This window comes from Lissotriton vulgaris, chromosome 7, assembly GCF_964263255.1.
Source record: "Lissotriton vulgaris chromosome 7, aLisVul1.2, whole genome shotgun sequence".
Classification (NCBI taxonomy): domain Eukaryota; kingdom Metazoa; phylum Chordata; class Amphibia; order Caudata; family Salamandridae; genus Lissotriton; species Lissotriton vulgaris.
The window spans coordinates 265,934,920-266,007,008 of NC_141695.1; the positions used below are offsets into that span (position 1 = coordinate 265,934,920).

General features: G+C 46.2%; 1 long non-coding RNA gene across 1 annotated transcript; it reads left to right on the forward strand.

Annotated features, from left to right (window-relative positions):
- The first annotated feature begins 5,931 nt into the window (after positions 1 to 5,931).
- On the forward strand, positions 5,932 to 32,005 carry LOC147701342 (uncharacterized). Its single transcript, XR_015297450.1, has 4 exons — positions 5,932 to 6,031; positions 9,244 to 9,301; positions 20,363 to 20,413; positions 31,313 to 32,005. It is a non-coding gene; the product is annotated as an uncharacterized LOC147701342 (long non-coding RNA).
- Positions 32,006 to 72,089: the final 40,084 nt, after the last annotated feature.

Genomic DNA, 72,089 nt, shown 5'->3' on the forward strand with positions numbered 1-72,089 from the left:
TGTGCTCAACTAAAGCTTGTCTGCCCAATCTTACCAAGTCATTGCCCCCAATGTGCACTATGACTACAGATGGTGGTGACCTGTGCCGCCCTAGTAATTCTTCCACAAAACTTTGCAGTCGGTCAATACACAGGCCGCCCTTCCCATGGAAGGACACCCTGAACCCATATTCCTCAGATGTGGGGATCGCATCACCTGTCTTGAATATGTCCCCGGCACGCCTCACGTATGAGTGACCCACGACCCAGACCACACTTCTTCCATTCCTTGTTCCTGAAGTGGTGGTTAGCTGACACTGGGCCGGTCCCAATATCCGCCCTGCGTCACAGGCTCGTGAAACTGTAATAGAAATAAAATACAACAAGCGTGAGTGCACTTCTTCAGTAACTTACAACATGTGCAGTCACACGTACCTCTTGAAACAATTCAAAGACCAGCAGCCTAACTGTTTAACATTGTCTGCCTGCAGACCTTGAGCCGTAGCTTCTGTAGCGGCCCCTATCCTGAATGAATGGGTCCCAAAATCACTCGGGTTCAAGCCCGCCGGTGCAATCGTGATTGCTAGCACCCTCTGAAACTGAAACTTTGTCAACGGGGTGCCGTCCGTCTGTCGCAGCAAGGCCCCCCCAATGTTGTCAATCTTTGTTTTAGGTAGGCCTCAACATGCCTCACTGGACAACAGGGACTACCTGGAGCGCACTGCAACACAATGCTATTCCCCTGGGCTTCCTGGTCAGTCTTTGACCTGGCTATCGTGATCAGCAGAGAATCCTTCCTTACTTGCATGTGATCCCTGCGCAGACCCCCTTCCGTATCTCTTTTGTTGGCAGTCACTAGTTCGCTCACCCGCAGGGCCCCATAGAACGCCAATGCGAACGCTGCCCAGAATAGTACAACCTCGCTAGGTGAGGAGCATGTCTCCTCCAGTTTAGCCAACAAGGAGGTCAACTTGTCAAATCCTATTGGGTGCCTGTTATCCTTTTTGCACCCTTCTAAGCGCCGCCAGCCGCGCATCGCCTTCCTGACTAGAAAGGAGTCCGTCGGGTCCCTGATCCCATGAAGCTGAGCCATAAATGATATGGCGGCCTTATACCGACTTGCGTTTGCCGCCGACCAGCCTTCCTCATGAAGTGCCACTAAAAATTGGGTAAAAGACCCTTCCTGACCCCATCTATGCTCCCATGCCGGGCCTAAAAAGGCGCAGTACGAGCAGAACGCCCCATCATAAGCTTTCCTTGTCCTAGGCACTAAACTGGCTGCCACGAGGTTTTGTAGTCCGGGGCGCTGATTTGCCATAGTGCTTCGGGAAATGGCGCTGCCACTAGCTCCGCTGAGGGTAAACAATCCCTGAAAGCCTGCATTTTGAAATGAGAGAGCGCATCAGCTGCATTATTCAGTACACCCGGCACATGTTTTGCCTGAATTGTACGTTTAATCTCAAGCATTTCAACACAATTTCTTTCAACAATCGCAATATCCATTTGCAGCGTGCTGCCTGCTGATTAATGCACTCAACCACAGTCATGTTATCGGACCAAAATACCACCGAGCGGTCTCTGAACTCCTCCGGCCATGCCGACAGAGCCACCCAGATGGGGAAGAGCTCTAGAAAGCCAATGTTCCTCGTCAAACCGCTTGTTTCCCACCATGCTGGCCATCTTTGGGCCGACCAACGGTTTCCTAGGATCGCGCCAAACCCCACGCTGCCCGCCGAGTCGGTCCATAAGCCTATTTCCGCCGACGAGGCCGGGGCTTTGCTCCAGACTACTCAGCCGTTGAAGTCCGGCAGGAATGCCAGCCAAATGAGCATGTCCTGGCGAACCTCTGCTGACAGTCTCGTGCAATGGTGCCCTTCCTTGAGGCCAACCATGGCCTGGGCAATGGATCGTGAGAAAGGGCGAGCCATCGGTATCACCCTTAATGCAAAGTTAAGCTGACCCACTGTTTGCTGTAATTGGTGCAGTGTCACTTTCTCGTTCCGAAGACACTGCAACAGGGAAGCCCTGAATTTGGCGATCTTCTCCTCCGGCAAGCGGAAGCAACCCTCCACGGAGTCTAGTTCGATGCCCAGAAACTCCAGGGAGGTAGTCGGCCCCACCGTCTTACCTGGCGCCAACGGTACCCCGAAACCCCGCATGAGCACGCAGAAATCCTGCAATGCCCGTGCACAGTCCTGAGAGCCCGCTGGACCGAGAAACAGGAAGTCATCAAGATAATGCATCACATGTTGGTGCTCTGTGGCCTTCGAGAACACCCACTCCAGAAACAAGCTAAACGTTTCAAAATAGGCACACGAAATTGAACAACCCATTGGCATGCCCATATCCATGTAGTATTTCCCCTGAAACGTAAAACCCAGCAAGTGCACCGGAAGCAACTTAAATGCAGATTCAATATCCGATTTTGCTAACAATGCACCGGGGCCTAAGCGATTCAACATTACCACTGCGTCATCGAAAGATGCATACTTTACACTGCAAATGTCAGGATCGATCGCCTCATTAACGGAAGCCCCCTTTGGTGCCGACAAATTATGGATGAGCCTGTACTCCCCCGGGTCCTTTTTAGGCAATACCCCTAATGGGGAACACACAAAATCTGCAGTTGGTGGGTCACCAAAAGGTCTTGCAACCCGCCCCAAGCCAACCTCCTTGGCGATCTTTGTGGCGGCAACCGCCGGGTTGCGCTGAACTGACAGTTCGTTCTTACATGAGGGGGCCCCCTGAAAATCACCCGCCGGGATCCTGAAGCCATATGAGAAGCCATCTCGCAGGATCCCGGCAGACGCATGATCAGGGTATTTGTTCAGCCACGGGGTCAAAGCCAGGATATCTACGGGCGATGGTGTTGACTTCCACGGCGCCGTATCAATCCTGCTTTGTACGCCCTTAACCTCCGGTACCATTGGCTCTGGATCGGCAGCTAGTTTTGGGGTGTGAGGTGTTACCACAACTAGAGCACGCATGCCTGAACCTACATGTTCCTTGTGGCCTGCTACACGTCCCCTTACTGAAACCCCAACACACTCCTCGCTTATTTCCGTTCCCACCCGATCTGGGCTGAGACTCCCCCCCGTAGTTTGGTCGAAAGGGCTGAGGCTGTTTTTGTGTAAAGGCCCTGGAGCCGTTTGTGCTCGACCCTGAACCACTCACTAGAAAATGCCCTGATCCAGTTCATCATGGACTCTTCGACCCTGAATTCTGCCATTTTTGCCCGCCATACACTGGGGTGCCATAAATCCTTGGCATATTCTAACTCATGATGATCAGTCAACAATGAAAACATGTTTATATATTTATTAGCCCACACCAGTTCCTTAGTGGCTATGGGAATATGTTGAGCCAAGTTTTCCCGCCTTGAGGGTACCGCGCCCTCCCCCATCATTGGGAGTGATCTCTTACCGGCTTCCGCCGCACCTCCAGCCGTGTCTGTCGACTTATTCTGGTTTTCGACAACGACCACCTTCGCCACCTGTGGAGAAATAGAAGGCACATTCGCTGTCCCAGCACCCCTTGTCTGCCTTAGCTGCTCTATAATCAGCCTAGCTTCTTCGGCCGGGTCTTCCACAGCCGCGGATCCCCTGGCTCCCTTCTTCAACCAGGGTAACACAGCCGCCAACTGAAGCGCTAATTCTGGAAGCATTTGGTTGTCATCCAGCGGTGTGATAACCACAGGGATTGGCAATCCCCTATCCGGTGTGGGTACCATGGCTGGACGCTGGAGCTACTGGGACCAGTGGGACCTCCATCGGGACGGGGGTCTCGCTAGGAACCGTTTTCCCCTTCCTCTTTTTCCCCTTATCCCCCCTGTGGTAATGTTTGGCAAAGCAGGCCCCACGATCCTCTTAGGTCGCCCTGAGGGGGGCGCTTGGGCCTCTACTTGTTTCCGGAGGGCACCTAAGCCACGACCCAGCTGGTCTACTTTACCGAATTTTCTGTCCATCGCCGACACTTGGTTCACCAATGTGCGCAGCATTCGTTCCATGTCGGAGCTCTTTCCACTCTTATTGTCAGGCATGTCTGCATACAGCTTTTACCTCTGCCTGTTATCCAGCCATGACTCGAACCCCAGCTACGCCTTGACGTCTGAAACAGAAAAAACAAGATTACACGTTCAAAAAACTGCAGCTTGTTCCCATGAGGGCTCACGGGCGACGAGTGCTGCAGCCTTCAGAGCGCAGGAACAAGAGGACGCTTCCCTGGATTCCCGCGCCTTTTATCCAGCAGCAGGAAGGCGGGGCTGTGACCCCATCCCGCCCATAGGTACACGGACTTCCGGGCGGGTGTTTAGGACAACCCCTTTAGGCGGCGGGGCGTGCTCTGGCCACGCTGCTATGGGCATACGGGCCGGGACACGCCGCTCGCAACGGTTTCCTGGGGGATCGGGGCACCCATCCATATGTTCGGGGTGACCGAGTGGTCTCCCCTTTCCATTTTTCAAATCAAGCACCCAATTCAATGCAAACAAGTGTATTCAGTCTTCGGCACCCAATGCATGGTGCATCACAGAGTCACACTGTTTATATTAGGACATGGTCCCCATGAGTTTAGAAATCTAGTGCAAACTCTGATTATTGCCTGTCCCTGTTTGCAAGCCTTTATGAACACTCTCATCAGCCGTCAGTAACAGTCATACTTTCTGACCCCTCGAATGTCATCGGTTTTCTCTGCTTGACTGTCCACTTTAGGACAGTGTCAAAAGTATTTTGCACATTGAGGGTCCTGTTTTCAGTGTCAAAGTCCAACAAAAAATGTGGAAAGGAATAATTATTCTGGAAATGTTTAGATTAGTTAGAGGGTTTCTAGCCATCAATCATGTGCTGTTTTGAGTGGCTGCAAGCAGCTGAAGCAGACTGCAGTGAGATTATTGGTAAATTTCGAAATTTGATTTACTAAGGGCTTGCGTTGGCCTTCAGTGACTTTTCAGAAAGTCTCTCTAACGAACAAGCCTTTCTTTTGCCCCCAGAGACTTAAACAATAGCCTTAGAATAACTTTCAGGCCATGATTTTCTATGAGTACCCTAGAAACGTTTAAGCACTGTTCCCAGAATGAGGTGCTCTGCCAGAGGATGTCCCTGTACGCGTCCACTGCTGATCCTGGGCGTTCCTTCATTCGCTCTGTGAAAAACAAAGAGGAAACGTTTTCATGTGCAATCAACTTCCTTATTAAGAAAGAACAAAAAAGGTTTTAAAGATTTCACAAGGAGCAGAACACACCTTCTCTTTCTGTGCCAACGATTGCTTCATTTTAAACTTTGTTTTCATATATTGTTTCCTTCCTTCCCTGTTCTCAGTGATCAGAGAAATAATCAAATAGTGCTGAAACAATTGCACACAGTGTCTCTTTTGCACAAGCTGTGACACCTTTTCTTGCAACAACGAGAAAAGGAAAAGCTTCAAAACACAAAATGATACATTAAAACAAAAACAAAAGAAGCAACTAATTGTACAAGTGTTCCATACACCGATGCAGTTAATCGCATGATGGCTTTGCACCTGCAGGGGAAAAAGCATAAACAGATTTGTTACTGTATAAATGCCTACAGGCAGGAAAGAACTTCACAAGCAGTGTGATGAATGGGGTTCTGAAATATAAGTAGTTCAACATGCATTCTAAGGGAAGCACTCCGCGGGTGTCAGAATTATACAGTAAATAATACAAAATGTGAGGTGAGAGTGTAATACTTCTTTTTGCAGGGTCAAATCTCACTCTATGTATCAGTGAACGATTTCATAACAATTCATCTTACAGACTGAGGCGTTGTCAAGTCTGACCGAAAACAATGAAAGGTGAAATGCAAGTTGTGCAACGGAGTAATGGAGCGTCGCAAACCAGGACAAGGAAGCGGGTGTCGGCTCTAAATCTAATTACACATGAACCCCAAATCATGCAACTATCAGAAATGACTCAGAAACACCTCTGTGCACCTTAGGCAATAGTGTGGACTATGTAAACCCTAGAGCAGGAAGAAGATGCTCATTCAAGCCGACCTGTGGACGAAGACCTTCTGCAGCTCCAAAGTCGACACTAGGTATGTTTCCCTTCGCACTGCCTTCGAGCAGTGATTTAGGTTTCACCAACATGTCTTTATATTCGTTGTTTTGACCCATGCCTTCGACCACAATACTTCATTTCACGGTGTGATTTAACTACGGCAATATATTCAACCCGTGCGAATTCCTCGTGAGGATTGGCGGCTATTGTCTCATTTATTTTCCTTCTCAAACCACCGTTTCAGTAATTACATTTAATTGCCCTCCGTTTAATTAAATTGTTTTAGTATATTTGCTTTTTTTGACCACACTGCCTAATAGTAAAGTAGGCAAAGCAGACAAACTAAAGGCCATATTATCAAACCCGGGCGATAAAATTATCGCCGCTTTATCGGCAGGAAACTGCGGCTAAAGTGGCGATAATGGGCTTGATAATAGGCTCTATGGAATTCCAATCGAAGCCCATGGTAGATGGGAAGGACATCTAACTCAAGCCTCGATTGGAATTCCATACAGCATATTGTCTTCGGAATTTTTGCAGGTAAAACTCGTGCCCAGTAGGGAGGAATTTCTGGATCAAATAGAACCTCACCCTGCAAGAAAACTATATACACAATTAAGGCACGACTGCCTGCCACTTGGGGCACTGACCTGCAAATGGGCAGGTCAAGAGGAGGTAATCTGCCCTGTCTGCAACAATGAAGAAGACATTGCCCATGTTTTGTTTTTTTGCCCTGCCTATAGCGTAATCCGGAGAGCCTGGCTGGTACCAATATGTAGAAATCAGGGACTAAAACATTGTGCTTACGCCGTTAGAATTTTAAAATATGATACATCCCCCCTTATTGTGTTCTCGGTCTCCCGCTTTTTGTACGGTATGTGGCGCAGAAGGTCCACTTTGATTAATTGTGACTAATTTTTAATGATGGCCATTTTTTGTGGATAACTGATTGTTTAATAATGTTTTAACTGCTGGTTCTTAATTATTTATGTATTTTATTGTATGTACATACTTTGCTTGTGCTTTTATGGTCGTTGACCGAAATAAAGTTATAACGAATATTATCAAGCCCAATATCGCCACTTTAGCGGCAGTTTCCTGCCGATAAAGCGGCGATAATTTTATCGCCCAGGCTTGATAATATGGCCCTAAGTAAGAACCATTTTGGAGAGCGCGATATCGAGAGATAAAATCGGGGTGAGAGGACCAAACTGACCTCGAGCATCCACAGTTTGGAAAAGAAGATAAGCAGAGACAGTCACAGAGAAAAAGAAGACATAAGCAAAAGACAGAGTGAGTATTAGAGAGTGAAGGACACTTAAAAAGACACTGAGATTGATCCATGTGCGTGAGAGTGAGAGACAGGGAGAGAGCAAGTACATTTCAATGGGAAGTAACTGCTCAGACCCAGAGTTACTGGGTGCTTTGTCGGGCAATTTTTCAGGATTTCGTCATAAAACACTTTCCACCTCATCTGAGCGGGCTGAAAGTGTCCACTAAAGTGCGGGTGGGCATTAGAAAGCATTGCCTTCTCACCCAGGACTGCTGCAGGGGGTGGACAGCGGCCATGCAATTCTGCTACTTCAGCCCCAGCCCTGCAACAACTTCAATGGGCCAGTGGTCTCCAGGCCTGAATTATCGGGTTCAGAGTTCTCACCCATTGATGTTGCTTTAGATGAATTACCCAAGCTTTGCATTGTGTTTTCAAGATTGTCCAATCACCAATTGATATACCTTTCCTCAACATTCTGTCCATCTCTGACATCATAAATCAACTTTGCTAGTTCTTAGACATTATTTCAGATTTTACATTTCTTAGACTGGATCCTTGATCTTTTCTACTGAATAATGTATCCCACAACCAATGAAAGAAACGCTTCTATTTTCTATCTATCCAAAAGAAGAGAGAGTAGTTAATAGCCCTGAACTGACAGCTCACAGTGACTGTCTTTGCCTCTTCTCACCAGCCTGAATAACGCATATGCTTCTGTCTCTGGTCCTACTGATGGCATTCTTGGGTTCGCCCTTAAGGACCAAACAAGGAGTTAAAAACACTTACAGCCTTATTCATGAAGGCTAAATCGGCTCGCAAAGGGCCGGATTCTGAGAATCCGGCCCTTTGCGAGTGCGATTTTTGCATTTGGGATTCAGCATCCCAAATGCAAAAATCGGTAATTGCTAAATCGCTAAATTGCGAGGAATTACATTTAAGGAATCTCTATTTGAGATTCCTTAAATGCAATTCATGAAGCATTTGAAAATTGCGAAAATGCAATTTTGTGCCGCTATTTACCGAGAGGTCAGACCTCTCGGTAAATAGCAAAAACTTAGAAAAATGCTTTTAAAAGCATTTTTCTAAGTTGCATGTTGCACACACACATGTCCTTTGGACATGTGTGTGCGCAACACCTGTTTCAATTTGCATTTAAGGGGTGCTACAGGGTGTCCTTTGGACACCCCTGGCACCCTTTAAATCGCTATCTCATTTGCGAGTAGCAAATTGCTAATCGCAAATAAGGAATACTCCCCATGCATTCCTATGGGCCTTTTGGCCCATAGGAATGCATGGGGAGTTATTCCTTATTTGCGATTAGCAATTAGCTAATCGCAAATAAGGAATCAGTGGGAATCGCAATTAATATTGCGATTCCTACATGATTACCGTTTTGCGAGTCTCAAATAGCGATTCCTTATGATTCGCTATTTGAGCCTCGCAAAACGGCCCGATCATGAATCAGGCTGTTACTTTCCTGCTGTGTCCTGCCACTTCTAGTTGGCCCCTGAGCATGAAGATCCCTTACACATGCTCGCGGCTCCATATGCAACAGTAACAGCGCCCTTCCATTCTGCGTCATCGCTCAGTAATAATAAACAAAGGCTTTTTCAATGGAATTGCACAGCTCTCTGGGACAATGGCTTAAGTATCCCTCTGCAGTGAGATTATATAGTTATGGAACAATTTGGCACAAAACAAATCTGATTATTGTAAAATGCCACTGCCCTCTTGTCCCATTAGAGGGCACTCCCTTCCAGTTCGGTCTGTGAGGATGAAAAATATGCATCAACATCCACTTAAAGTTAATAATACTATTTTGCAAGCAGTGGGAAAAGGAAGATAATTAGATCCTGAAGGTACTTTGCAAGCACCGTTTCATATCTCACCACTACTCTCAGTCACTCATGAACCCACGCCTTATTAAACAAATCCACATAGAATGCTCATGTGTATGCAACTTCTTTTCTTTGCAGGACATCGTGACTCTCAAAATGGTGAAGAGAACGTCTTTCCTTCTTGTGCTGGCAGCAGGTGAGTGCAAACCAAGCTTAAAGTAGAGAGTCTGGAGGATCAACTTGAGGAGTAGAGGGGAATTTAGGGCCACATGCCCTCTTGTTCTCAACTTCTGCACCTTGAAAGGGCAAGTGTTGAGAGGCTTATAGCACTATCACTGGGAGGGTCTTGTGTTTTGTTTTCCATTTTTACAAGTCATGGAACACGTCTAAATTGTTTTTTTTTATTTGTTCTCATTCTATTGAGTTGGTGCAATAGCTTCTAGATAATATTTGCTCACTTGTTGAACAGTTAGTCCTAGGCCTCTGGAACAGCACTGCCCTCATCTCTTTTACTAACAATTTATCAGAATTCCCTTCATGGTCCTTTTAATCTGCTGCTAACAATCAATTAACTAAACCTAAACTTCTAAAGAGCATCTTATAGAGTTTCATTTAGAAAGAACAGACAGCAGGAATGAAGTATCTGCAAAGAGCCATTGGCTGATAACAAGGCTTGACAGACAGGCCTTCAAGCCAATGTATGAAGAAGACGCATTCAAACAAGACAGCGGCTGAATAGGGCTGATTTAAAGTCTTTTTCTGTATGCCATATTTTGTGTGTGTGGGCATATGTGTTTGAATGTGTAGGCACATGTGTGTGTGTGTGTGTGGGTGTGTGTGTGTGTGTGTGTGTGTGTGTGCATGCGTTTGTATGTAACCAGACCTACATAAATGCAAAATCCAAAAATAACATTAGCCTGCAACATCATTTATATACATGAATTTGATTAAACCTAGGACAAAGTTCAATGAATGAAAGAATCAAAAGTCTTAGACACACCATTCTAAAAGAGAAGCTATCCCATGTCAGGTACAAACCAGATAATCAGCAATATGCATCATGAAACTAGCTTCAAATTTCTTTGGAGATGACTTTCTTCTCACTTTTTTTTTCCTTTGGAGTTTTATATAGCACGAACATGACACAAAGGTATTAGAGCACTTTACATGAGCACCAGTTGTGTTTCTAAAGAACATACTAATATTTTTTTTGTTAGGCACAAGGAGAATAAGGGCCATATGTATCAAGCAAAATTGCATTCGTAAACACCGAAATTAGCAGAATTTCGGCGCTTCCCAATGCAATTTTACCAAATGGTATGTATTAAGGCAAAATAAGGGATCCCAGAATTTGCGATTCCTTATTTTGCGATTGTATTTAAGGAATCACAAATGTTGCTATTCCTTAAATGCAATGTAAGAAGCATCAAAAAAGTGCAATTTGGAACTAAGGAATTGCAAATTACCACCAACTTCAAGCTGGTGGTAATTTGAGATTTCTCTGAAAAATGCACTTTTTTTGCATTTTTCACAGTGCAATGTGAAGCACATACATGCCCTTAGGGCATGTACGTGCACCACATGTGCACCTATGCTTATTTCAGGGGTGCATCAAGGTGTGCTTTTGACACCCCTGCACCCTTGAAATTATTCTCATTTTTCGATTCTCAAATTGCGAATCGCAAATTGAGAATAACTTCTCATTCATTCATATGGGCCTCCTGGCCCATACAAATGAATGGGAAAGTATTCCTTCATTGCGATTCGCAATTTGCTAATCGCAATTAAGGAATATTAAGAAATCGCAAAACAATTGTGATTTTTTTACATACATCACTATTTGCAATTCTCAAATAGCGATTTCTAAAAAATCGCTATTTGAGAATGGCAAATCAAGATGTTGATACATATGGCCCTGAGTGATTTGCCCAGAATCACAGGATGATAAGCGTCAGTGCCAAGACTCGAACCCAGATCTCCTTATTTGAAGGCAACCACCCTAGCCATTAGGCCACATCCTGTCCCCTTTAGGCCACATCCTCTCCCTTCCCTCTCCTTCCCTTGAATGTATGCTTCTGTTTTGCAAGCCTTAACATCTCAATTGAGCAATCAATGATTACGTTTAAAAGAGGGTTCCATTACTGAAGCATTAATCTATTTTCTGTTCAGAAAATCAGTGGTAATTAAGGTTAGACCCTTCAGCCTTAGGGTGGTCTTCCCCCAAATTTTTGCCTTCCTCCTCCACTTTTTCTGACCTGATTTCTGCATGTATTAGGACTCTGCACACTTTAGTACTGCTAATCAGTGCAAAAGTGCTTGTACTCGCTCCTCTAAACATGTTAATATTGGCCTATACCTATACGGTATATTTATTTACTTATAAGTCCCCAGTAAAGTGGCACTACCAGTGCCCGGGTCCTGTAAATTAAATTCTACAAGTGGGTCTGCAGCACTGATTCTGCCACCCCCTTAAGTAGCCCTTTAATCATACTTCAGGACTGCCATTACAGAACCTGTGTATGCAGTTTTTTAAACTGCTATTTTGACCTTTTATCAGCCCCAACCTTCCCTTTTAGTACATACAAGTCTCCCATAGAGAAAGCACAGGACAGCCCAAAGGGCAGGGTGTAATGTATTTCAAAAGTAGGATTTTTACATTCAAGATTTACATGTCCTGGTAGTGAAAACAACTCTTTAATTTGTTCTTTACTACTGCAAGGCCTATGTCTCCCATGGGTTAGCATTGCAGTTGCCTTATTACATTTTATAAGTGTCATTTCCAATGGGAAGAAATTACTGGTTCAAGTTTGGTGTCGCTGGAATTCTAATTGGCAGAAATTGCTCAGAGCATCACTTCCGGTCGGGGAGGCGGAGGAGGTACATCCCGCCCGCGACCCTATTAAAAAACAATGTGTATGCGGCCACCAGCGGATATGCGCAGCAGGAGTGTTTCGGCGCGCCCAAGGGAAGCCTGTCTGCGCCTGACCAGGCGCAGGGGCCAGGACCCCTGGTCCGTTCGGGCCACAAGTAAGGATTAAGTACTCAGGAGAGGAGTTACTTGGACTATCAAAGCCCACTGATAAAGCATACAAGCATAATATAAATGTAGATAGCGAGGCACTAAAATGTGAGCACTCTAACATGACCTTAATTTGTAAAACATACAAGAATAACGAGGGTATGCTGCACTTAGCATTACTAAACTGCAGGTCATTGGCCAAACACAAATATGAGCTTCATGACTTACTGAGGGAAAGATCATTGGACGCTCTATTTCTGACCACTCCAGATGTGCAGGACGCGTCCCTAGTGAATATACACTAGTAAGGCAGGATCGAGAAGATCAAATAGGTAGCGGAATAGCTATAATCTATAAATCCACAATGAAGTGTGCGATTGTTAGACCTGGCATCTTTGGCGTGACTTCCCCTGTCTTTTTGCCTCCGCCTCCTTTATTTTTGACGCTGTGCTGGATTTCGGTTTTGCTGATATAGATGCTTTGGGCACTTTGCCACTGCTGATCAGTGTCAAAGTGCAATTGCTCCCTGTGTAAATTATGATTGTAATTGGTTATCCATGATTGGCATTTTTGTATCACCAAGAAGCCCCTAGTAAAGTACACTGAGTGTGCCAGGGCTGGTGATACAAATGCTACTAGTGTGCCTGCAGCACTGATTGTGCCACCCACATGAGTAGCCCTAAAATGGTGTCTCAGGCCTGCCACCGCAGTGCCTGTGTGCAGTCTGTGAACTGCCATGCCCTCCGGGTCAGTGTCCCCACTGACCAGGCCCAACCCTTCCATTTCTGTACACATTGGTCACCCCTATGGAAGGCCCAAGGTACCCCCTTGGGCAGGGCACACTGTATGTGAAAAGTAGAGCATGTACCAGTGCAGGTGACAAGCTCTGTTAGTGAATTACAGCCATTTTTATTTTTTAACTATTGTAAGGCTACCTTGCCCATAGGCTATCATGGGGAATGCTGGCTACAGTGGCTACCAGCATACCTTCCCATAGGAGCAAGGTAGGACATACAAGTCTGGTATCTCTGAACTCAGAATTTTAGGAAAGGTTGTTTTTAAATCCTGTGCTTGAGAACAGAACTTTTAGAAAGTTGCTGTTCTCTTGTCTGACCTTTCTGTGTGCCTTGGCCTGTTTGTGAATTGACTGTCTGGTTTGAGAGTGACAGGGGCTGGGGAGCCCCCAGGAGGCTGGCTGAGTCATCCCTAGGCTGAATGACTGCATCTGTATCTTGAGTGGTGGGAGGGGATACTACCTGGCCTGAATGGGGCTGTGCCTGCCTTCCACAGTGCTGGCTCCACCTCCTGCTGGGCGGCTGACGACCCTGCCCCTCTCTCTCTGAAAGGAAAAGAGAAGCCAGGAAAACAAAGTACTCAAGGAATACCCAGAACTGGTTCAGACCAGGCTCAGAGCCCTCTTGCACAAAGGGAACAAAAACTTTTAGGGGTATAAGCACAGGACTCCTGACTACAGAAAATTAGATCATCCTTTAATCAAGAAGAAACCCCTGCCAAGGAGAAAGCTGAAAGTGAACAAGGAAGACTATCCTGCGGTTGCTCTGCTGGACTGACCTGCTGTTGCGTTGCTGCCAAGGAGAGGGGAAGGACTTTGCTTTGTGCTGCGTCCCCTTGCTTGAAGGAATCTCCAAGGGCCTGAGAAGAGCTGGCTCCCTGTTAAGAAGTCCCAGGAACAAAAATACTTCACCCCTAGCTTCCCTAAACTCTGCTGAGAGAGTTCTGTCCTTCCTAGAGTGCTTGGGCCAGTCGTGGTGCCTCTGGAAGTTGTACCTGTGGTGGGAAGCTGGAAACCAAGATTTAAAGATTTTTCTCCAAAGTTTATCGCATTGCTCGCTTGCAGAGCGCATCCCAGTCAGTGTGAGGAAATTCCCGCCGCTAAGAGGGCCAAGATCGTGGCAGCGCCTGTTGCCGCTGCCAGAGCCGTCGCTTCCTTCTTTTGCGGGACGCACCAGTCCGGTGCGGGAAGATTACCATCGCTGCAAGTATCGTCGCAGAGCCTTTCTTCACTGGGTGAGATCGTCGCACCACTTGCTTGTGGGCCGCATCACGTCATTGTGAGAGTCGTCGCAGAGTCATCGTATCGAGGGACAATGAGAGTAGAAGATCGACGCTGAGCCGCGCATCGTCGCTACACCGGAGATCGTCGCCGCCCAGAAGATCGTCGCATCGTACCTTTTGCGAGCTGCTTCCACTGAAACCTGGGCACAAGAATCCACGCAAGGTATCGCATCCCTCCCCGCACAGACCAGAGTCACTGCGACACACCATCTACATCGAGCGGGGTTGTCGCATCGCCTCCCCAGGGTCTCAGGGATGACGCATAGCTTACTTTTCACCACTACAGCTTTTCACTTGGAACTTTTGTTGCAACTAAAGGAACTGTTGGCTAAAGCGTGATGCAACTGTGAACAATTCTAACGCAACCTTAAGTACTCATTTGAAACCATATTCTTGAACTGGTCAGGAAAACGTGGCTTAGCTACTCTCCATTGGCTGCCCATACGGGAGAGCGTTGTTTTCAAAACAATATGCATGACTCACCGCATTGCCCAAGGTAAAGGACCAAAATATCTCCAAAAATTACTGACCAAGTATCAACCCAAACGCCATTTGAGATCTCTGGGCTGTATGCTTTTTCAAGTGCCCAGAATCTACCGGGCGCGTATGGGCGGCCGGTCCTTTAAATACCTGGCCAGTAAACAATGGAACTCCCTACCCATTGAACTCCGGATGGAGCAAACGGAGAGGAGCTTCCGTCAAAAACTAAAAACGTATCTGTTCCCGAAGCTATGAGTTTTCTTTCCTTTCCTCCCTATTTCTATTCTCTTCTTCCCTCGGGAGCGGCCTAGTCCTTTGTTTATACAGCGCGGGGACACACTGTTACAAGTATAACCAGGCGCTATACAAGATGCTTTTATTATTATTTATTATTATTATGTTGGATTTTTTGTCGTTTTGGTATTGTGTAGTTTAGATTAAATACCTTTCATTTTCTAAACTGTTGTGAAGTCAGTTTGTGGTGTTTTCACTGTGTTACTGTGAGTGTTGGTACAAATACTTTGCACATTGCCTTCAATAAGCCTGACTGCTCGTGCCAAGCTACCAAGTGGGTGAGCAGGGGTTATCTGCAGAATGTTTCCTCCTTACCCTGACTTTAAGCAATGGTCCCTATTTGGACAGTGGTACCTACCTCTGCCAACTAGAGACCCCCCAGTTCTAACAGAGATTAAACAAGCCGACCTAGAAAATTGTGAGTCGTTCTTATTTACCCCATCAGTGGCAGAAGACAATATTATAGCTGGCTTTCTAATCTACCGCCCACCAGGTTCAGTATCACAATTCATGGGGAGCCTACAGGAGAAAGTTGAGCACCCAGTTCTCCAATACAAAATGTTTCTGGTGGTAGGTGATTTGAATATACACTTTGAAAACAAGCAGAACAAAGAAGCTCGCACAATATGCAAGGACCTGTTGACATTAAATTTAGCACAAAGATTAGAGGCACAAATACACCAAGGGGGTCACACTCTAGATCCAATTTTTCTAATCTTTAAGGAGACAGAGGTAGGAACACCAGGGCCAATCCCTTGGTCAGATCATTATCTAGTCTGCCTTTAGAAAGAGGCTAGAACAACCAATTAAGCAAATTACAACAAGGAAGTGGAAACATTTTAATTCCACCTCTTCACCCAGGCAAGAGGATAAAACTCCCACGCTGATGGATAAAACTCTTATACTAAACAAAGACATTAACCTAGCCAATAAACAACTGGAAGACTGGAATACAGAGGTATTAGATGAGATAGCACCTTGGAGCACCAGGACCCTTAAGAGACAAAATGCAACAGCTCCTTGGTTTAATGATGAACTGATGACGGCCAAAAAAAGTGTAAAAAGCTGGAGCGAGTATGGAGGAAGAAATATTGTATTAGGGTCACAGAAAATTACAAAAAGGAACTAAAACAATATCATTCATTAATTAGGAAATCCGGATGTAAATTTTATACAGAAAAAATTGAAAGGGCCAGTAACTCCTCCAAAGAAATGTTCGCCAAACTGAAGTCTCTCAGAACATATGAAAATATAAGTGATACAACTGCCTCTGTAGAGAGCTGCAATAAGGTGGCAGACTTTTTCGCTGATAAAGTGACAATAATCTATGACACCTTCCGGGTAGACGCTCGACAGGGATCTAGCCTGACTTGTGGAAGTTAGACAAACTATGCTGGGGTGACTCTGGATAAATTTAAGATGCAGGAATTGGAAGAACTAACAGCCACAGCAAAAGGGACAAAATCTGGCTCCCCTTTAGACCCTGCAAGACTCGAGATAGTAATGGAGGGGAGGACCTTGATTATGCCATATATCTCAGAGCTCATTTCACGTTCCTTTCAGAATGGTGTACTCCCCACAAAATGGAAACAGTCTATTGTTAGCCAATTAAAAAAGAATCCTTCGTTAGAGCAAAATATACCAGAAAAAGTATGTCCTATCTCACTACTACCGTTTGTCGCCCAGATTGAAGAAAAAGTAACCAATGAACAAATGGTTGACCACATCAATAGGAGTGACCTATTGCATCCCTCTCAATCAGGTTTTAAAATGGCCCACTCCACAGAGTCAGCTTTACTTCTGGCCACAGAAACACTGAGAAAATATGCAGACAAAGGACAAATGGCCGCACTGATCTTGGTAGATCTCAGTGCAGCGCTTGACACCGTATCCCACAAGCTGCTCCTCCTTGGATTACAGATTTGCGGCATTATTCGAAGCGCTCTGATTTGAATGACATCGGTTCTCTCAGCACTGAGCATTCAAGTCTTCATCAGTCACATTTATCTGAGAGTATTCCCAGGCCTCAGGGGGTTGCACAGGGTTCAATTTTGAGTCCCACTCTCTTTAATCTTTATGTGGGACCACTGGATGAGCAAGTGGAGAAACATAAGGTGTCAATTGTTTCCTATGGGGACGACAAGCAGCTAATTGTGATGCTATCTCAAGACAAGAACCAGGCAGCAATTTCTTTTTCCACATGTTTAGAAGAGGTGGCAAACTGGATGTTGAACCATTACCTCAAGTTAAAAGGGAGTAAAATGGAGGTAATGGTTGCAGGCAAGGCGCCATCCATATGGTTGTCCACGGGGTGGCCTGAATCACTAGGCCAACTACCTTCCCCTGAAATTGAAGTAAAAAATCTCGGAGTCTGGGTGATTCCGAGTTGACATTCGATAGTCAGATTCAGAAGGTAGTGGGTAAATGCTACAGGGCAAAGAAAATGCTGAGAAAAGTCTTATATCTCTAACCACCTAATGCTAGGAAAACCATAGTACATGCGGTAATAACCTCCCAATTGGATTATGGAAATGTACTATATCTTGGCGCTACAAAAAAAAGATTGTCCAAACTACAGAGGGTGGAGAATGTGGCGGCTCGATTGGTACTTAGCCTTCCGAGAAGAGCTAAACGTAGAAAGCCCTGACAGTACTACACTGGCTGCCACTGGAAAAAAAGAGTCATGTTCAAGGCAATGTGCCATTGCCACCGCATTCTAGTAAAGAATGGCCCAAAGTACCTTCAACGGGTAATAACGCAATACATCCAAGGATGGAGGCTGAGATCTATGTGGAAGGCACTGGTGACTGTACCAAGAAACTTAGAGCAAGAATGAGGGCACACTCATTCAGGTATCTAGTAGCAAAAACGTGGAACACTTTTCCAATGTTTCTAAGAATAGAGCCATGTGAGAGTAGATTCCGTAAACAGCTAAAGACCTTGCTGTTTTCTAAAAATGAATAAAGTTAACTCTTGGATAGTTTGTACAACACAGTACGGCATGCAAATGCAGCCGCATCCTTTTCAGAGGCTCTGTATTAGCACAGGAACACACCGGTGGTGTAACCATGCATGCTACAAATGGATAAATAACTAAATAATTTGAAATTCTAACTTATGATGAAGTTGTTTTAAATTGCAATTCTGAAAATGCCACTTTTAGAAAGTTGACATTTTCTTGTCCTAGCCGTTTGGTGCCTGAAGCCTCTAGCTGGTTGTACGACTGGGTGCACTTGGGCTTTATGTATTTCCCCAGATAGCCATCCAGAAGGGGAGCATAGATTTGCCGGGATGGGCCGTCAGTGGCACGATGGGAGGGAGGAGTTCGACACAGCCTTATTTACACCTGAATAGGATATAGACTGTCTTCTCACAAAGAGTCTAACATCTCTGCATTGTCACTCTAGCCAACTTGGAGCCAGGGCACTTTAATGCCATTGTCTAGAAGCTTCTCCCACCTTCCCGAACCAGTGCACCACGGTATACAAAATGGGCCTCATACACCACCACTTCAGTGCGACTTTCGCATCTGAGGATACCCTGCCATGAAGAAGGACTGCTTTGCTGCTGAAGGACTGCCAATCTGCTGGACTCCTGCTTTGCTGTGCTGACCTGCTGCCCTTTTGCCTATGTGAGAAGGACTAGACCTGCATCTATTGAACCCCAAACCCAGAGTGACTCCTAGGGCTTAAGGCTCCCCCCCCCCCCTGATCTGAAGCCACAGGGACCTAAGAGGCTTCCAAAAAACTTGTATTTTCACCTGGACTCTGCAATTTGTGAGTCTGCCCTGCAGAGTGGTGCCACCCCAGTCCTGCACCCTTGTCAGTGAGCCTTAGGAGCTCTGCCAGCATGTGGAACCAGCAGATCTGATGCATCTCCTCTGTTGCATGGCGCAAATCCGAGCAGGACTGCAGGGATTGGACCCATTGCAAAGACTCACATTGATGCTGCAACTTGTGTCACCTTTGGAACCAACTCTGCGTGATGCTTCCCCAGCACAGGAGCTTGCATCTCTTGGCGACAGCAGCCTTGACGACAACTACAGACTCTGCATTGCAGCCTCTCAGATCTTCAGAACCTACGCATCACCTCAAATGCGTGTTCCATCCCCGACAACAGACTTCACATCACAAGCCCGATTGACAGGATCGTCAAAGTTGACGCAAGTTGGGGGTCTGATTGTGCCTTATCCTGACAAGGATTGTAGTTTCTGCTTGACCAGATACAACATATCTCAGTCAACCAACAACCAAGTTTTTTACTACTACAATTAGTCATGATACCATGTGCAATATTAGAGGTACAGAACATTGTCTCACACTTCACTGCAAAACACACTTATGCCTGTGTGTCAAACCCAGATGGGGGGTGGTGCACCATATCACAGCATATGCACTGTTCCCAGTACAGGCACAGACCATGTGTACACCCTCCTGCAAGGGGATACTCGGATGGTCCCTGGGACTGCCTGTGCTCCTTTCCATCCTTTTTAGTGGGTGCCTTCTGGGGGTGTGTAATTACAGTGCACACTGTCAACAAATACTTTGCCTTTGCACCCTCTTCGGTATTACAGTGTTTTGTATTTGCATGGGTCGATAACCCCACACCAAAGAAGGAATGTCTCTTTTATATCATGCCGGCACACATTTAGTGCCTGCAAGATCTATATCATGGGAGAGCCATTTCGTAATAACAAATTGCTCTTGGGGCAGTATAAAAAGTGGGCATACAGCCTGTTGCACCACTGGTGCAATTTCTGTGAAACTGCCCTATGTGCCTTGTGAGTAAACAAGCGACTCTTGTAAATTACGTCACATGACCACATAAACTTGATCAAAATCCTATGTCACCCCCTTTATAATGTTAATGTTACCTTTTCATATTGATATTTTCAGTTGAGATGAGATTAAGGACGTTGGGCCCAATTCACAGAACTAACTTAGGACAAAATTCTAAACTTACTACCATTTTGGTACTCACAGAAGGCACTTACTCATTTTGCCTTCTGTGAATACCAAAATGAGTAAGTGCACTCACTCGTTTTGCTATTCACGGAAGGCACTTACTCATTGATGGGTAAGTGCCTTCATTGAATATCAAAATGGTAGTAAGTTTAGGATTTTGTCCTAAGTTAGTTCTGTGAATCGGGCCCTTCGTGAGCAGTACTTTGTAACTGGTGTCCAATATGATGTCAAACAAATTCCATTTTCTCTGCTGCAGTAAACTAAATGGCATGTTGATTTTTGGTTTAATTCTAGCTCGGTGATCGATGTTTAACTGGAGGATATCTTGCTTCATCCCAAATTGTTTTATTATCTGTAAGGAAATTTGCAATAGGAGAAGCGACAACGTGATGCTTCCATTTATGGTTATATTTTTCTTTTCCAGTGCTAACTGCGATGCTTGGAACAGTAAAATGTCAGGATGGTGATGGCACTGGTAAGTAAACGTCACACATGTATCATTCTGTGTGCAGGGATCCATTACTGGACATCTCCTGTTTCGTTTCATAGGATTATCTTTTCATAATTTAATTGATCGAATGAATCAATTTTTAGTATCACTGTGAAAGTATTGTTTACATGATGGTAATGCTAGGGCTAACCCTAAGGATAGAGTCAGGGACAGGAGTAGTGGTAGTCGTAGGGTTGAAGCCGATGGCTATATAGTCATTGTCGAGGGCTCATGGTTGTATTCAGTCTAATTAAATTTACCAATTTAGCGCGGATCTTTCTTCCTTTTGCTTTTATTAATATTCTTTTGTTTGTTACTGTTGGCCGCATTCCCTACTCAACCTGTTGACTTTGAACTCTGGTTTCCTCACTTGTCCCTCTTTTTTAGATTAGAACTGTCTGTCTGTCTGTGCTGCAACTGATTCTGTGACTCTGGGCTTCTTTTCCTCAAACCTTTATCAATCTCACTTTGAGTGCACCCTGTGCAGGAGATGGGTGATGGGAGGAGGTGAGTTGTCTGGGCAATGGCAGAGGGTTTGGCCTCACTCCAGTATCACCTTTGGCAATGTGTTGTGGTAATTCCACTCCTTGAGTAGTTGTGTAGGAAAATATTGACAGTATATAACACTCTTATTTTGTTAGATTGTAATATCTTTCCACACTCATATTGGTTGAATGAATGAATCTGTTTGATGTCACAATGAAGGTGTTCAGTTTGCGGCCATTGCCCTCCTAGAGAAACATTGCACTCCTGGGGTAACTGGCAAAACCAGGAGATGGGGCTGTGAACGAAAAGCAAGCAGGCAAGAGGCTGTTCAATGACAAACAAATGTGCCCTCATTTCACTTACATCGGACATGATCTCTGTGATGGTGCAACGCCATCATCCCATTCACACAGCGCACCTGGAGCGAGAAATCCCCTAAAATTGTAAACCGATACTTGTATTGCGCACTACTCACCCGCAAGGGTCTCAAGGCGCTTGTACAAATACCGCTGTGGAACCCATCCTGGCTTTCCCTGTGAGGCGTTGACTCCTGGGCACCCACAAAGTGGAGGCCAGGCATCCTTAGCATTGTGGGGGCTGTTGTGGAGATTAAGCAAGCTATTGCCCAGAGTTGCAGAGTCAGACTCCATGATTGGAATAGGCACCGAGGCGAGAATTATCAGGTCCGTGGAAATTTGAGCCCAAGACCCGCTGAGGCCGTTGTGGAGATTAAGCTAGCTATTGCCCAGAGTTGCAGAGTGGGACTCCATGATTGGAATAGGCACCGAGGCGAGAATTATCAGGTCCGTGAAAATTTGAGCCCAAGACTTGCTGAGGCCGTTGTGGAGATTAAGCAAGCTATTGCCCAGAGTTGCAGCGTGGGACACCATGATTTCAATAGGCACCGAGGCGAGAATTATCAGGTCCGTAGAAATTTGAGCCCAAGACCCGCTGAGACAGGGAATTGAACCCTGGTCCCGGGCCAGACCTCTGCATCAGGGTCTGCCGCTCTAACCATTGAGCCACACTTATCCCCTGCCTCAGATCCCTCACATTTCACCCAGCCCTCATCTCTGCCTGTCCTTGAAGCCCTACAGCATCCGACTCACAGCCATGACTGCAAATCCCATGGAGTTCTTAGCTGCCAATGTTGGAGAAAAACAAAGGCCCCCTGAACTATATTTGTTCGATTCCTAGGACAGGGATAAAACATGTGCAAAAAACAATTCCTAGGCAACCATAGATGCATACATATATAAATTAACGGAGGGTCAAGTCAAGTCAAGTCAAATAATTTATATAGCGCGCTACATACCCAGAGGGTCTCAAGGCGCTTGTAGAAGGGTGGGGGATTACTTGTCGAATATCCATGTCTTAAGTTGCTTTCTGAATGCTAGGTGGTTCTGAGTGAGGCGAAGGTGAGTGGGAAGTGAGTTCCAGGTTTTAGCTGCTAGGTAGGAGAAGGATCTTCCTCCCATGGTGTTTTTGTTGATGCGAGGTACAGCAGCAAGGGCTTGGTTGGAAGAGCGTAGCTGGCGGGAGGGGGTGTAGAAGGAAAGTCGTGTGTTGAGGCATTCAGGTCCAAGTTCGTAAAGTGCTTTGTGTGCGTGGGTTAGGAGGCGGAATGTTATCCTCTTATTGACGGGGAGCGAGTGGAGGTTTTTCAGGTGACCAGAAATGTGGTCTTTACGCGGGATGTCTAGTATGAGTCTGGCTGATGTGTTCTGGATGCGTTGGAGTTTGTTCTGGAGTTTTGCGATGGTTCCGGCGTATAGGGTGTTTCCGTAGTCCAGGCGGCTTGTAACCAGTGCGTGGGTGACCGTTTTCCTAGTTTCGGTGGGGATCCAGCTACATGTTTTTTAGAGCATGCGAAGAATGTTGAAACAGGATGATGAAACGGCGTTGACTTGTCTGGTCATCGAGAGTGAGGAGTCCAGGATGACGCCCAGGTTCCGTGCGTGGTCCGTCGGGATGGGTGCTTTTCCAAGGGGCTCTGGCCACCAAGAGTCATCCCAGGCGGAGGGGGAGGTGCCTAAGATGAGGACTTCTGTTTTGTCTGAGTTCAGTTTCAGACGGCTGTGTTTCATCCACTCGGCTACTTCTTTCATTCCTTCATGTAGGTTGGATTTGGCGGTGTTAGGGTCTTTGGTGAGTGAGAGGATCAGTTGAGTGTCATCAGTGTAGGAGATGATGTTGAGGTTGTGTTGGCGTGCGATGGCCGCGAGGGGGCTCATGTATACGTTGAAGAGGGTGGGGCTGAGTGAAGATCCTTGTGGTACGCCACAAATGACTTCGGTGGCTTCTGACTTGAATGGTGGGAGGCGGGCTCTCTGAGTTCTTCCGGCAAGGAACGAGGTGATCCATTCCAGTGCTTTTCCTTGGATCCCGACGTTTCTGAGGCGTTGTAACAGGGTGCTATGACAGACTGTGTCGAAGGCTGCGGAGTGGTCGAGGAGGATGAGGGCGACTGTGTCTCCATTGTCCAGTAGAGTTCGAATGTCGTCTGTTGCTGCGATGAGTGCGGTCTCAGTGCTGTGTTTGGCTCGGAAGCTGGATTGTGAAGAGTCGAGGGATTTGTTGGTTTCGAGGAAGGCGGCGAGCTGGTTGTTGGCAGCTTTCTCGATGACTTTGGCCGGGAATGGAAGAAGCGAGATGGGGCGGTAGTTTTTGAGTTCGGTGGGGTCAGCTGTGGGTTTTTTCAGAAGGGCGCTGAGTTCGGCGTGTTTCCAGCTTTCCGGGAAGGTGGCGGAGTTGAGGGAGCAGTTGATGACGTCTCGGAGGTGTGGAGCTATGATGGAGTCTGCTTTGTTGAAGATGTGGTGATGGCAAGGGTCTGTGGGGGATTCTGAGTGGATGGAGTTCATCAGGCGGATGGTGTCCTCAGTGGAGATTGGGTTCCAGTCATTCAGGATGTTCGAGGGGGGTGAAGGTGCGGCAGAAGGTTGGGTGGGTTGGTCTCCGGGTTGGTTGTCGAAGCTGTTGTGGATGTCAGCGATTTTGTCGTGGAAGAATGAGGCTAGGGAGTCGCAGAGGGTTTGAGAGGGAGTGATGTCGTTGGAGTTGGCAGTGGGGTTAGTAAACTCTTTGACGATGTTGAATAATTCCTTGCTGTTGTGGGCGTTGTTGTCTAGTCAGTCTTTGAAAGCGGCTTTCTTGGTAGTCCGGATCAGTTGGTGGTGTATGCGGGTGGCGTTTTTGAAGGCGTCTCTGGTGCTGGCGTTTGGGTTTTTTTCCAGGCCTTCTCAAGGGAGCGACAGAGTTTCTTGGATTTCTTAAGGTCATCGTTGAACCAGGGGGCGTTTTTGCTGCCTAGTTTGATTTGACGTTTTTTCAGAGGTGCTAGGTTGTCGGCACTGTTGGTTAGCCATTGAGTGAGGTTAATGGCTGCTTGGTTGGGGTTCGAAGAGTGGGCAGGGGGGTTTTGAAAAAGCGATGAGGAGATCTGGTCGATGGTGATTTTATTCCAGTTTCTTCGCAGAGTAGGTTGAGGATGGTTGTGGGTTGTGGTCTTTTTGTAGACAAAGTGAACGCAGCTGTGGTCCGTCCAGTGGAGATCTGTGGTGTGGCTGAAGGAGATGTGTTTGCTGGAGGTGAAGATAGGGTCGAGTGTGTGACCTGCGTAGTGAGTGGGGGTGTTAACAAGTTGTTTGAGTCCGCGGTTGGCGAGATTGTCCAGAAGGGTGGTGGCGTTGCTGTCGTTGCTCCTTTCCAGGTGGAAATTGAGGTCTCCCAATATAATGTATTCCTCGGAGGGGAGGGCATGTGGGGTGATAAAGTCAGTGATGACTTCAGTGAATTGTGCTCGGGTCCAGGTGGCCTGTAGAGGAGGGTGCCTCTGAGTGTGGTCTTGGGGTCGGTGTGGATCTGGAAGTGAAGGTGTTCGGCGCTAGCGAGGTTGACGTCTGAGCTGGTTGAGATGCGGATGGAATTCTTATGGACGATGGCGATGCCTCCTCCTGTATTGTGGGTGCGGTCTTTTCGGATGATCTTGTATCCTTCCAGGATGGCAATGGTGATGTCTGGGGCTGAGGAGGCGTTCATCCATGTTTCTGTTAGGAAGGCGACGTCCGGAGAGATGGTGTCGAGTAGATTCCAAAGATCGATGGCGTGTCTGTGGACCGAGCGGGTGTTGAGCAGGATGCATTTTAGTTGGTTGGTGTCGGATCTTTGTTTGGAGTTAGTGGATGGGGAGTTGGTCTTGGTCCTGTCAAACTTGCAGGAGTTGCATGTGAAGGGTCCATGGGTGTGTTCAGGAGCGGCTTGGGCGCAGTTGGGGAGTCGGCCGGGGTTTAGGGCTAAGAGAGTGGAGGCGTCGTATGTAATGCGGGTGGGGTGGGTGGTACGAGGGCCAGGGGGACTGGCGCTGGGCGCTGTCCAGGCGTGGACGGGCGTAGACGGGCTTACCTTTGGCGCACCTTCGGCGCGGCCGCAGCGCGTTGACGCAGCGCTTTGGGTCATCAGTCATAAATGGACACAGGAGGGGGCGGAGCGTGGGAGGGGCCGCAGGGAGGTGTGATCGGAGTGGGGGACGGGCTGGCAGGCACAATAACAAACACAGAAAATGGCCGCAACAACACAGCGCAAAGCACCACGAGATCGTCACAGCACAAGTGGGGAAAGTTATTGCAAGAGTGGGCAGAGGCACCTCTAAATGTATGAGCAGCAGGCAGAAATAATACTAACACTTAAAAAACGCAGCAGGCAAATTAGCGAGTCACTCGAGTGATGTGGGCGGAGCTTACAGCTGATTAGCGCTACCGGAGTGCAGAGCACAACCCAAACACAGCTGGTGGCAAAGAAATACAAAGCGCTACGATACCCAGATTTCAGGGAGCCTGGGGGAGCGACCGATGCTGAGCGAGGTCAGGTTGGTCACAGCGGACGATCAGGAGGGTCCGTTCTATGTTATCCGTGGGAGGGAGGGGCCGCAGGGAGGTGTGATCGGGGTGGGGGGCGGGCTGGCAGGCACAATAACAAACACAGAAAATGGCCGCAACAACACAGCGCAAAGCACCACAAGATCGTCACAGCACAAGTGGGGAAAGTTATTGCAAGAGTGGGCAGAGGCACCTCTAAATGTATGAGCAGCAGGCATAAATAATACTAACACTTAAAAAACGCAGCAGGCAAATTAGCGAGTCACTTGAGCGATGTGGGCGGAGCTTACAGCTGATTAGTGCTACCGGAGTGCAGAGCACAACCCAAACACAGCTGGTGGCAAAGAAATACAAAGCGCTACGATACCCAGATTTCAGGGTGCCTGGGGGAGCGACCGATGCTGAGCGAGGTCAGGTTGGTCACAGCGAACGATCAGGAGGGTCCGTTCTATGTTATCCGTGGGAGGGAGGGGCCGCAGGGAGGTGTGATCGGGGTGGGGGGCGGGCTGGCAGGCACAATAACAAACACAGAAAATGGCCGCAACAACACAGCGCAAAGCACCACGAGATCGTCACAGCACAAGTGTGGAAAGTTATTGCAAGAGTGGGCAGAAGCACCTCTAAATGTATGAGCAGCAGGCAGAAATAATACTAACACTTAAAAAACGCAGCAGGCAAATTAGCGAGTCCCTCGAGCGATGTGGGCGGAGCTTACAGCTGATTAGCGCTACCGGAGTGCAGAGCACAACCCAAACACAGCTGGTGGCAAAGAAATACAAAGCGCTACGATACCCAGATTTCAGGGAGCCTGGGGGAGCGACTGATGCTGAGTGAGGTCAGGTAGGTCACAGCGGACGATCAGGAGGGTCCGTTCTATGTTATCCGTGGGAGGGAGGGCCCGCAGGGAGGTGTGATCGGGGTGGGAGGCGGGCTGGCAGGCACAATAACAAACACAGAAAATCGCCGCAACAACACAGCGCAAAGCACCACGAGATCGTCACAGCACAAGTGGGGAAAGTTATTGCAAGAGTGGGCAGAGGCACCTCTAAATGTATGAGCAGCAAGGAGAAATAATACTAACACTTAAAAAACGCAGCAGGCGAATTAGCGAGTCACTCGAGTGATGTGGGCGGAGCTTACAGCTGATTAGCGCTACCGGAGTGCAGAGCACAACCCAAACACAGCTGGTGGCAAAGAAATACAAAGCGCTACGATACCCAGATTTCAGGGAGCCTGTGGGAGCGACCGATGCTGAGCGAGGTCAGACTGCAATTAAAGCTAGATTATACGTTACGTTATTTTATTCATTACAAAAGTACATTATTGTTAAAAAAAAAAATACATATAGTAAGACTGTGGCATTAAAGAATAAAAATTACATACATAAAACATTTTTCTCTTGTTATACAGTTAAAATTCATAAACTAATAGGAAAATTATTAGTCACGTAGTAATTTATTCGACGCGCATTCTTAGGTGCCAAGTCATTTTAAGCAAGGGAACTGGGGGGCATATTATCAAGGGGGTTTATCTCCGCTTTTTTGGCTTTAAAATCCAAGAAAGCGGAGGTAAAATTATCTCCCTATTACCTAGCTGTCGCTAACACCAGTTAGCGACCATGTTGGGCCCCACTTTGCATGTCAGTGATATTTATCACTAATGACATGCAAAGTGGGCGTGCGAAGATGTTAGCGACTGAAAACAGTCGCTAACATCGCTATCTCCTATTACCAACTTTTGGAGATATTCGCGCTAAGCGCAAATATCTCCAAAAGCTAACACCTGCCCTGAGCAGTTCTTAGCCATGTTATCCAATGGGAGGTGGATAACATGGCTAAGAGCATTAGCGATATTCATGCATTGCGGCGATTTTTATCGCATTTGCGATAAACCTTGGTAATACCAAGGTTTATTTGCGGTACAAATCGCCGCAGCTCTGCGGTAAATTTCTGCCTCTAACCAAGCAATAGCGATAATTATCGCTATTGCTTGGTAATATGCCCCTGGGTTCTTTATCCCTTTCTAATAACCACAGCCATACCTGGGACGCAGTGGCCCCTCAAACACCCGAGGCCTGGTGTCCTTGCACCTGCTGAACTATGGATAGGTATGGGGTGCCAAGGGGTCTCTCCAGAGATATTTATTTCAACACATTGATGCTTCCCCTTGCAAGACAGGTGACTGCTCCAAACGCTCACATTAGGGGTGAACTCCATGTGCCTCATTCATACCTCCACGAGGGAGTGGCTATAACTAGAAGGGCTGGAAAGATATCGTTTCATTCTAATTTGGTTGCAAATGTGCACCCTGGTTAAGTTCCAACCTCTGGCCTCTCAAGAATAATGCTCTGAAATCGATACGTGCTACATAATATCAGTAGCACCAATACATGTTTAAATGCATACTCCAGTCATATTATTTGCAATCTACCTGTCGTCTATGACACAGATCTCTTTGGGTATCTATCTGTCTCTTATGTGGCTCTCGTGGCATGTCTAAGCTTCCCAGCAAGCCTATTTTTGGTGACATTTGTTGGTAATCTGGCATCCTCTTGTGGATAGTTTTGGTAGTACCGTAGAAATATGCAGTACTTATGTACATCTCACAAACAAGGACCAATAAAGAGCTCCTGGCCTCGGACCGGCTTCATAAAAATGTTCCTACTACTCCTAGTTCTAATGGACATAATCATGTATTGTTCCCTTCTCTACTAATTGCAGTACCACGTTTTTCTCAGGCAGCCATTTCGTTCCCTTCGGGTAGATATAACCTTTAAAAACACCGACAAACATGTAGGTGACTGGACTGGGAACCAGTGGGATTTCCCAAAAAGTTCAACAGTGTAGACCTTAGGTAGTGAAGAGCGGCAGCAAGGGAAGTGCATATATAGTCTTTGGCAACACCAAAATACCACCAAAGTCAATATTCAAAAACAAATATATTTTCCACCGAGATTCAATTTAATTGATTTCAATGGCACGACATTGTGCCGATCTGAGATGGGGATCAGAGAACATTTAAAAACAAAAATATGGGGCCTTATTTATGAGGCCATGCGTCAGTTTTGCGCTGCAATTATTTCACTTTTTATGATGCAATGGCAGAGTAAAACATGCAACCTGTTGCGTTCTATTTACAAAGTGATGTATCTAAGCAGATGCGTCACTTTTTCGGAACACCTGCGCTACATTATACCTGCGCAGGCACGCAACACCCACTCAGCTCACGGGGCTTCAGCCCCCCCCGTCGTGTGTGTCAGCCGGGGCTGACACAGCGTTGCGGGCTGGCCACCATCTAATTGCAGCCACACCCGAGTACTTAACAGGTCTTTAAAAGACCCTTTACTTGTAAATTTGGCGTTTTTTATGTTTTCACACCTTCTTTCAGTCACTCTGTCTATGCTTGGAAGAATTAGCCCCCCGAAATATTTCCCAGCCCCCCACCCGAAATTTGGCTCTAGCTGCCCGCCTGTACCAGTGTCCGGTATAATGTATGCAGGGGGCGCTTTCTCACGCAAGTAAGCTTAGTAGAAGTGACGCAGTGAAATCTATGAGATTTCACTGCAACACTTCTTGGACACCATTGCGTCATTATCTTACGCCTTTCTCACAGCAGGCGTAAGACTGACGAAGGCCCTTTCACATGGGGCCCCATGTGAAAGGATACATTGCTGGGGTTGCGTCACTTTTGTCACACACTCCAGCAATGCAAAATGTTTGTGCCTACAGATACGTCAGAAATACTGTATCTGTAACTCCTTGTGACATGATATGTCATAGTGTAAATATGACGCATCCAGCATGTCGCAAGGAGGGTTTAATGAAAAGTGACGCATCGCTGTTTTCAAGTAGCGATGCATCACTTTTCATAAATGAGGCCCTGGATTTGGTTTGCATTTTAATCAATTTCTGAAGTAACCATTTCAGTACAGAAGTGGTTTCTCAAAAATGTCTATTAGAGAATAGCTATGCACTGAAACAATTCGTCCGTCAGACAATTGGTTTTATTTTAAGCAGTTCAGTTTTTTAAGAAATACTGTCTTTCAAAAACACGGACTTAGGCATGTGCAGCACATGCAGCACGTGGTTGGAATTTCATGTCACAATCCCAGTAACGTAGCGTGGGGGGTCCACAGGGGCAGTTGCTCTAGCCGCAAAATTCTTGGGAGCGTTACATTTTAAAAGAAAGTATTGTGCCCCCTAAGACGTGGACCGTTAGCCCTCCCTGAGATAAAGGGTTAAGGGGCTAAATACTCTTTTGAAATGTTGCTGCACAATCCTCAGAACTGACAGCGAAAGGTCTGTGCTCCAAGTGTCCCAAACTTCCAGGTACTCTTTACACGTTTCTCGAGGTGAAACGACATGGACTTCAGCAGGATAGCACCTTTTTTACCACTCAGCAGGACCACACCAGGGATTCAGTTACTAATTATCTTATTAGGGCATATGAGTGAACATCTGTGCCATAAGAACGAATAATTCATGCAGCGAGGCGCAGCAAAACAAGTTGCTGAGCTGCGTTGTATTGACAGAAAAGAGCTAAAAAAAATTGCTCCATATTTACCAACATATGGTGCTGTTCAGCTCCCTCTATGCACTGACGCACTTGTGGCTACCTGGAGGCAAGGCAAGCACCCTTAGTAATGGTTGCCAGCATTGTGGGTAGGATCATCTCTGTACAGGACGGGATACCTTGCTGCACAAAAACGATCCTTAGAGGCATATTTCTCTCTCTGTGTGTGCCGTCCAATACAGCACACATGGACAGAGGAAGTAACGAGGAGAAAATAAGATATTTCTCCTTGATACACCTCTGTCAGGTAGGCGCACCATTTTGACTCAAAACCAGGTTTACAAGTGTTTGTACATCTGAGTTTGTGTCAAAATCAGCCGCGGCTTGTGCAGGTAAGAGCGGTGGTGCGGTGAGGCTGGGTGAGGGGGTATGACAACATACGACAGTGAGGGGAAATTAAATAAATAATTAATTTTACAGTGTGGTCGTATGTCCAAATCCCCCCCACCGGGTCCGACCGCTCTTACCCGCACGGACCACGGCTGGTCAAAATGCATGGGGGGAAAATGCTCATGTAATACCTCCCTGTCATGAAGTAACTTAGGTCTAGTCTAAAGCCAAAGACACAGTCCCATCAAGGACACTAACACATACATGGTACAACTGTCCTTAAGAAACCACATTAATCGATCCACAGAAACCATTTGCCTATTCATTTACACTTATAAGTGGTTATATTTCATTTTGCTAGCAATCCAGGTGGTGATTCCGTGCATATTGTTGCAGTGCACCTTCCTACTGCCCCATCCTGACTTGTTTTATGTCATGCGGCTCAGGTCTGAGGCTTTAGAACTCTGTCAGTCGAAACCATACTGTTCTCAGATGTTGCCAAATTGTACTAAACCTGATACATATTAATTTCAGAGCCTGTTATTAGAATGCATTGAAACCACAGTGCTTTGGGACATTGTAAAAATGATCTATTACAATGCTGTCATTTCCCTTACAGAAAAGTGTGGCATGAACATGGTGTACTCATCCTGCGCTGGATCCTGTCATAAAACTTGCCAAGATGTCTCCAACATGGGTCTACCTAGGAGCTGCACAATGGAATGCAGACCAGGATGCGAATGTGTGCCTGGATATGTCCTACAGAATGGGAAATGCATACCTGAGAAGGACTGTCCCTGCAACAAACACGCCCACTATGAGACCTGTGGCTCTGCATGCCCACTTACATGTGATAATTACAGCAATCCACCACAATCATGCATATTGCCATGTGTGTTGGGGTGCTTCTGTGACAAGGGCTATGTGAAGTCTGGGAACGCGTGTGTACTTCCAGGGCAATGCTCTGGAGCAACCTCCTCATGAAGGGGTGAAACAATGTACCCATAGCTCTCTGAACACTATTTAGGATGCAAACATACTTGATTCATAATTGTAAACTCACCAATATGCAATCAAGGGAAATCACTGAGTTAACATTATATTGCAGGGACTTTCAAGTTAAATAAATTACAAGTGAGATTAGGAGTATAACTGATTGGACAAATATCACAAATATCATGGGACAGAATGTTGTGGCAAAAATATTGAGGAAAAAAAAATATTGTGAACGGTATTTTCTACAATACTCGTAACATCTAACGACTCCAGCTCATGTTGGATACATTATTAAAAACAAGGCTTTTTGGCGATCAACACGATGCATGTTGGAATTTTTGAGTCTTTAGTAGTAAAATATATACTATAGTTCTCAATAGACACTACGATAGTGGCTAAACACATGAGCTGGCTAACCAGATTCATTTTTCAATAATATGTTCATCTAACTTGAACATTCTTTCAAAGTGGATTGAAAAATAGATATTTATTTCTCTGCTGTAGAGATGCGTTTGTAGTGCTACTGCAACAAGTTCCAATGTCAAGAAAGTAGCCCAGTAAGTAAGGCATTAGGACTGCAAATACCTAGACATTTTCTGCTGCATGAAATGCTCAAAAAGCAAATAACATTTAACAAATTAAATGGGCATATTATTTATCATAGGGTTTACCTCGCCCGACGCCACCCCAGGCGACGCAGGCCAGTCTGCGTGGCGCTGTGTGGCTCTGTAAATCTAGCAAAACACAAGGTGGCACAAGTTGTTATCTTGCTTCACACTGCGTGGTGAGGGCGTGACATGGGTGCAGCATGAGTGTTCCCACGCATCCACCCATGCATTCTCATGAATTCCCATATTTACCAAGTTTGGTAGACCTGGGAATGCGTCTGAATGTATTGCCTCCCCATTTGAGGCGCAGCCAGCAGAAAATATATGTATTTCTCTTTGCTGTTTCCTCTTTCTAAGTTTGCTGCATTCTGCCCTTAGAAAGATTAACATGCCTGCGACGATTGCAGCAGCGGCCCGTGCAGGTCAGAGCAGTGGGGCGGTCGGGCCAGGTGAGGGGGCATTTCGACGGACAATGAAGAGGGAAAAGGAATAATTTATTTAATTTTCCCTCATTCTCGTCCGTCGAAATACCCCCTCATCCGGCCCCACTGCTCCAACCTACGCGGACCGCGGCTGGAAGTCTGTTTTATGTGCAGGAAGGTGCCCCTTCCTGCACAAACACAATCCTGCCTGTAACACAGGCACCCTTGATCCGGGCCTTCAATGTTGCTGGCCAGCACATTGTGTGCCACCAAATGTCAAGAATGCACTGTATATATTCCTGTCCTTTCCCAATCCTACTGCGCAGCAAGGTGACTTGCTGCACTGCCCTGCATGATAATTTCATAAATAGGCCCTTACATTTCCCTTCAAAGCTCTGCAATCTCTGACCTTCAGCTGTATGTAAAGTAGCAATAACATTTTTCCAAGACTCTTGGCATAGTGGTCTTTCCCCCAGTCAGTCTAATGAGCTTACCAACCCACTCCTACGTCATATACTTCGTATGGTGAAAACAGCGCATAAAGAGGTCTTCAAAATGTACCGATGTTTGAAGGATGCTGCAGGCCGAATGCACTGGAATTGTTTCTCACTCTATTTTCAAGGGTCTCCTAAAACATTTAGCTTTGGCCTAGTTTGCTGAACTAATGCACTTCAAAATGCACTGTTTATAACTGTTTGCATGCACATATCCTGAAGTTGTGTCTAACGCAGACATAGATATTCTTGCTGCCCACTACATGTGTCAAACATCACTGTGAGTATGTGTATTCCTCACACGCAGCCCACTTCTCCCACAGACGTGGAGGATGCTCTAAATAGTTTGTACATCTCCTCTAGCTAACTCAGCTACACCCATGCATGGATTGACATTCTGAGTTGTACTAATACCAGGATCCGGTATCCCTTATTATCTAGAAATGTGGTTGTTAAGAGGCTCATTTTATATTCCCCTGCTAACAACAGTTTTGCACCAGATCATTAACTCTCATTGTTTGTCAACCTGCTGCTGCTCAATAAATGAAAATAAATGATTTTAAACATTCATATGCCTTGCATTGTGACGTTTTTGACTCTAGGAGTGGTTCTAGGCAAAATATGATCACAACAAGTTTTCGCTAAACTGCATACTCTGACCCCATGACAGGATGTGCCTGATTATGAGTGGCCTGAGTATGTTGGGGTGTGAGCATTCCAATGTGTAAAGTGAGGGAGGGGGAACACCCGAGTGACCCCACACACATGGCGGTATTGGTATTAGCCATGACGTGTACAGGCGTGCACTCAAAAAGGCCCGGGCCCAACATTGTGGCAAAAAAGAGAAAGTAACTGTGGCTCAGTGTACATTACCAAGGCTACGTACGCTGCGTAACATACCAAATTGGTGAAAAGGGAGAGTGTGGTACTCTCTGGCTGTGCAACCTGCTCTGCGGCCCGCTGGAGTCTGCCAGCGTCCATAGTCTGTCATCCTGCTGCGTGCTCGCCGGCCAGGGAGCTGTAGTAACAATGTATTGGAAATAAAGAGTAATCCAGAAAATGAATTGAATAGGATTTATTCCTAATCAAAGACGAATAGATGCAGCTGGAAGGAAGGTTCATCCAAAGAATGAATCCCAACTGCAGTTTCAGTACACACATTAGAACAATCATTTGTAAGAAAACATTCCACAATACATAGGAGGAATTCCATTTAAAGAAACATGCAATCACTACACATCCCCCTTCTTTAGAAAAGAAAACAAAAATAGGAAAAGAAAAAAAAAAATGTTAAATGATGAACCAAAGTAAATCAAGAACAAACAAAATCATCAAATTTCTTTGGAGCTACAATCTCTCTCCCAGTTCTAGTAAATTTAACAGGTAAAGACATTCCCTCCAAAGTGATACCATCTTGTGGATTAGAACTCTCAACCTGAGGTAAACTGGTAAGTTGACCAGCAGGTTGAGCAGTAGATTGTGGTGAAACGTGTGTCCCTATGGTGTTAGAGAACGTACCCTCAGTCAACACATCACTTGAAGACTCCAAAGAAACAGGAACCTGTGAACCCTGAGCCTCAGAAGCAGGAACCTGTGAACCCTGAGCTTCAGAATCTTCACTCACAACACCATCTCTCCTTTCAAACTGAGAAAAAACGTCCAACCACCAATAATCCCTTTCCAAATCCCTGCAGAGATTCCCTTCTAAACCAGATTTGCCAGCCAAAGCAATCCGACTCATATGATGAATCGTGCCATCATCCAATTGGAACGTATTTTTCATAACCCTTACAACAGTTTTGGGTTCAGAAAACTTTGAGTGTAACTTCCCAACCTTCCTTGCAGACTTAACACGTACCAGTTGTCCAACACTGATATTTACCTCCCTGGTGCCATGTTTCCTGTCATAATAATTTTTGTTTCTGTCTTTTGACTTCAAAATAGATGGCTGAACTTTGTCAGAATCCCAATCCACTCTTTTGCTTCTACCAATCCATCCTGGATTGATTTTAGAATGAGGAAATCTCCCTCTCATTAGACAAAAAGGACTTTCACCTACAGTGTCATGAATTGTGACCCTATAGGACCAGATCAATCTAAACAATTCATCATCCCAATTTTTATTGCTCTTTTTCGCCAATTGTAAAACACCTTTAAGCATCCTATTTGCCCTTTCAACTACAGAATTACCCCTAGGATGGTACAATGCGGTAAACTTTTGCTCAATTCCAGTGCTGGTTACAACATTTTTCATTAAGTCTGATTTAAATTGAACACCATTGTCCGTCAGAATACTTGCTGGAAAACCCTCTCTAAAAAAACACATTTCCAAAAATGTTATGTCACTTTGAGTGTCCACCCTAGATACAACTTCCACTTCGAGCCATCTTGAAAACAAATCAACCAACACTAAAATGTGCCCTACAGCATTATCTTGCCAAATAACGGGTCCCATGATATCCAACGCCACACTCTGCCAGGGTAAAGCAGGACATTCTAAAGATGACAAAGGTGGATTTAAGGTTTTCTGTGCTTTGTCAGAGATTTCACATTGAATGTTATGTTATGTTATGTTAAATTAACTTATTGAGCGCGCTAACACCATTAGGTTTCTTGGCGCTATACAGAGGGAGCAGGGAGGAGAGACAGAAGATAACATAACACAGAATGACGGCTAGTAATAAGCTACAGTGAAAAGGTGAGTTTTGAGGGAGGATCTGAATGTGGTGTAGGGGGAGGGCAACCTAAGAGAAAGAGGTAAGGTGTTCCAAAAAGACGGGGCTAAGAAAGAAAACCTGAGGCCACCGTGTTTCTTCCGCTTGAATCTGGGGACAGAAAGTAAGGCCAATTGAGATGACCGAAGAGTGCGGGAGGGAACATAAGGATGAAGCAAAGAAGAAATGAAGGAGGGACCATGACCAGTGAGGGATTTAAAAATGATGCAACCAAGCTTAAAGTTGCAGCGGGCAGAAACCGGAAGCCAGTGGAGACTTTTTAGGAGAGGTTGGACGTGCTGATCTCTAGGTTGATGATAGATCAAGCGGGCAGCTTGATTTTGGATCAGCTGGAGTCTCCTAAGTTGGTATGCAGGAATGCCTACGTAAAGTGCATTTGCGTAGTCAAGCCTATACATGACTAACGCAAGCAGGGCCAAAGTGAGGGCATCGGTGGTAAGTAGGCGGGAGATTTTGCGTATTTTCCTGAGCTGGAAATGGCTGGAGGAGACTACAGCGCTGATCTGGGGTGTCATAGAAAGGTCGTTGCTTATGACAACTCCCAGACTTTTTGCTGAGTTGACAGGGCAAGGGGGGCTGCCCAGACTGGCAGGCCAAAAGGAAGAGTGCCAGGGATTAGAGGGCCCCCCGACAAGCACCAGCTCAGTCTTGTCGGGGTTAAGTTTCAGATGGTTTGTGCCCATCCAATCGCTGATGAAGCAGAGGGTGTTTTGGAAAGTGGAGATGGATTGGTCACTGGAGTCGATAGTGAAGACCAGTTGAATGTCATCCGCGTAGTTGAACGCGGAGACATTGAATTGGCGGAGGGAACGGATAAGCGGGGCTAGGTATAAATTAAAAAGCAGAGGGGATAAGGAGGATCCCTGCGGGACACCACAGGTCAGCTCGACTTGAGAGGCAGAAAACTGGGACAGTCTGACAGCTTGATGGCGGTGAGTCAGAAAAGAGCGCACCCAATTCAGGGCAGTGCCCTGGATGCCAGCCTCTCTGACACGGTCGACCAAAATATCGTGGTCGACCGTGTCAAAGGCGGCTGACAGGTCTAGAAGAACCAGGGCCTGACAGGTGTTAGAGTCGGCGCCCCTGCGTAGTTCGTCCATCACAGAGAGGATGACTGCTTCTGTGGAATGCGCAGGTCTGAACCCAGCCTGCTGGGGGTCCAAAACACAAGAGTCCTCAATAAAAGAAGTAAGGGTTTGAGTGACATGGGACTCCATGACTTTGCTAAGGAAGGGAAGGAGGGAGATAGGGCGATAGTTGCTCATGGTGGACGGGTCAGCCGTGGGTTTTTTCAGGATGGCGACCACCTCTGCCCGTTTGAAGGAACCCGGGACCACCCCCGAGATCAAAGAGTTGTTTAAGAGGGCTAAAGGGGGGTCCGGGCAGGAAGTAAAAGCTTCTCGCAGGGCAGAGGGGGGGCAACAGTCGCTAGGGGAGCCAGAAGAAACTTTGAGCAAAAGGGAGAGAAACATCTCTTCTGGAATGAGGGGGAGCTGGGATAGGGTGTGGGTGATGGGGTGAAAGGAAGTGCTGGGGGAAGAGAAGTGGATGAAACGTGAGCAGAAATGCTGGTTTTGATTTTAACAATTTTGTCCACGAAGAACTGATTCAGGGAGTCACACAGAGGCTGGGAGGGAAGCGGGGCAATGGTGACTCTCGCCGGGTTAGATAATTCCTCAACAATAGAAAAAATGTCTTTAGATTTGTTAGTAGAGTTCAAAATCTTATTGGAGAAATAGCTGGATTTAGCCCGGGCTATAGCAGACTTGTATTCCCTCAGCTGAGAAGAGAAGACAGCTTTTGTCTCGGGAGTATATCCTCGACGCCAGCGTCTTTCGGCCTGGCGGAGACTAAGTTTCAGTGCCTTGAGTTCCTCGGTGAACCACCTATGGGCGTCGTGACTGCGCCGCGTCTTAACAGGTTTTAGAGGTGCCACCGAGTCAGCGGCGAAGACAAGCCATTGGATAAGATTATCAGACTGAGAGTCAATGGAAGTGGGGGGTCCCGTAGTAGAAGGGGCTGATGAGCTCAGGCGGGAAGTGAATTTGTTGAGGTCGGCCTTGTTCCAATTACGTGCCAGGAAATTAGATTCTCGGGTAATATTGGTCGGGGGAGGCTTAGCAAGGGAGAAAGTGATAAGTAGATGATCTGACCAGGGGCAGGGGAGGACAAGGGGAGTGGAGATGTCTAAAGAAGAAGTCCATACCTGGTCCAAAATATGACCTTTAGCATGTGTGGGTGTGTGTATGTGTTGAATACAATTGAGGCCAAGCATAAGGTCGGAAAAGGCGAGAGAATCCGGGGTTTCCTGAGGGTCCGATGGCCAATAATTGAAGTCGCCGAGAACCAAAACATTAGTGTTGTTGATAGTCAGCTGGGAGATGAGCTCCCCAAACTGAACTGAGAAGTTTGGCATGGGTTGAGGGGGACGGTAAACTAGGACACATACAAGAGAGGACCCAGGTTGCTCCAGCCTGAGAGCAAGACAGTCGGTCATAGGAATGCTGGGGATAGGTATAGGGGAAAACCTGATTGAGTGGCTAATGATGGCTGCGACCCCGCCGCCCACTTTGCCAGAGGGGCGATTGGCTTGCAGTATGTAATATCCTGGGGGGATGGCCGCCAGGATATCAGGGGAGGAATCATCTGTGAGCCAGGTCTCGGACAGGAACAAGATGTCAGGCTGTTCCGATCCTAAGAGATAGAAGATGTCAGTTTTATGGCTGACCAGAGACCGAGTGTTCAGGTACATCACAGATAGGGGGGAGTTAGGGGCAGGTACCGATTGAATGCAATTGCGAACAAATCTTTCTATGCTCACATCAATCCCAGGCCACCAATATAAAATCTTAATACTTCTCTTCGTTCTAGTGATTCCCGGATGACCTTCATGCCCCAATTCAAGTATTCTGTCTCTCATACCCACTGGAGGTATGATTTTCTCAGATCTGCATAGAAACTCCCCATCCTGACTTAATTTGTCTCTGACTTCCCAGAAAGGTCTTAAATTTTGATCCAGTTTGTCCAATTTACCCCATCCCTGAATAAGTTTATCAGAAACAGTTTGCAACAAATTATCTTTTTTGTGTTCCTCCTCCCATGTGCTCTTCGAGAGAGTAGGAGTATTGTCAAACACAGCAGCAACACACCAATCATTCCAAGGGTCTGGTGCTATCTCTTTGAGAGGCAAAGAATGTCTACTAAGAAAATCTGCTATGACATTCTTAGCTCCAGGAACATATTGCACTTCATAAACAAAATCTTGGATTCTCATGGACATCCTCGCAATTCTAGCTGAAGCTCTAGAAAGACCTTCGGTAGTCAACAACTTTGTCAAAGGTTTGTGATCAGACCTTAAAAGGAACTTCTTTCCCCAAACAAACTTCCTAAAATACTCCATAGCCGTGACCATCCTGACTCCTGCAGAGGTGGTGGCTCCCCACGCTCCCTGATCTCGTAGCGCTGGACTGCTACATTGCCTGCTTTCATATCGTGCCAGATTGGTATTGTAGCGCTGCACTGAACTGTAACATTGCCTGCATTTGAATTGTGCCACATCGTAGCGCTCTATCATAGCGCTATATCGCATTGCCTGAGTGTTTGCTTAGGCTGGTTTCGCTTTTGTTTCTGCTGCCATTTTGTTGTTTGTTTGCCTCCCAGCCCGTCCCTCCACCCCGCTCCCGCCTCCCAGCTGCTCCTCCCTCCCACAGATATCATAGGAATCGTCCTGCCTTCACTAGCGCTGTGACCATCCTGACTCCGGCAGAGGTGGTCGCTCCCCACGCTCCCTGATCTCGTAGCGCTGGACTGCTACATTGCCTGCTTTCATATCGTGCCAGATTGGTATCGTAGCGCTGCACTGAACTGTAACATTGCCTGCATTTGAATTGTGCCACATCGTAGCGCTCTATCATAGCGCTATATCGCATTGCCTGAGTGTTTGCTTAGGCTGGTTTCGCTTTTGTTTCTGCTGCCATTTTGTTGTTTGTTTGCCTCCCAGCCCGTCCCTCCAACCCGCTCCCGCCTCCCAGCTGCTCCTCCCTCGCCCCACCCCCATCCACTATCCACTTATGACAGATGCTTTTGCGTGCAGCGTTCACGCGCAGCGGACGCGCCCCATGCGCGCCGAAGGTGGCCAAAGGTAGGCCCGTCTACGCCCATCCGCGCCTGGACCGCACCCAGCGCCAGACCCCCTGTTCCCCGCAAAATCCACTCCACCCGCATAACGTACGATGCCGCTACCCTCTCAGCACTTAACTACGGCCGAATCCCAAACTGCTACCAAGCCGCCCCAGGACACATCCATGGACTCTTCACCTGCCACTCCTGCAAGTTCGACAGCATCAGGACCCACACCAAATCCACTAACTCCAAACAGAGCTCCAACACTAAGCATCTGAAATGCATCCTACTCAACACCCGTTCGGTCCACAGACACGCCATTGACCTTTGGAACCTACTCAACACTACATCGCCGAACGCCGTCTTCCTTACAGAAACATGGATGAACGCCTCATCAGCTCCCGACATCGCCATAGCCATCCCGGATGGCTACAAGATCATTAGAAAGGACCGCACCAACCAAACAGGAGGAGGCATCGCCATCGTCCATAAGAAAACCATCCGCATCACGACCAGTTCCGACGACAACCTCATTACCGCCGAACACCTTCACTTCCAGATCCACACCGACCCCAAGACCACACTCAGAGGCACCCTCATCTACAGGCCACCAGGACCCCACACACAATTCAGGGAAGACATCACCGACTTCATCAGCCCACACGCCCTCCCCTCCGAGGACTACATTCTACTGGGAGACCTTAACTTCCACCTGGAAAAGAAAAACGACAGCAACACCACCACCCTTCTGGACAACCTGGCCAACCTCGGACTAGAACAACTTGTTGATACCCCACCCACTATGCCGGACACACACTCGACCCAATCTTCACCTCCAGCAAGCACATCTCCTTCAACCACACCACAGCTCTCCATTGGATGGACTACAGCTGCATTCACTTCAACTACAAAAAGACCACAACCCACAACCTCGCACAACCAGTTCCCCGAAGAAACTGGAACAAAATTACCACCAACGAACTCTTCACATTGCTCCACCAAAACCCTCCTACCAAATCATTGGACCCAAACCAAGCAGCCACCAACCTCACACAATGGATCACCCACAGCGCCGACGAACTAGCACCCTTGAAAAACCATCAAATCAAGCAAGGTAGCAAAAAATCCCCCTGGTTCAAAAATGACCTTAAGAACTCCAAGAAGTTCTGTCTCACCCTCGAGAAAGCCTGGAGAAAAAACCCAACCACTGACAACCTGACCACCTTCAAGAACGCCACCAGCAAATACCACCAACTGATTCGATCCACCAAGAAATCAGCATTCAAGGATCGACTTGACAACAACGCCCACAACAGCAAGGAACTATTCAATATCGTCAAAGAATTTACCAACCCCACCGCCGGCACCAACGACATCACTCCCTCCCAAGACCTCTGCGACTCCCTAGCCTCATTCTTCCACAACAAAATCGCCGACATACATAACAGCTTTGAAAACCAGTCCGGAGACCAGTCCGCTCCACCCACCTCCGAACCAAAACCCCCCTCTAACAACCTTTGCGCCTGGAACCCAATCACCACTGAAGACACCATCCGCCTGATGATCTCCATCCACTCAGGATCGCCAACCGACCCATGTCCCCTCCACATCTTCAACAAAGCAGACTCCATCATCGCACCCCATCTCCGAGACGTCATCAACTGCTCCCTCAAATCCGCTACCTTCCCGGAAAGCTGGAAACAAGCCGAACTCAGCTCCCTTCTGAAGAAATCCACAGCAGACCCCACTGAACTTAAGAACTACCGCCCCATCTCGCTCCTCCCATTGCCTGCCAAAGTCATTGAGAAAGCCGTCAACAGTCAGCTCGCCGCCTTCCTCAAATCCAACAAATCCCTCGACCCCTCACAGTCCGGCTTCCGAGCCAAAAACAGCACCGAAACCGCCCTCATCGCAGCAACAGACGACATTCGAACACTACTAGACAACGGAGAAACAGTTGCCCTCATCCTACTTGACCTCTCCGCAGCCTTCGACACAGTCTGTCATAGCACCCTCATACAACCCCTCAGCAACGTCAGAATACAAGGGAAAGCATTGGACTGGATCATCTCGTTCCTCGCTGGAAGAACTCAGAGAGTCCGCCTCCCCCCTTTTAGATCAGAGGCCACCGAAGTCATCTGCGGCGTACCACAAGGATCATAACTCAGTCCCACCCTCTTCAACGTATACATGAGTCCCCTCGCATCCATCGCAGGCCTACACAACCTCAACATAATCTCCTATGCAGACTACACCCAGCTGATCCTCTCCCTCACCAAAGACCCAAACACCGCCAAAACCAACCTACACGAAGGAATGAAAGATGTAGCTGAGTGGATGAAGAACAGCCGTTTAAAACTGAACTCGGACAAAACGGAAGTCCTCATCTTAGGATCATCCCCTCTGCTTGGGACGACTCATGGTGGCCACCGGCCCTGGGAACCGCACCCATACCAACGGACCACGCACGTAACCTGGGCTTCATCCTGGACTCCTCCCTCTCGATGACCAGACAAGTCAACGCCATCTCATCATCATGCTTTAACATCCTATGCATGCTCAAAAAAATCTTCCGTTGGATCCCCACCAAAACAAGAAAAACGGTCGCCCACGCACTGGTCACAAGCCGACTAGATTACGGAAACACCCTTTACGCCGGAACCACAGCTAAACTACAGAAAAAACTCCAACGCATCCAAAACGCCTCTGCCAGACTCATACTAGACATCCCCCGACAAGATCACATTTCCGGTCACCTGAAAGACCTCCTCTGGCTCCCCGTCAACAAGAGAATAACATTCCCTCTCCTCACCCACGCACACAAAGCCCTCTACGACCTAGGACCCGAATGCCTCAACACGCGCCTGTCCTTTTACACCCCCACCCGACAACTACGATCGTCCAATCAAGCCCTAGCCGCAATTCTGTGCATCCATAGATCAACCATGGGGGGTAGATCCTTCTCCTTCTAAGCGGCCAAAACCTGGAATTCTATCCCCTCCCACCTCCGCCTTACACAGAACCACCTCTTCTTCAGAAAGCAACTAAAAACTTGGATATTCGATAAGTAAAGTACCCCCCCTCCCTCAAGCGCCTTGAGACCCTCTGGGTGAGTAGTGCGCTATACAAATTTTTGAACTTGAACTTGAACACACAAGCCAGTGTTTCTCTCTCTATGACGGAGTACTTCACTTCTGCAGGGGACAACGCACGAGATGCAAAAGCAATCACCACTTCTTTGCCATCCCTATTCACCTGTGACAAAACACCACCCAAACCTATAGTAATAATAGATTTGCCTTTGGATCAAATCCCTGTAATGCAGGAGCTCGTGCAATCGATTCCTTTATGATGTCAAAAGACCTCTGACAGTCATCAGTCCAACAAAAAGGAACCTTAATTTTCATCAAAGTACGAAAAATGCGAAAAATGGTTCACAAATTTAGCATAAAACTCCGCTAAACCCAAAAAGGACCTCAACTCATCCTTTGACTTGGGAGACGGAGCCTTCAGAATATCCTCGACCAATGAACTTTTTGGTTTAATGCCTGACCCTTCAATTTCATGCCCTGGATAGGTGACATGTTTTTCTGAAAATTTACACTTGTTGCCTTCTGCAATTAAACCATTTGTCCTGAGGATAGATAGAACCTCCCTCAATAATGTGTCATGATGGGTTTTACTTTTCCCCATGATGAGAATGTCATCTTGAAATACAACTACTTCAGGTATGTGATTGAATAGGTTTGTCATCAGCCTCTGAAACACCGCAGCGGCTGATGCCAACCCAAATGGCATTCAAATGAATCTGTAACAACCAAAAGGAGTACAAAAAGAAGTCAAATGTCTGCTTTGCTGTTCCAGAACTACCTGGTGGTAATCGAAAGAAAGATCCAATGTGGAAAACCACTTCGCATCCCTTGTTAAAGAAAGCATTTCATCAATTCTAGGGAGGGGAAATTGGTCCACAATAATGTTATTATTGAGATGTCTTAAGTCAACACACAAACAGGCTTGGCCATTGGATTTGCGGGCTACGACCAAAGGCGAAACCCATTCAGCAGCCTCAATAGACTCAATGACTTTATTAGCTAACATCTTGTCCAATTCTTGTTTAACCTCATCCCTGATGATAAATGGAATGTTTCTAGCTTTATGAATCTTGGGAATTGAACCTTCTTTCAAATGAATCTTATGGGTGAAACCTTTAAATTTCCCCATGCGACTCTCAAACACCTCAGCAAATTCTTCTAAGACCCACTTCTTAGTGTCCACACTCTCACAGGAGACCAAAACTTGCTCTTTGCTATTCGGGTTGAGAATGATGTCCAACAACTTTTGATCTTTCCACCCAAGAACCGGTGGACCATCACAGGCAACGTGCAATTTCCCAGTGGCTTTCCTTTCTTTAAATCGAAAAATGAGTGTTCTGAACCCTAAAAAACTGATATAATTACGAGTGTAACTCTCTTCAGACACATCATTAGGTTCCAACCATTCACCTATTTTTTCTACAAAATGGCTTCTCCACATTTTCTGCGGAATGATAGTGAATGGAGAGCCTGAATCAGCAGCCACTTGAACTGTGATGCCACCCAAAGAAATGAGACACAAAGGTTTAGAAGACAAATCCCCTTTCATGTTGAGAACAATTTTCTTCTTTTGAATTATATTTACTTGGACATCACTATTATCTGATTCAGAATCAGAAGTAACATCTTCACACTGAACATATGTGACTTTCTTTTGTGACACCTTCTTGCTTCTCCTGTTACATACTCTTGAAAAATGACCTATTAGCCCACACTCCAAACATTTAGCTTGTTTAGCAGGACACTTTTCAAAAGTAGCAGAATGGGAGTAACTGCCACATCTATAACAAATTACATTACTACATTTTTTTTGTTCACTGCCATCAAATTTTTTCTGATCTCTATCACGAAAATCTTTTTCCCTTTAACATATTCTCATTTCTCACATTCTTGAATCCCAATTTTTTTTCAACAACCTTCCCCACAATTTCTTCTGGAACTTTGTTATCGTGAGATAAGGTAGCCTTTGCGCAACGATCAGACAATTCTGCTTTCTTGACTAGAGCGAAAATATGTTTAAGACATTTGTCCCCTTCAACCCACAACTTATCCTGTAAAGTTTTGTTTTTGGTATACATAACAACCTGATCACGGATTAAATCATCGTGCAATTGGGCAAATTCACACTTCCTGACTAGTTTCTTTAAGGCTGAAACAAACTCTTCCACAGATTCATGTTTGCCTTGTTTCCTGTGGAAAAAAGCATGTCTAGTTACAGCAATGCATACTGACGGAGAAAAATGATCATCCAAATCTAATAAATCAGTTTTAAAAACATCTATATCTCCTTCTGCTCTATGATGATTGTGCATTTCCTCTAAAATACGTACCCCCTCTGGCCCCAGAGAATATAAAAGCATTCTTTTCTTCCTCTCAGGAGAAAATGCCCCATTGACGTCCTCTAAATTCGCTCTATAGTTTAGGAAATAAGCTTTCCAATCTAACCAAGCAACTACAGGTTCTCCAGGAACAGATAAAAACTCCTTTGAAGAGCTAATTTGCAGATTCAAAGATAAATGTACATTCGAAGAATTTACAAAGCGTAGTATTTTGTGATGCATCAGATTCCGTTGGCATAGTGAGAAAAAGAAATTAAATCTTTTAAATAAGACCTGCCCAAAAAATTGGGTTAGTGAAATATAATGAAATAAAAACTCTAAATCGTGAAATAACCACTTCAGGAAAGATATCCTCCAGTAATGTTTTAGACTTCCAGCTGCCTTATACTCGAAGAAAAGAAGAAATTTGAATAAAAAAAGTACCGCTAAAATCCTCTTTAAATACTGCCTGTTCCGAAATTTCTGCAACGCGAGTGGTTGCCAAGGAAACCCGACACACTTCCAAAATGGCCGTCAAAATGTAGGTAAACGTGTGATGATGCTATCGCGCTGAAAGGCGTGATACGTGATGATGCTGCGTGATGATGCTGGCGTCGTCCACAGACGGGATTCCAAGAAGAGATTCGATGGAAAGCTCCCTCGAGACCATGTTCCAATGCAGGACGCCATTGTCAGGAATCCGTTACGGCACGGCTTTCAAAGGTAAACAGTATGTAGAAACCTTACTGTTTGAAGTAGAAAAAAAAAAAATCCAAACATCGCTATGCAAACCGGATAATTTCTAATGTCATGCCTTTTACAAAATAACAGCCAGATTCATCAATCTCCCGTTTTGCGAGGCCCTAATAGCGAATTATAGCGATTCGCTATTAAGGACTCGCAAAACGGGATTCATGTAGGATTAGCAAAATTTATTGCGATTCCTACTGATTCCTTATTTGCGATTAGCAAATTGCTAATCGCAAAGAAGGAAAAACTCCCCATTCATTCCTATGGGCCAAAAGGCCCATATGAATGAATGGGGAGTATTCCTTATTTGCGATTAGCAATTTGCTAATCGCAAATAAGATTGCGATTTGAAGGGTGCCAAGGGTGTCCAAAGGACACACTGTAGCACCCCTCAGATGCACATTTGAACAGGTGTTGCGCACACACATGTCCAGAGGACATGTGTGTGTGTAACATGCAAAAGTAAAAAATGCACAAAAGTGCTTTTTACTCGTTTCTCGCAACTTACCACGAAGTCAGATGTCGTGGTAAATTGCGACCAAATATTGCGAATTTGCAATTTCAATTAGGGTGATGAATTGCATTTAAGGAATCTCTATTAGAGATTCCTTAAATCCAATTCCTCGCAAACATGCGATTTCGCAAATAGCGATTTTTGCATTTGGGATGATGAATCCCAAATGCAAAAATCGCACTTGCAAACGGCCAGATTCTCAGAATCTGGCCATTTGCGAGCGCAATTCAGGTTGATGAATATGGCTGTAAGTGGTACGAATCACATTTTTATGCCTTTTCCGAAATAAGTGCCCAGTACGATTTACGTTTAAATTAGTTCAAAACTACTCCTCGTGAAGGAGAAAAACGGGCACACGGAGTAAAGAAAACGTACTACAAAGTACTCACAGGCAGAGAAGAAATTTCCAGGTGATAGAGCGATGAGTAGTAAATTTAACAAGAGGCAGTCACTTCTTTAGTTTAAATTCGGTTGTTCTTGTTTCAAATTCGGTTCTTCTTGTTTCAAAAACCATCCATGTCGCCAAAATTGTAGTAACATGTATTGGAAATAAAGAGGAATCCAGGAAATGAATTGTATAGGATTTATTCCTAAGCAAAGATGAATAGATGCAGCTGGAAGGAAGGTTCATCCAAAGAATGAATCCCAACTGCAGTTTCAGTACACACATTAGAACAATCATTTGTAAGAAAACATTCCGCAATACATAGGAGGAATTTGATTTAAAGAAACATGCAATGACTACAGGAGCCTTGCCTGTTGCTCCAGGCCGCCCCGCACACCTCAGCTGCTCGGCTGTATTGACGGCCCTTCTGCGGGCGTGCTCATGCTCCCAAGGCACTGTGACCCCATAAACCTTATTCCTACCGCAATCCACTCATCGCTGTCCTGATCTTAGCAAGGAGGCTGCCTGCAGCTACCCTTGGCGTGCTGGTGCAGCCTGTGTCCTGCTTGGGGCTGGAGTCAATATGCGTACATCTCACTCTTCTCACCGTGACTTTGTTTCCCATAGGCCCCTGCTAGTCTGCATGTCTGCTTATGCTGAGGAGAGACTCCTTCTGCATGGTGCACATCCCACTGCGATAGTCCTGCTCGCTGCTGCTTGGGAGGGAGTCTGCTGGCTCCTAGTATTCGTGTTTGGGGCTTGGCTCATCACCCATAGCGTGTTTTCCACCCATCAGGGACTGTCTTTCATCGCACTTGCCTGGCTGTTCTGTTTAGTGCCATTATTTCTTTCTTGCACACCAGCCACCTCTTTTGACCCATGATGGCTTCAGTACCAGCCCTTGAGCTGTTTGTAGTGGAAGTCCGACCCCCACCCCCTCTGCACAAGCAGCTGGATGGAAAGACTTGATGGAGTGGCTGTAAAATGACTTTGCTGTATTGGCACTAGAAAATGACCAATGCAGCCCCATGATCCAACATTTAGGGGGCACCACCATTCAAAAGCGTAGGAAGTCAGTAGTGGAGGCTGGCCCACTTTGTACCTACAGTACCCTGAAGTGAGCCCTCATTGCACATTTTGAACCTCTCATGAATCCTGATTACGAGCGGTTCCCTCTAAGCCAAGCCAGGTAGATTTCTGAAGAATCAGTGGACGCGTTCTATGCTTGACTAAGAGAACTTGCCAGCACCTGCACACTACCCGACGCTGATGATAAAATTTGGGCCCAGTTCATTCAGGGGTGTTTCTCTGTCAAGCTGAAGGCGAACATCCTACTGTGGTAAATAAAATTACCGGGACTATTTTTCTATACATTAATGACAATAAGAATAGCTCATAAAAATGAGAGGCAGAGTCCGTGGTATCTGAGTCATACGGGCTTTAATTAAGACGACTCGAGTCACTGAGAATCGGGTTCCATCACCACTAAGGTTCAGGAAGGGATATCTAACGTTTTATTAACATCACACATTATATATAGTAAAATCGTACAATTGCAATGAATACAGTAGGCGTAACAAGTGCAGAGAGAGAGATAGGAACCCATGGGCGTAAAAGAAGGCGTGTAAGGAGGCGTACACGGAGGTGTGTACCAGATGAGTCATAGAAGTGTCATGGGTGGGTGGATGCATAGAGAAAGTCTGCAGGGTCAGCAGAAACCTTCACCCTACATGTGCGCGCAACTGAACATGACGTGAGATTGACGTGTAGCTGGGGAGAGCTGGGGGCTTGACTTTAGCACTAGTAGAGGAGTCTGGAGTCTGGGATGTCAGAACGACCTGCACCTTTGGCATATCTGATATCATATGTTTGGAGGATGTATTATCTGAAGTAAAAGGTCTCTCGGGCAGAGGCCGTTCATCACTGAATGCTAGTGGGTGCATATATTTCTTCGTGCAATGCGCAGGGCCATAAGCCCACTATGGCAACAGGTTCAGTAAATTACTTGCGTGGAGACAGGAAGGCTGGGCCCTATGCTCTGCAGGCGGAAATATGTTTACCTATTTCACTAGACTGGAATGTGTTTTTGCGGAGGCTGAACAGATAACTGTAGGCAAAATACCGTCTTGGCAGGCAGGCCAGGCCGAGCCAGGCACCGCTCGGCTGGGCAGGAAGTAAGGTAGAGGTCAGGGATACCAAAACTACAGCTTTCAGAGACAGAAGAGGCTCGGAGCCTGAATTCAGGGCCTGACTCGGCTGAGCCACAATAACGTGTGCTTCGCGATATTTAAAAGTGCACCATGTAAATACATTGGAAACGTAGGCCTTAGTGCGGAATTAACATTACATACATGGAAGGCCTAATAACTGACATGCTAACATTGGACGGAAATGCAGGGGCATTATTATGACAGGCACGGGAAGGGAATTACATGATAACAGGGACATACATGGGGCATAGGTACATGAATAGGGTGCGAGGGGGGGACACACTGACTACCTAAAAATTTCTGTTTCCTCATTCCCTCCTTGGCCCCTACTGCGCCCTTTAGGATATATCTATTTTCATGAGACCATCTATCTGTTCATATAACATAATTTGCTCGTCTTTCTTCATTCGAGTACGGGAACGTGAACGTGGACGGGGAATACAAGCAGTGGCACACAAGCCGCAAATCGCTGGGCCACATTGCAGACAGAGACAGCAACTGAATACTATAAGCAGTACTAGTCCTAGGAATGACAATACGGTCCAGCCCCATCCCGCTATTACACTCCAGAGCCAGCCGGACCAAGACCATGGGTCCTGATGTAATTCACGAGCTATCTTATGGAGTCTTGTTATTGCTGCATACACTGATGGTGCGTTATTAGGAATAAACACACAACAACTGGAGCCGATCACTCTATAAGCTCCGCCCCTATCGGCCAAGATGACGTCAAGAACAAGGCGGTTCTGAAGAACAACAAGTCTCATAGCAGACTGCTCTTCGGTCAAGTTACCTAAGGCAAAAGTAGTTTCGTTCACTACTGCTTCAAGAGTTCTTGTTAACCTGCGTATTATTTTACTATTTTGGACGGGACCTATGAACCAGAAGTATCCTTTAATGTAATCTTTATACTGGTCCCACGCTGACTCAGAGTAATCGATAACAGGAGGAAGGTCTCTCTTATGTCTAACATGCACAAGTCGGGCATCTCGATGATAATTGGATGGGGCTAGAAATACCGGTGGTAATAGGAACGCAATATAACATGTTCCACCCCAATCTAAGGGCAGACGTACATAAGCTGTCTGACCACAAATAAAATAGGAATGGCGGGAAGCTTTGAAAGTAGACTTCCCTTTATCACTGAATTCGACCACAGTATTACAATCACTGTGTCCTAGATATACTGAACCATTTTTCCTAACGCATAATTCACCTTTCACTGGTAAGACGGTTATAAACGGCAAATCTGAATTAGTCTCAGACTGGACGTTCAGAATCATGAGGTTAAGGGAAAAATTTCCTAAATCGTACACTTCATTTTCTAGATCAGTCCCTGTCCTTTGGGGAAGACCGTCCTTGTCTGGGAAACATGCTTTATTCATAACTGTATTCAGGTCCCCCCATATCCAATTGCCTTGGGAAACTGTGGACTTACTGTCTAATGAGGACATTAAAGCAAACCATGCTCCGCATGAACCATTGTGCGAAAACGGATAAGGAAAGAGGGGCAGAGCTCCCTTCATTTTCTGGTAAGGTGGGAGTCGGCCACATACCCAGCAATTCGTGACATTGCTGGTCTGGTGAGAATGGTGTAACATACGGATAAAAGTGTTGTTGCGCAGTGCTAGTCGATAGGATAGTTCGTGAGGTGGCAGGTCACTGAATGTGTGCTCCACAGTATCATTGAAAGAAGAATGTACATGTGAACCAAGAGGAGGAAAGAAAATATGTAGTGTCAACCTTATACATATAATCGTAATACTTAGAAAAAACATAATGAGCAAAGTGATTATGCATCGACTACGCAGATTTTTGCAATATTTGTATCTCTTTTGACTCTGTCTGTCTCTCTCGCTATTTGGGTCTACAGTCTCATACATATCAGGAACCTGTCTAACCGCTTCACCCGAGGGGGACTTAAACAATTAAACACTGCCTGACTTACTAGACCGTAGTTTAGAACGATACTCCTGTTGCGGAGTTTTTTCTAGAAAAGGGAGTTTAGTGTCAGTATCAGGAATGTTCTCAGAAACTTTCGCAAAACAGTCTTTGGAATCTGAGCCAAGTCCGTAAAACCTCTTCACGTGGTGGGCATGGATCCAGCCCTTACGACTTTCCACTTTAATAGCTGTCCTCGTCGTCAGTAGTACAAGTTTCGGTGACTTCCAACGCGGCTCCAAGGGGCTTGACCGGTCGAAATTACGCACAAGGACAAGATCACCTGGAACAATGGCGTGATCTTTAACCTGGGTGTTGTCTAGGAAAGCGGCGGCAACCTGTGAACGACAAGAGAGTAGTGCAGACATCAAGGAAGCCAGGTAATCTGTCAGCATATTACTGTCAACGTCTGTAATTTTACTAGGCATAGGCGTACCCCAAATATTTGGTGGTCTACCGAAGACAACCTCATAAGGAGATAGTCCGGTTCTGGAATGAGCTACCATACGCATGTAAAAGAGGGCAACCGGCAAGGCTGCCATCCAATCTACGCCTTTTTCTGCACAGATCTTTGCTAGTCGTGTTTTCAGAGTCTGATTGTGCCTCTCTACGAGGCCAGCTGCCTCTGGATGTCGTACGCAATGGAACTTCCACTGGTACCCTAACAAGAGAGATACTTGTTTCATTAATTCAGAGGAGAATGGCTGTCCATTATCTGAGTACACGACACGGGGCAAGTCGTATCGCGGGAAGAATTCACGGACCAACTGTTTGGCAGTGGTCACGGCAGTGTAATCTGGGACTGGGTACGCTTCTGTCCATCTGGATAGGGCACATACAACTACGAGGATATACTTGAATCCTCGACATCTGTCCATCTGGATATAATCCATCTGGAGGACTTCAAAAGGGTGGTCAGGAGGATGAAATCCACCTTGTTCCACGGGAATGCCTTTGCCTGGGTTGAACTGACAACAGATCATACAGGTACGTACTTTCTGTTTTGCTGCTGCACGTAAATGTTTGTTGGACCAGTTGTTCTGTATGCTGTCTAACATGGCTTTTTCTCCTAAGTGTGCTGGACTATGTGCTGTATTAATGATAGCTTGAACCATAGAATCGGGGAAAAACCATGTGGCTTTTCCCTTTGTCATCCATCCCTGATCTGTCTGGACCCCTCCTTGTTCAGTCCATTTCTTGATTTCGTCTGGAGTGGCATGTGTCTGTATGTTGAGTATATCTTGTGTGGGATCCCTGACTGTCATGCAATTCGTCAGTGATGATGCTTCATTCTTTGTCGTGTCAGCTGGAATGTCTGTATGAGTCTGTGCTGTAAGTTTGGCTGTTCGATCTGCCAGGTCGTTACCCTGGGAAATAGTGTCAGTGATTTTCATATGTGCTTTGCACTTCATGATGGCTATGGCTGTAGGCAAGTGTATTGCATCTAACAGAGCTTGAATGAGGGGACCGTGCTGTATCTTAGCTCCATGAGAGGTCAAAAAGCCTCTCTCTTGCCAGAGGACACCGAAGTCGTGAACAACTCCGAATGCATACTGTGAATCTGTGTATATGTTTACTTTCAGGTTCTTGGCTCTAATGCAGGCTTGGGTCAGAGCAATGAGCTCTGCTGCTTGGGCAGACAAGGTGTCAATACGATGTGTTTCTATGACGTCAGTATCGGTGGTCACTGCATACGCGGCCACTAACTCTCCTGTGTTTGTTCTCATACATGAACCATCCACATAAAGTGTCAGGTCTGGGTCGGGCAATGCAATGTCTGTCAAGTCTTGTCTTGGTTTCGTCATTGTGTTAATGACTTCCACACAGTCATGTGGTATAGGGTCTGCTGTGATTTAGGGTAAACGTGTAGCAGGGTTTAATATGTTACAACGTCTGATCTCTATGCGTGGCTGGAACAGTGTCAGTTCATATCCTGTCAGTCTTGCTATGGTCAGGTGCTGTGTCTGTGTCCTGTTTAAGAGAACTTCCACGGAGTGTGGAACCTGTACTGTCAGGGGATGTCCTAACACTATGGAGTCGCTTTGTCTGATTGCTAGAGCTGTTGCTGCAACTGATTTTAGGCACGCAGGCAAAGCCTGGGCCACTGGATCCAACGTACTAGAAAAATAAGCACAAGGCTTGTGTTTTCCTGCCTGATCTTGTGTAAGAACAGATAATGCTGTGCCATCGCGTTCAGTGACAAAAAGTGTAAAAGGTTTGCTGTAACATGGTGTCGCTAAAACAGGTGCTTGACATAGAGCTTTCTTCAGTTCATCAAAAGCAAGTGTAGGTTCCTGAGTCCAAGGGAGGACAGTCGAAGTCGCTGCCTCCTGTGTTGTCAACTGTATGAGTGGTTTGGCTAGATATGCATACTGAGGAATCCATTGTCTGCAGTAAGAAGTGAGGCCAATGAAGGCCCGTACCTCCTTTTGTGTCTTGGGCAGTGGAAGATGTGCAATTAACTGAATGCGGTCAGGTGTCAACTGTCTACCCCTCTTGGACAGCAAGTGTCCAAGGTATACCACTTGCTGGGCACAGAATTGTAGCTTCGAAGGGGACACTTTATGCCCCTTTTCGGCCAGGAAATATAAGACTGTCAGTGATGCACGTTCGCAGTCTCGTTCTGTCCGCGCTGTGATCAACAGATCATCAACGTATTGGAGCAGGGCAGTGTCAGGAGGCATATGAATACTGTCTAGTTGTCGTTTCAGTGCTTGGCTGTAAATACTAGGGCTTTCTGTGAACCCTTGAGGAGCCCTTGCAAACTTGAAGCTTTGACCATTTAAACAGAATCCGAAAAGATACTGGCTTTCCGGATGGATCGGGACACTGAAAAAGGCGTTCTTGAGCTCAATTACAGTAAAGAACGCAGCTTCGGAATCAATGGCAGTCAATAGGGAAGAAATGTCTGTGACCACTGGGTACTGGGGTATTATGCATTTGTTTAATTCTCGAAGGTCAATCACCAGTCTGTAGACCGGTGGTGCATTTGGGTCAGTTCTTTTAAGAATCGGGATGATAGGAGAATTAGATACATTGGAGTCAGTTTCTACAACCACCCCTTGTGCAATTAGTTCGTCAACAATTTTCAGTAAGGCCACTACAGCCTCAGGTGGTAATTTGTATTGTCGGATTCGGGGCAGTACAACTCCTTGTTTGAGTGTGACACGGTATGGTGTAATGTGCATGTAACCTACATCAGTCGGACCTTGAGCCCATAAATGCTGTGGTACATTCTGTAATCTTGGATCAAAATCTCTCAACACATAATGTCCTTTAAAATCACGTAAAAACAATCTCACTCCTTCCGGAGAACAACAAATCACTGCTCCTAGTTCTTTCAACGTTTTTATACCAAGCAAGTTTTCTGGACATGATTTCGTAAGTAACAGGTCTGTAGTGCGGGACAATGGACCAACTTCTAGGGAAACTGGCTTTGACACTTCGTTAACAATAGGCTTTCCGGAAAATCCCAGGGAAATATTTCGTGAGCCTGAGAGGGGTGCCCCTGGAACCTCGTCATGACTGATGGTAGTCCTGCTCGCCCCTGTGTCAATCAAAAATGTTCTGTCTTTCCCTAATACATGACTATGCACATAGGGACCCTCTTGATCTACAGGAACCTCGATAAGGGGCAAGCCAACCTCCCTCTCTAGGCTGTTTCATGAATACTGTTGATAGTCTGGGTAATCAGACTGTGCATACTGGTACATTTGTTGTGTGACATGTTGTGTGGCAGCAATGGGTTAGGGTACAGCTACTGTCTGTTGTGCGTTCTGTGGAGGTTGCGTGTTCTGCGGGATGTGTTCCTGTCTAGGAGGACGTGGTCTTTCTTTCGTCTTGCCTGTAGCTAAATTGTGTTTCAGGACAGCACATTCATTTATATAATGACCTGGCTGTTTACAGTAGTTGCAGGTCCCTTTTACAGGTGGCGCGCCCTTTCTCTGACCATCAGCGGCTGGAACTGATTGGGCAACTAGTACTTTCATTTTAGTGTCTTTCATACGTCTCTTTTCGTGTTCCTGTTCTTCTCTAATTCGGTTCTGGTGGTACTGTAACATCTGTAACATTTGGGAAGGGCTATTAGCTTGCCAGGTACTCTCAACCTTTAGTACTCTATTTTTAACCTGGGGTAAGGAATTCTCTACTAATTTGGTCACAAAAAGATGTGGATACGATTCACTACTTGTCTTTAGGCCGCTATTAATAATAAAACATTTCTCAAATCTAGAATAGAAATCACTAGTGTCTTCATCTTGTTTCGGTTTGCAGCCTGAAATGGCATCCCAATCTTCCTTTTTAGTTGTCAATAATCTCGGCAGAACCTGTATCAATAACTCTGGTAATTCTTTAGCTTTATCCCCGAGACCAGTACCAGGGATTTGTGTATCATCCTCGTTTTCTAATTCTGTCCAGTTAATCTTTTTCTCTCCCACCTCCCATTCTTTTTCTTTAAGTTTTTCGTAAATGCCTGCAGGTAACAGGACTTTCAACATTTTAATTGTATCAGCATATGTATACTCTCCCATGCGGAGCATGTCTTTTAATTCACGGTGGAACCCTGCTGGATATTTGTCGTGACAGGATAGCAATTTCTTCATTTCCAATAATTCCATTTTCGTCAAGGGTGTGTAAACGTATACTCGATGAAACGTACCCGCATTATCTCTGATGGGATGAACCCCTCGTAAGGGATTCTGTCTGTCTATGTAAAAGGTCTTCCTTTCTTGGTGTGGAACAGGAACAAAATGTGGAGTCAGGAAAGTCCTGTATTTATGTCGTTGTTCTAGAATGACATTAATTAATTCAGTACCTTGACCTCTCCATCTTGCTAAAAGTAAATCGTCCAATAATTTATATAGGGGACCTGGATTAGAATGCTGACTCTCGTACAATGTGATGAGATGTTGAATCATGTACATACCAGCTAATCGCTGTTCTTCCGGAGGAAGACTCAAAAATGTTTGTGCTACTACGTCATCCTTATATACGTTAGTATTGCTGGCCCACTGTACTGCTGACCGGGCTAGTTCCTGTTCATGCATGGTACTAAGTTCACTACTCCCTACTCGTCTTTTTAATGCTTGGTCAGTGGCTTGGAATGTGTGTTCAAGGGAATACTGTTCTGGTATGGGAGAAAGAGAACGTTTCTTGTATTCTAGTCGTATGGGTCTATCAAAGGGTCTCGGCCTACCTACGTAATTTATTCTGCTATTGTCCTCAAGTGCTAAGTCATCGTCCTCTGAGACTTCGTCATCCTCTTTCTCGGCTTCTCTCTCCGCCTGTTCTCTCTCGTGTATCACAACGATTTCTTTACGAATCTTTTTGTACATGGCTTCTACACAATTCTGTTTATCATGTTTACCAGCAGCTATGTTGCCACTCCAGTTTGTCAGGACTTTAATCCCTTCTCTATTTTTACTTGGCTGGTCTTGTTCCCTTATCAAACAATTAATCAAAAACTGTAAGATCATACGTTGAAGCTCCACTTTCCTTTGCGCCATGGCCTCGTGAATACTATCTGGTCCCTCCCCCGTTCTAATGAAGTGGTATATTTTGTCTAAATATTCCTTCATGTCTGGTAGAATACTCAAATAATTTGTAACACGTCTTAATCGTACTGAGTATATGAGCATTGGACCTTCACCTGGTACTGGATCATATATACAATCAGTAAGGTACTGTCTAAGGGTTGCGTATGTAGCTGTTTTTGGCGTGCGCTGTAATGCTAGTTCTCGTAGTGATGATCGTTTTTATCTGAGGCGGGGTGGAGGGGCCTCCTCCCGCCGCTCCCAAACTGGGATCGCCTAGGCTTGCATCAGGTTTTACTGGCTGTGTTGCTGGTAGTGTAGTTACTGGTAACGTCGTTACTGGTAATTCAGGTTGGTCTTGGGTTACGGGTGTATGAAAAGGATTGGTAGGACCGATGGCAGGAGGAACAGTGGGGGGAGTCGTGTTATTAACAGGGTTGAGAGGAGGATTAGTAGGTGGTACACGTACATTTACATACTCTGGAGCAGCGTCATCTAAATAGGAAGAAAGGAAAATGTCCGCTGCGGTCTGTTTATGGCTACGGAGTGTAGTCGGGATCAGTGGTGGCGGTAAGTTGCTGGGTACTTCCGGGGTCACCCTAGGTAGGCCCTCGGCGAGAAGGGGGTACATGCCTTTAATAAGGGCATTTCTTTGTCGGTCTAATTGTTCTGCTCTAACTCGTTCACCTTCTTCTAGTAATTCTTTTTCTTCGGCTTTTTCTGATGCTTCTCTACTTCTCTCTGCTTTCCTAATTTCTTTCTCTGTTCTTCTATGCGCTTCTTTACGCCATAACTCTATGGCATCTTTCTGGGATTGTCTGGCTTTCTTTTTCCACAGTGCTTCTTCTACTCTCATGATGCAATCAGCATCCCATGTCCCTGAGACAGGCCATCTATATTTCTCTTCCAGATCTTTAGTATAGTCAACCCATAAATCTAAGTACAGTATGGCATCTAAGCCATGTTTATGGTACATAAAATGTCCGGGAGTATCCCTAGGCGGGACGGGAACTGCCTCTTTGAGTATCCCTTTTCCTGGTTCCTATCTGACGTAATTTCGAAAACAGCGGCATGTTTGAACCAACTTGAACGTGGACACATGAAGCACAATACAAAACTGCAAACAATCATTCATACCACAACATTAAAACATTGCGAACAGATACTACCTGGTACGTAAAATAACCCAATTCTGAGAATCTCGAAAAACAATACTAGAATACTGGATGCACTGCTAGAACAGTACAGTCATACCGGTCCCATAAAGAGACACGTCATACCGTATCCACCTAGATGGACACGTCTATACCGGATCTGTGTACCCAGACCCGTCTTGACCGGGCTCAAATAAATGAACCCGTCTATATGCGTTCCCAACAACGGTACTCACCGGGAAGCAGAACTGAAGGCCTCGGAAACTCGACACTGGACTGGACTGCTACGGCTTCTGATGCTACGCATGCGCCTCGGAAACTGGTGGGCCTCCGGATACCTCGGACCTTGCTCTCTCGGCTTGGGCTCTGGTCTGGACAGTCCGCATTCCTCACCGCCTCGTGTGGATGCCTGGTCGCAGTCTCCGTCTCCTCCGTGGGCCTGAGGGAGTCAGCAGGAAAACCCGCGAATGTGCACAGAAAGGGGGTCCGTCACGGCTGTAGAAGGGGTCAGGGGCCTGCGTTACATCGCCGGCGCGTGGGGAAGGGGACTCGTCCCTGTTCGGGCGCCAGATTATGTGGTAAATAAAATTACCGGGACAATTTTTCTATACATTAATGACAATAAGAATAGCTCATAAAAATGAGAGGCAGAGTCCGTGGTATCTGAGTCATATGGGCTTTAATTAAGATGACTCGAGTCACTGAGAATCGGGTTCCATCACCACTAAGGTTCAGGAAGGGATATCTAACGTTTTATTAACATCACACATTATATATAGTAAAATCGTACAATTGCAATGAATACAGTAGGCGTAACAAGTGCAGAGAGAGAGATAAGAACACATGGGCGTAAAAGAAGGCGTGTAAGGAGGCGTACACGGAGGTGTGTACCAGATGAGTCATAGAAGTGTCATGGGTGGGTGGATGCATAGAGAAAGTCTGCAGGGTCAGCAGAAACCTTCACCCTACATGTGCGCGCAACTGAACATGACGTGAGATTGACGTGTAGCTGGGGAGAGCTGGGGGCTTGACTTTAGCACTAGTAGAGGAGTCTGGAGTCTGGGATGTCAGAACGACCTGCACCTTTGGCATATCTGATATCATATGTTTGGAGGATGTATTATCTGAAGTAAAAGGTCTCTCGGGCAGAGGCCGTTCATCACTGAATGCTTGTGGGTGCATATATTTCTTCGTGCAATGCGCGGGCCATAAGCCCACTATGGCAACGGGTTCAGTAAATTACTTGCATGGAGACAGGAAGGCTGGGCCCTATGCTCTGCAGGCGGAAATATGTTTACCTATTTCACTAGACTGGAATGTGTTTTTGCGGAGGCTATACAGATAACTGTAGGCAAAATACCGTCTTGGCAGGCAGGCCAGGCCGAGCCGGGCACCACTCGGCTGGGCAGGAAGTAAGGTAGAGGTCAGGGATGCATACCGAAACTACCGCTTTCAGAGACAGAAGAGGCTCGGAGCCTGAATTCAGGGCCTGGCTCGGCTGAGCCACAATAACGTGTGCTTCGCGATATTTAAAAGTGCACCATGTAAATACATTGGAAACGTAGGCCTTAGTGCGGAATTAACATTACATACATGGAAGGCCTAATAACTGACATGCTAACATTGGACGGAAATGCAATGGCATTATTATGACAGCCACGGGAAGGAAATTACATAATAACAGGGACATACATGGGGCATAGGTACATGGATAGGGTGCGAGGGGGGGACACACTGACTACCTAAAAATTTCTGTTTCCTCATTACTGGTCCCTTAGATGTCTATGGCTGACATGATTACTATGGAGCGGTTGAAGAACTTTTGAAGGGGCGCGATGCACACATGGAGGAGACTCTATGTCGACAGTTAAAGACAAAGGCTGCCAACATGGTGGCAACGGTGGGAGTAGAAAAGAAAAGCCTGTCCAAAGCATGCTGTGAGCACCAATGTGTGTTACTCATGTGTCATGCCCTGCTCAAGGGAAGAGGTGTTCCACCTGCATCAAACTAAATTATTTTGCCAAAGTATGCCACTCATCTGCTCCTCAAAAGACATAAAAATCCAAGTCCGTCAATGTCATGCAGCCACCAGTTGCGCCAGATGACGAAGAACACATGAATGATGATGAATACTCTAAATGGTGCTCGCTAAAATGCACTGTTCAACCAGGATCCACCCTGATTGACACCGGAGCATCAATAAACATTTTGCCTCGATAATACACTCTCTCCTGCTACAGCTGGACCTGTGCCCCGTGGACACCCAGGTATATGTTTTTGGGTCCTAAATGTCGCTCCTACTGGTGGGGGTATGCAAGACTGTGATCCTGCAAGAATCCTGTTCAACACGCGCCAAGGATCCACCCTGATTGACACCGGAGCATCAATAAACATTTTGCCTCGATAATACACTCTCTCCTGCTACAGCTGGACCTGTGCCCCGTGGACACCCAGGTATATGTTTTTGGGTCCTCAACATCGCTCCTACTGGTGGGGGTATGCAAGACTGTGATCCTGCAAGAATCCTGTTCAACACGCGCCAAGGTGTATGTTACCGAGAGCGGCTCTGAAATGACTCCATCAAGTCTCCTTTACCTTAAGTGTGTTACAAGGTAGTGTAGGCAATCCTTTGGCCATGTGCTAGACCTGGCATCTTTGGCGTGGTTTCCCCTATCTTTTTGGCCTCTACCTCCTGTATTTTTGATGCTGTGCTGGATTTCGTTTTTGCTGGTTTAGATGCTTTGGACACTCTGTCACTGCTGATCAGTGCCAGAGTGTAAGGGCTCCCTGTGTAAATTGTTATGATGATTGGATATAAATGATTGGCATATTTGTATCACCAAGAAGTCCCTAGTAAAGTGCACTGGGTGTGCCAGGGCTGGTGATGACACATGCTACTAGTGGGCCTGCAGCACTGATTGTGCCACCCACATGAGTAGCCCTAAAATGGTGTCTCAGGCCTGCCACCGCAGTGCCTGTGTGCAGTCCGTGAATTGCCATGTCCTCCTGGTCAGTGTCCCCACTGACCAGGCCTAACCCTTCTCTTTTTGTGCACATTGGTCACCCCTATGGTGAGGTTCCGTAACGATCGTAAGTGGTGTTTTTGACTCGCACGAAAATGGTCGAGTCTGGTATCTGTGAACCGCAAATGATGAGTTTAGTGGGTGTACGCATTTTCGTTGTGCTAACCTAAACCGTTTGTTTGTTTCGTGGGTTTCTACGTCTGTACCCACGGTTTCTATTTTAGATACGGCATCCATTTTGTTTCTTGCCCTCAAGTAGCCAGCGAACGGACGCTGTCCGCTTCGCGACCCTGGGATTCCCAAGACTTTTGCGGAAGACACATGTCCTTTGAAAATGTCTTTATGATGAGGGGGATGACACTGCGAGGCAGCTGGCTCCACTCGAGGCACATCTTGCCGTGCTGGTCTATTGTCTTAGTCGTGCATCTCATTAGGCACGTCCCTTTGATGCCTGCAGCTCGTGTTTCCCGATACCACCCCCTTTTACACCCTTTCCGATCTCCCCACTGTTTCTGCCTTCCTCTGCACCTGTTTTTGTTCCTTCTTCGATCTGTTTGCTGCCAATTGGAATGTACTAATGGTGGGAAGATGGATTTTATATGTGAGGAAGAAGGGGTATCCCCGACTAGAGTTCCTAATTCGGGATAGGTATAGTATGTGAAAGAAGGGTAATTAGGAACTGGTTTGAAAAGGAGGGCAGAGGCGGACAATTGACAGCAAAAACTAGTAGAGAAATATGATGCAAAATTGTGACTTTTATTTTATTCAATTCTTATTTTAGTAAAAAAACATCATTAAATTTTTATGAGTATTTGCCATGTGCCTATCTCCACTATACAAGTCACATGTATAGTGGAGATAGGCACATGGCAAATACTCATAAAAATTTAATGATGTTTTTTTACTAAAATAAGAATTGAATAAAATAAAAGTCACAATTTTGCATCATATTTCTCTACTAGTTTTTGCTGTCAATTGTCCGCCTCTGCCCTCCTTTTCAAACCAGGGAAGATGGATTTTTACAATTGGGAACCACCAAATGTTTCCGTACTTATGTTCCGGGCCCTGAATACATGAAAGCAACCCCTCTTGGTGATTACGATGGGAACCAAGTTGTAAACCTTTGTGTATCATGTTAACCTATGAGAGAAATGTGTATAAAAGGAGCGACCCACAGTAGCAATTCGAATCAGGCTCCGTGAACCTACGTTATGTACTTCTCGTGACTTCTGTGTTCCCTGCAGTAAATAAACCTCGAATCTTTGATGCCGAAGGAAGTGTCCCGTGTCTCTGTTATTTGTACGCCGGAACAGGTTACCCACGAAGGTTTCAGGTGTTGTCCCCTGGCACCGCTGGGTCTTAGAAAAACCCAGTCCTTCAATGGAAGGCCCAAGGTAACCCCCTGGGCAGGGTGCAGTGTATGTGAAAGGTAGAGCATGTACTGGTGCAGGTGACATGCTCTGGTAGTGAATTACAGCCATTTTCGTTTTTCACTATTGTACGGCTATCTTGCTCGATAGGTTAACATGTGGGATGCTGGCTACAGTGGCTACCCGCATTTCTTCCCATAGGAACAAGATAGGACATGAGTGTAGTATCCCTGAACTCAGAATTTAATAACACATCTTTTAGGAAAGGTTGTTTTTAAATCCTGTGTTTGAGAACAGTACTTTTAGAAAGGTGCTGTTCTCTTGTCTGACCCTTCTGTGTGCCTTGGCCTGTTTGTGTATTGACTGTCTGGTTTGAGAGTGACAGGGGCTGGGGATTCCCCAGGAGGCTGGCTGAGTCAGCCCTAGGCTGAATGACTGCATTTGCAACTTGAGTGGTGGGAGGAGATAGCACCTGGGCCCGAATAGGGCTGTGCCTGCCTTTCACAATGCCGGCTCCATCTCCTGCTGGGCGGCTGACGACCCTGCCCCTCACTCTGAAATGAAAGGTGAAGCCAGGAAAACAAAGTGCTCAAGAAACACACAGAACTGGTTTAGACCGGTCTCAGGGCCCACTTGCACAAAGAGAACAAAGACTTTTAGGGGTATAAATACAGGACCCCTGTCAATTTACTTCCCTTCTCAGCACATCCGTTCCACCTAATACTGGACCTTCTGCCTCTATTGATGCTCAATCACAGGGCTTGACTCGCTGGCTTACTTCTGCCGCTGACTCTGTGGCACCTCTAAAACTAGTTAGAGTGAGGCGCCGCCATGACGCCCAAAGGTGGTTCACCGAGGATCTCAAAGCCCTGAAACTTGGGCTTCGACAGGCAGAACGGCGTTGGCGTTGGGGGTATTCCCTTGATAACAAACGGATATTTACCTCCCTGCTTAGAGAGTATAAGTTAGCCATAGCCTCGGCTAAGTCTCTTCATTTCTCTAATAAAATTTTGGTTTCAGCCAACAAATCCAAAGATATATTTTCAATCATTGAGGAACTATCCAATCCAGTTAGAGTCACCATTGCACCCCTCCCCTCCCAATCTCTATGTGATTCCCTTAACCAATGTTTCGTGGAAAAAATTGTTAAGATTAAAAATAGTATTCCTGCCCAAGTCCCGCCTGTCCCTTTTCCATCTGTTGTTTCTTGCTCTCCACCCAACACTCACACCTTAACCCACATCCCCCCCATTTCAAAGGAAGGCTTTCTTGCCCTCCTGTACAAAGTCTCCTCTGGCTCACCTAGCGATTGTTGCCCTCCTTCAGTTCTCCGTGAAGCTTTCACCGTCTGCCCTGAACCCCCCCTGGCCCTCCTGAACAACTCTCTCACCACGGGGGAGGTTCCCTGCTCTTTTAAGCAGGCAAAGGTGGTCGCCATCTTAAAGAAACCCTCGACAGACCCCTCCCTCATGAGCAACTTTTGCCCCATATCCCTTCTCCCTTTCCTCAGTAAGGCCCTGGAGTCACATGTCACCTATACTCTTAGTTCTTTTATTGAGGAATCGTGTTTTCTGGACTCCCAGCAGGCTGGGTTCAGACCTGCGCACTCCACAGAGGCGGTCATTCTCTCTGTGATGGAAGAACTGCACAGAGGGGCCAACGCTAACATCTGTCAGGCCCTGGTGCTCCTGGATCTGTCGGCCGCCTTTGACACGGTCGACCATGGTATTCTGGTCGACCGTGTCAGAGAGACCGGCATCCAGGGCACCGCCCTGAACTGGGTTCAGTCCTTTCTGACCAAACGTCAACAAGCAGTCAGACTGTCCCAATTCTCTGCCGACCAGGTCGAGCTGACCTGTGGTGTCCCGCAGGGCTCCTCTTTGTCCCCCCTCCTTTTTAACTTATATCTGGTCCCCTTGATTCGTTCTCTCTGTGGGTTGAATGTCACCGCGTTTAATTACGCGGATGACATTCAACTGGTCTTTACCATCGACCCCTCGGACGAATCAATCTCTACCTTTCAAACCACGCTCTGTTTCATCAGCAACTGGATGAGCTCAAACCATCTGAAGCTCAACCCCGACAAGACTGAGCTGGTTCTTGTCGGGAGGTCTTCTAACCCTTGGCAACCTTCCTTTTGGCCGACAAGCTTGGGCAGCCCTCCTTGCCCAGTGAATTCAGCCAAAAGTCTGGGGGTTATCATTAGCAGTGATCTTTCTATGAAACCCCAGATTAGTGCGGTAGTGTCCTCCAGCCATTTCCAGCTTAGGAAAATTCGCAAAATGTCTCGCCTACTTACCACCGAGGCTCTTACCCTGGCCCTGCTAGCGTTAGTCATTTCCAGACTCGACTACGCAAATGCGTTGTATGTAGGCATCCCCGACTACCAAACTAAGAGACTCCAGCTGATCCAAAATCAGGCCGCTCGCCTGATTTTTCACCAGCCTAGTAACCAACATGTTCGTCCCTTTCTAAAAAGTCTCCATTGGCTCCCGGTCTCTGCACGTTGCAAATTCAAGCTAGGTTGCATTATCTTTAAATCTCTTGCAGGTGATGGCCCCTCCTTCATCTATTCTCTTCTTCATCCATATGTCCCCCTTTGTAATCTTCGTTCGTCTCAGATGGCCCTGCTATCAGTTCCGAGATTTAAGAGGAAGAAACATGGTGGTCTCAGGTTCTCATTCTTAGCCCCCTCCTTCTGGAATACACTCCCCCTCCCTTTAAGGCTGTCTTCCCCATACACCAGGTTTAGATCTCTTCTTAAAACTTTCCTGTTCACCGATGCCTACAATTAGATCTGTCCTCACGCTCTTTTCACTGTTCCCTCAGCATAAGCGCCAAGAAACCTTAAGGTGTAAGCAGCGCTATACAAATTTTTTAACATAACATAACAGAAAATTAGATCATCCTGGAATCAAGAAGGAACCTCTGCCAAGGAGAAAGCTGAAACTGAAGAAGGAAGATTGTCCAGCTGTTGCTCTGCTGGATTGCCACGCTGTTGCTTTGCCGCCAAGGAGAGGGGAAGGACTTTGCTGTGCTGTGTCCCCTTGCTTGAAGGAATCTCCAAGGGCCTGAGAAGAGCTGGCTCCCTGTTCTGAAGTCCCAGGAACAAAAGGACTTCACCCCCAGCTTCCCCTGAGCTCTACTGAGAGAGTTCTGTCCTTTCTGGAGTGCTTGGCCCATGTGTGGTGCCTCTGGAAGTTGTACCTGTGTTGGGAAGCTGGAAACTAAGCTTGAGAGACTTTGCTAAAGAAAAGTTATCACATCGCTTACTGCGGAGCGCATCCCCAACAGTGCGAGTAGTTTCCCGCCGCTACGAAGGTCGAGGTCAACGCAGCGCCTGTTGCCGCTGTCAGAGCCGTCGCATCCTTCGTTTGCGGGATGCACCGGATAGGTTCAGGAAGCCTAACATCGCTGCCAGTGTCGTCGCAGAGCCTGTCGTCGCTGGGAAAGATCGCCGCACCATCTGCTTGCGGACCGCATCACGTCTCTGCGAGAGTCATCGCCGAAGCCAACGCATCAAGGAGCTGCGAGAGAGAAGATCACCGCTGGTCCGCACATCGCCGCCCCGGAGATCGTCGCACCTCCAAAGATCGTTGCATCGTGCCTTTGCTAGAACAAATTTCCTATGGAACCTACGCACTGGAATCCATACAAGTGGCCTTCCTCCCCATACAGACCGGATTAGTCGCAACACTCTCTCTGCTGCAGCGGGGCTGTCGCATCGCCTCCCCAGGGTCTCAGGAGCAACGCATTGCTTGTTTTCCACCGCACCAGCTTCTGCTTTTGGAACTTCTTCGCAACTAAATGTACTGTGACTGAAACGTGACGCAACTGTGAACTTTTCACGCAACTGTGGATTATTTTATCGCAACCTAAAGAACTCTATATTACAACCTTAAGAACTCTTTTGAAACCATATTCTTAAACTGTGTATGTTGGATCTTTGTTGTTTTGGTCTTGTGTAGTTTAGATTAAATACCTTTATTTTTCTAAACTGTTGTGGAGTCAGTTTGTGGTGATTTCACTGTGTTACCGTGAGTGTTGGTACAAATACTTTACACATTGCCTTCTGATTAGCCTTGACTGCTCATGCCAAGCTACCTAGAGGGTGAGCAGGGGTTATCCCAGAGGGTTTCCTCCTTACCCTGACTAGAATCAAGGGTCCCTATTTGGACAGTGGTACCTCCCTCTGCCAACTGGAGACCCCCAGTTCTAACACCATGTACTCCCAGCTGTTCCACGGCATCAGATGTCAATAAAGACCATCTTATTCACCTCCACATTGATGAGTCAATCCAGCCATTCGTTCTCAGACATTGATAAGTGGCCACCCATCTGCACCCCAAGATGGTGGATGAACTGAGAAAACTGGAGAAAGCTGACGTCATTGAGCAGGTAGATGTCCCAACACCCTGGGTGTCCCTGATTGTGGTTGTTCACAAGCCTTAGCAGCCAGGTGAAGTTAGAATTTTCATTGACATGCGCTTACCTAACATGGCCCATCAGGTTTGAACATCACCTAACGCTTACCATGGATAATATTGTTGCTGAAGTGAGTGGATTGAGATGGTATTCAAAAATGGATCTCTGAGCAGGGTACCATCAGTTGCTGCTGGCTCAGAAGTCAAGGGCCAACACTTCTTTTTCCACCCATGTGGGCTTATGATTATAACAAGTGCCTTAGTTATGGAGTGGTGAGCTCAGCAGAAGTCTTTGAAGACACAATCAGAGGAGTTTTGACTGTAGTGATGGTGGTCCTCTATGTCAGTGATGACATCCTAGTACATCCTTGCACATGTGCCAACTATTGAGGAACATCTTGACTTGGGGTGTGCTGTAAACTGTGCACAAGGAGCTCACAGCGTTTTTGCTTCTCTGCTTGGAGCATAGAGTTCAACAAATGTCCGCTACCCGCCGGCAAAGCGGAGTTTGCTGGCCTGCACCGCTCACCCCTAATATTCTATTCTCATTGGAGCCTCAGCGGCAGAACAAGGCGACTTTTTAAAAACAAATTTATAGGAGGGTGTGTGGGTTGTGAGTAATCTGGAAAAATGCAGTTGTGCAGATGCGAGTTGAAATTGTGCTATCTTCAAATCGTAACAGGTTTACTACAAAGAAATGCTTGCCTGGATTGAATTATGTAGCACCATACTGCCAGTAGGACGCTGTTGAGAGTGCCCACCCATTTGTCCGCACCGAGCAGCCATGCGACTCTTATAGGCAGAAAAGGAATGTAAAATCACAGGTTGTGGAGCAGTATGGCATCAAACATCATCTGTCAGTCTGCACTTTCTGGCCTGCCATTCGTTCTGGCGTCTGTCGCAGTTTGTGGTGTTTTCTGAGTAGTTGATTTGTTACTTTTTTTTGTCAAAATCTTTTTTTATCGGTTTTACAAAAAACACATTTGTAGCTCACCCGAGCTATGTACACATGCCGTGATCATCAGTTAGCTAAAGACAATGCACAGCTTCCCCACAAGTTCTCCATGTGAGTCTTACCGAGGTGTAGACTTTTTGTCATTACAGTGCCTTAATTGCATAAACTACCAATCCCAGGTTTACTCTGCACTCTACCTTCGGGATCTAACAAATAAAACATAACTCACAAAACTCACAAAACATTTCCGTGGTGTCTTGTTCAATTGATCCAATTATAGCTGAGGGAAAAGGAGAGCGGGCACCAGGATCAGTCTATTATATCAGGAATAGATGTTGGACCCGCAGCCTTCTGCCACATGCAATTGAGGCAACCCCTCCGACCGGTAACTTACCAGGGGGCTCCAGATGAAGTGAGAGCTCTTGTGGGAGTCTTCAACCACATCCATCATCTGCTCCAAGGCGAGGGCACTCCATAGGCAGGCATGCCATTGAGTAAGAGAGAGGGACTCCAGCCTCTTCCACACCACTGCAATTGCCATTTTGGCCGCCCCGAGGCACAGCCACATAATAGAGCGATTTTTCTGTGTTTGATACTTCGGACTGGGGTTGCGTCTCCCCAAGAGAGTGTGCGCAGGGGAAGCAGGGACCAGTTACCCCAGGATCTGCTTGATTTGGTACAGTATTTCTTTCCAAAAGGGTTGGATGGAGGGACAGTCCCACCAGATGTGACGAAAATCTCCCAAGGACCCACACCCCCTCCAGCGTCTATCAGAAGTGTTTTGGAAGATGGTATGTAGTTTTTGGGGGTGGAGATATCATTCATACATTACTTTGTAATGGGCTTCTCTCAGGAACATGCAGCGGTTATATTTTGCAATGTCCCTGTATAGGGAGCTCCCCTGTTTTTCTGTTATGGAGGTGTGTAGCATGTCATCCCAGACCCCTCTATTATGCGGGCATGGTGCGGGTCTGCCATGAGTAGAAGTGAGTACACAAGAGATATGCAAACTTTAGTTGTATTGCCTGTTTGGACAAATCTCTCTATCTGGAGCAAATCCCTAGACACAGCTAGTCACTCCCGGGGCTGATGTACCCAATGTATTGATTGGAAGTAGCAATATTCTTCAGTGAGGGGCAGCTTAAAGCAAGCAACGCAGGCTGCATAGGAGCGAATCTCTCCTCGCTGAAAGAGGCCCACTAGCATAAAGCATTCACCCTCTCTCCATCTGTCAAAAGGGCCTTCTAGCATCACTGGAGGAAAAGCAGTGTTGAAATGGACAGGAGAGTGGGGGGGACGGAAAGATTGTTAGAGGCAACGTTTTGGGTACGCTGTCCCACACAGGGTAGTGGCAGTGGGGGTACTCAAATAGGCATTGATTGGCCTATCTTGTTTAGTTTCCAGAGTAGATCCCATATTGTTATTCTGACTATCTGCCTATCCATGTGGAGCCAGTGCTCATCTGAGGCTTTAAGGGACTATTCAGTCATAATCCTGGTTAGGCGCCTCTATAATATAGAAGGAAATTGTTGAGCAACAAACCTCCCTCTAAGTGTGCTTTGTCAATAACCGCTGGAATAAGCAGGCTCTGTGTCCCTGCCAGATACATTTTGTGGTCATCCTCTTAAGCACAGTGAATACCTCTTTGTCCATCATAATCGAGACGCTCAGGACAGATAGAGAAGACAGAGAAGACGAGGTAGGACGTTCATCTTAGTGGTGTTTATGCAGCCAATCCATGTTATGTATGCAGAGCTCCATTTCTTAAAATCGGTTTTGAGCTGTCCCAGCAAAGGGGGAAATTGGCCTTGAAGAGATCTGCCAACCTGGGGATGATTGTAATACTTAGGTAGATGATTTCTTTGCGGGCACAGGAAAATGGTGAGGTTTCCTCAATCTCTGTCATTAGGGCATGAGGCATAGTCAACTTTAAACCCCGCCGTCCATTCGTAAAGCTGCAATTCGGCCTGCATGGTCTTTATGGACTCCAAAGGATTGGAGATGGGCAGCAGACTCGTATGTAAATCGCGATATTTCTACAGAAAGAGGGTTCCCGATATGCTACGACTTAAACCTACCTAAAAATACCTCCTTTTAAAACAAGGAACTATGAGAGTGACGCAGACCGTATCATTTGTTTTAATGTGAAAAGTCCCAATTCTTGAGAAGAATAAGGAAATGTATAAAAGCTCCTTGTGGCAACAAATAGAAATATAGAAGGAGTAAGAAAAAATATTTTTCCTGTCGCAAAACCTGGACTGCTGAAAATTCTAGTACCATTAACTGAATCTCAAGGAAGACAGCAGACATATATATTGTGAATCAAAAATCCCCTGGCTTTGGTTGTGTACGAAATGTGTGTACATGCATAGGTCCTGAGGACAACCCACCGAAATGCGCGTCAACCTTGCGAGGAAACTATCTGCTACATCTGATGGTTTAAAATTAGGCAAAAACTTTTTTTGCCACATGACATCAAGATTTGTTCAGATACTGCATCTGTATGGAATGTGTGGATGGTAATAAGTTTGAATAAATGATAGCGTATGAGTGTAATTATATTGTTGTGTTTTTATAGCCAAGGGGCTATTTATTATAAAATTGATGTTGTATTTGCTGGGATATGTATTTTGCACAAAATCACTATATAAAAAGATTAAAAGATGTTAAAAGAAATGAAAATGAAAAACAAAAAATGATACATTCATAAGAAATGAAATTGAAAATCAAAGAATGATGAAATAAAATACCAAAGAAATGCTATTCTTCAGTTTTGAGGTTATTGTTGTGTATGAACAAAGTGAAATATGCAAATCACGTTGGTAATTAAAAGTATATAGGTCTTGAGGGAATCTCTTTAGTACTGATTAGCCTTCACCATACTCAGGAAGGTCTCTCCAAACCTAAAAGTAGTTTAGGGTGCACATAAGAAGGGCCAGTCAACCCAGTCTCAGCATCCAATGATAAGAGGGCATCCGGAATGCATTTCCTTTGACCTTTGTCAATTACTTGAATCATTCTGGGCAAGTTATCATGGGTCTGGAGTTCCTAGATGAAACCCGATTGGGGTGAATTGGGTGGGGTAAGATATCCTCTAGTCTGCTGGCCAAGACCTTAGAATATAGTTTAGTGTCTAGGTTCAAAAAAGCTATGGGTCTACATGAGGCGCACAGCTGGGGATCATTCCCAGCCTTGGGGATTACAGTGATTAGTGCCTCCTCCATAGAAGGAGAAACCCAGTGACTAGTGGCTCTGGCGTTAACGAGGTCCATGAGATGTGGAGTTAATTCAGCTGCGAACAACCAATAGAACTGGGCCGTCAACCTGTGAGGTCCTGGGTCTTTCCAAAAATTGAGGCCATCTATTGCTTTCTGAACCTCTTTGCAGGAAATAGGTCTGCCTAGCTCGTCGATCATGGTCGGGGAAACTTGCGCAAGCTCTAGTGAGTACAGGTAGTGGGATTTGTTGTGCTCTAGTAGGGGTTCTGCTGCAAAAAGTGAGCAGTAGAAGTCACGTAAGCCACCCGCTTTCCCTCTCTCATTAAGATGGTTGAAACAGATGCCCTCAGCTATTTGTTTAAAATATTCTTTTTCTTATTTTGCTTTAAGTTGACACGCAAGCAGGGGGCCTATTTTATCATTCCTATTGTAACCCCGGCTTAACGGAGCAGAATGTTTTTTCGGCCCTATCTGTGTATATTGCCTGAGGTTTTCCCTTTAGTGCCGTGCCCTTCCATTGAGTTTGAAAAGGTGGAGTGTCTTTGTGTGCCCTCTCCGCTACTTGGAGCTCCCCCTCTAGGGATCACCTTTCCGTGGTCTGTTGCTTTTTCTAAGTGGTGGCTAACCCAATGCATTTTCCTCGTATGACTGCTTGAATGCATCCCAATTGTTCCAGTGGGAGGTGTCTGCAGGGTTGTTGGTGGCAAAGAAGTCATTAATCGCCTTCCTCAGCTCATCCCTGAGGAGACGATCCCTACCATGGATATTAGGAAAGTACCACCTAGTGAGATTAGAGGGGGAGGTAGCCAGTTTTGTGAAACTTTCAGTGGGGCATGGTCTGAGAGACATATCGGTTGTGGGAGTGAGAGAAAAATCTCATGTTGAGGGGCTAAGGGTCCTCCATGTATCTACCACCCCCATGCATTTTAAAGAGGATTTGAGAGCTTTGTTAAAGACATCCTCCCTCCCCCCCTGTTGATCTCTGTGGATGAGTTGAATCTTTTAAAGGGTCCCATATGAGAATAAAGTCTCTCAACAGGATAATATATCACCAGCAGTGAACCCCTCTTGGGTAATTAAGAATGAAAGGAGAAATTCCAATTTCTCAGCATTGGGAGCATAGACCGTGGCTAT